The following is a 72,089-nucleotide window of genomic DNA, read 5'->3' on the forward strand; positions in this document are numbered from 1 at the left end:
GGTGTGTTGTTTGCGTGTATTGTTTGTGTGGTGGTGGTGTTTGGTTCGGCGCGTTTTGTACGAATATTTTTTTTCTTATATGATATAGCAGTACTTCTACTTTTTATTAAAAAAAATGCAGTCACCCGCATCCGAGCCGAGCGACCGAGCAACACATTGGTCTCTCCCACTCGACGGCACATCATATGGGAAAAACAGTAATGTGGTTGGCAAATGTCACGTCATGGCAAAAAAAAATTACACCCAATCTGCTACCGGTATGTGACGTGCATCAAGTAGATAAAAAAAGTTTATTGTCTCAACTAAAAGTCAGCAGATCGTCTGGAAAAAAAAACAGAAATACGATATCTCACCTAATCATACATGCAAGTTAGATCTAGTCCTCTATTTTCTGATTTAAAATACATAAAATAAATATAAAAATATTACCTCTTAAGAAGTAATATGGTATTATATCAACGGTCCACAGTCATTTTAGTGTACCGTAGCAAAGCCCAACTTGATACATTGGTCGCTCGAGCTGAGCTCTTAGCGCTCACTGGTGCTCGCTATATTGGTGTGTGGAGCTGAAGTGCCTTCTTCGGGTCCTATTTATAGGACGCTGGAGGCAGTTCGCTACAGTGCGGCCAGCAGCTCGAACAACAATAATTGGATGAGATCAAGGAGTTTTAAACTAATTTGACCGGAGCCTACGTGCTCCTTCCTGAACCATCAGGGGCGACCAGAAATCTCTCGAGCCTGGGCGTCTACTATTCTCCTCTCCTTCAGTCAAGTAAATAAACTATACATGCAGTGGGTCCCATATCTAATTTAACTAAGCTACATAGGAGCGTTTAGTTCCAAAAAAAAATTGCGCACTACCTGTCACATTAAATTTTCGGACACATGCATAAAATATTAAATGTAATTAAAAAATAACTAATTATATAATCTAACTGATTCATAAGAGATGAATCTAATAATACTAATTAATCCAAGATTGAGCATTAATTGTCAAATAACAACGAAATATGCTACAGTACCCAAACTCAAATTTTTTTCACCAACTTAACACCCAGCTCGATATACTCGGCTGTCGTACAGATGACATGCACCTCCCTTGCAGCTTGGGGTCCACGAACACTTTAATTAGGACATCCGGTTATACACATGCACACACTCATGCAGTAGTAACCTATCACAACATGACAGGTAGGCCCCATGATTGCTTTAAATAATCAAACAAAGCCACGAATTGCAATTTCATTCATAAACACTCCCGTAATGCAAACTGCAACTATTCACACACGCACACCTATATATCTTTAGGACTTAAGCCTTCTTAACGGTGGCCTGACATGGTATTTATTTACAATAAAATAATTAGAAACTTAATATGCAAAGCTTAGTTATACCCCCAAACTAGCCCGTTCATCATGTGCATATACTTATACCCATACTTATAACAGAAAAGCAATATAATTTAGCTAATTCCTCCACGTCGGGCCATACTATGCTAGTTTAGTTTGCATCAACCTAAGAAGATCCTTATCTTGTTCTAACAAAATACCATTAAACCAACGATGGTTTATATATATGCACTTATGTATGGAGTATGGTACGTCCTTATTAACATTGTCTCATGACAAGTGTGCTCTTCAAATATTTAAATAAAAATCTGCTAGGAACTTCTCCTTGCGTGTGCACACACCCATATACGCATTTTTTTTTCCAGAAAATACGATGATCCAGATGAACTTATAGCTACTTCTATTAAGCTAACATGGTTTAATATAACTTAATTAATAAACCTTATAATACAGGGTATTACAGTGGTGGTGTGAATCACGCAGCCTACGTCTGCCGGCCATACCGCGCAGCTGCTAGTGCTAGCACTGCCAACTGTATTTAAAGATGCCTGCACCGTCACCACCATAATTAATTATATATTGTGCTCACCGCCCGGCCGCAGCAAGCAAAGCATGTATATCACGTGGCAGTATGTAGCATCCAAATCCTACGTTAAGTTGTCGTCGATCGGGCTCCATGGGCTTAGTATGTCCTGCTGGCGCGCCCGCCATCTCAGTAGGCCATCATCGTCCACATCAACCGGCACTACCAAAACTACCCCTATAAAAACTTTAGTTTACAAATTGAGCCAAGGGCAACACCTAAAGCGCTCCTAGGATTTTGTAATGGTTTCTACGTACTCCCTCCCTACGTTCCAAATTAAAATGTGGGTCGTTTTAGCTCTTTTAGATTTATACATAGTGTTTTCTATATATACATCTTGATATAATAGTAAAAGTTATGAATCTAAAATAATTTAGATGGTCTATATTTTGGAACATGGGGAGTACTAATTAACTAACGAATGAGCTTGTAATTGATACAGGCCCCGTTTGGATCCATGGACTAAACTTTAGATCTAAAGTTTAGTCCATTAGGTGATCCAAACATGTGGATTAAAATTTAGTTCCACACCAACTAAAGTTTAGCCTATTAGTCCTCAAAACTCACCTAATTTGGACTGAACCAAGTAGCAAACTTTGAAAAAACCAAAATACACCTCACGATGCACATGCATGCACATCAACAACACAATCCAAGGGTAAAAATTATATTTCTATATGTGTCCGACCTAATGTTTAATCCATGGATCCAAACATACATTGACTATAGTTTAGTTACCTAATAAATAATTAGTCAACTAAATTTTAGTCCGGGCTAAAGTTTGGTCCTAGGCATGGTTGGAAATAGCCTGCTATGGCCTCGCTATAGCCCGCTAATAGTTTTTTAGAAGATTTACCGCTACGCTATACAACATTTGTACGCTATATCCGCTAAAGGAGGTTTTATAAGATTTAGCCATGCTAAATGTCCGCTAAATAGGTTTTTGTGAGACTTAGCAGTGCTAAATGTCAATTGGGTACTGTTGGGTAGTTAAGAGACGTGTTAGACTCAAATTTTAGGTGTTAGACCAACGATACTTATAATTTATATGAGATTATTTATTATTTTATCATTCCGCTAAATGATTTAGCTTTCGTTATAGCCCGCTATAGCTTCGCTATAGCTATTATATAGCTTTTAGAGATGGTTACCGCTAAACTTCATAGCCCGTTATTTCCAACCTTGGTCCTAGGTGATCCAAATGGGGCCTTTGCTTGGCTCTACCTGCGACTACCTGGCTAGCTAGCTAGGACTCATCTCATTTGGTTGATACAATGATACTAGATGGACTAACTAACCATGCATACTCGTGGATCACGATGCCGGCTTGAAATCTCTATTCCATACCCTTGGGAATAGAATTCCGTACCCGAATCCACCTTCCTTCGCAGGCGCACCACCGCGCACCGGACTAGCGCGCGGATTCCATTCTGGCCATCGCGCGCTACTTCTCCTTCCAACAAACGATCCGACAGCCGCTGCCACCCCACAGGCGCGGGCCGGCATCCGGCGTGGGAGCGCGTTCTCTTTCTCTTTCCCGCTGTTCTATTTTTGTCTGGCCCAGTTCGCATGTGGTTTATTTTTTTGGCTCAGTTTGTTGCTGCCGGCGTGGCCCGTTATGTGTGTCATTAGTTTATTTTTTACAGCCCAGATTTTTGGGATATTAGAAATTGGAAATATATGGAGTCCACAAATATCAAGCTCTCCAAACCACAGACAGGGACGGCGGTGGATTTTTGAAATATGTGCCTTCTTTTCTATCTCTCTCATCTGGCCTTTTTGTTTTCCCTTTCATCTCATCTGGCCTTTTCGTCTCCCTCTCTCCTTCACGAGTTAGGGTGTTCTGGAATTTTTTTAGGGTTCGACTCCATGACCATATATTTTTATATAATAGGTTTTTACTATATACTAAGGATGACCTGCCATACTGATTAGGGTCAGTCACATAATACTGACATTCTCGTCCTAACTGGTTAGCGTCAGTCACGTCATACTGTCACACTCGGCCCAACGAGTTAGGGTGCTCTAGATTTTTAAGGGTTCTACTCCATGACCATATACTTTTTGTATAATGGGTTTTAACTATATACTAATAGTGACATGCTATATTGATTAGAGTCAGTCACGTAGTACTACCATTCTAGTCCTAACTGGTTAGGGTCAGCCACGTAATACTGCCATTCTCGTCCTAACTGGTTAGGGTCAGTCACGTCATACTGTCATACTCTACCCCACGAGTTAGGGTGCTCTGGATTTTTAAGGGTTCTACTCCATGGCCATATACTTTTTGTATAATGGGTTTTAACTATATACTAATGATGGCATACTATACTGATTAGGGTCAGTCACGTAGTACTGTCATTCTCGTCCTAACTGGTTAGGGTCAGTCACGTAATACTGTCATTCTCGTCCTAACTGGTTAGGGTTAGTCACGTCATACTGTCATACTCGGCACAGCGAGTTAGGGTGCTCTGGATTTTTAAAGGTTCTACTCCATGACCATATACTTTTTATATAATGGGTTTTAACTATATACTAATGATGACATGCTATACTGATTAGGGTCAGTCACATAGTACTGCCATTCTCGTCCTAACTGGTTAGGGTCAGTCACGTAATACTGTCATTCTCGTCCTAACTAGTTAGGGTCAATCACGTCATACTGTCGTACTCGGCCCAACGAGTTAGGGTGCTCTAGATTTTTAAGGGATCTACTCCATGACCATATATTTTTTGTATAATGGGTTTTAACTATATACTAATAGTGACATGCTATACTGATTAGGGTCAGTCACGTAATACTGGCATTCTCGTCCTAACTAGTTAGGGTCAGTCACGTCATACTGTCATACTCAGCCCAACGAGTTAGGACCTATGTCATACTCAGCCCAACGAGTTAGGACCTGTGTGGGGAGTGGTTGGTGCAGATACACTTAGATCTTTTCTCCCATTAACTGTTTTAGGAATGTGATGGATCTATTTTTTTCCCAAAACGCAAATTATATTCTATTTTGCTACACCAAAAAATGCAAAATTTATTATTTCTTCATACAAATTATAACGACTAAACTTTTTGAAAATAAATATATCTCATTTAAAGATTTACACCTAAGTTCATAAAAATTAGTCACATAACTTATACATATAGCACAAATCCACTAACGTTTTACCATCATATATATAAACAAGTTATTTACCTAAGTTATTTGCCTTAATTTTTTTGCAAAGTTTTCTTATTCAAACTTTTTACTGTAAAAACTTGCGTACCTAATTTTTGCTTTTTACAAAATAGTTATACACATAAGTTTTGTAATTACTTTGTAAAAACTTGCGTACCTATTTTTCTCTACGCACTTATATATGATAATTTTTTTGCAAAAATGATGTAATAACTTATCCAGAAAGAAAAATTTTGTATATAACTTTTATTCGAACATATTTAGATATATAACTTTATGCTAGATACGCAGAACAGTGAACAATTGATATAAAAATTTGTATGCGCAACTTTTTTCTTATAACCCACATTAACTTTTGCTAGTGCATCCAAGAAAAAATAGAAATTTATGTATATAAATTTTTTCGAACATATTTAGATATATAATTTATGCTAGATACGCAGAACAGCGAACGATTAATATAAAAATTTGTATACATAACTTTTTGTTATAACCCATATTTAACTTTTTGCAGTGCATCCATGAAAAAAATAGAAACTGACGTATATAACTTTTTGTTCGAACATATTTAGATATATAACTTATGCTACATACACAGAACAATGAACGATTTATATAAAAATTTGTCTACCCAACTTTTTCCTATAACCTATATATATAACTTTCTACTCCATCTTGGAAAAATAGAAAATAATGTTTTTACTAAAATTATTGTTTTCTTATTTTTCTAAAAATAATTTTTCAGTTTGAATCTAACTTTTATTTCACTTTCCCCATCCAAAATACTACTCCCTCTTTCCCACGTTCCCGAAAAAAAATTTATGCGACCTGAAAGATAATTATGCTCACGGCCCAATAAGGGGAAGGACTCAGCACAGTGAATAAGAGAAGGAAAATGACATGGGCGCTTGCGGCCAGTCCGAAAAGGGAAAGGGAATTGAGTGGATGTCCAAAATAGAATATGTTAGGTTGTCCGATTGTGTGCTAGCTTTCCTGATGGCGTGCGCGCGCGAATTAGCATTGCCCCGCTAGGGCGCCCCCCCCCCCCCCCCCCCCTCCGCACCGGTTTTCCTCTCGTTTTTTTTCTCCCGTGCGTGACCGAGAAGCCGAGCACAATGGGCTGCTGCGGGCCTTTTTTTCTTTTTTTTCGCTCCCATGATAGCAGTTCCCCATTTGTTCTGCATACAGATTGCAAACCGCACCTTCTTAGCTCACGTGGATTTCTTTTTGCATGTGCCACACGGAATTTAATTATATTTTCATGTTTTTGCAATTATATATATATATATATTTGCAATTATATATTGATCTCACTCTTACAAATAAAGCTGGCAATTTGCAATTTGATCACTTCCACAACCTGTTCATCTAAGTCATCATGTAAAATGGTCAAATTGCTATTTGAATAGAATGATTTTGTGACAACAAATTCATCTCAGTCGCGGTCAACAAAGCTAATAATGTGAGGTATAAAAAAAAAACTAATCGTGTACAAGCTGAACACACTGGTTCTATGACAACCTGTTCATCCCTAGATTTGTCGTAAAAACAAGAATTTGCCATTTTAATACTAAAATGTTTTGGGAATAGATTTTACAGTAACCAGTTCGTATTCAAAATGCATTAATTATAGATGAACAAGATGTGAATACACATGTTCTTATATACTCGAAAGAACAACTTGAACAGACATGGTCCGTCTGCGCAAGCAAAAATTTACAAACTGTTGTACACCTAATCACACCCAAGAAAAGGGGGGCACCTCTTTGAACTACAACCTGAACAAATCATCAAGAAACTGAACTATAAAATAATGAAACAGGGAAAAGAATGACGCAGCTACCAATTGCAACAACCAACGACCGAATTTGAACTACAACCTGGACAAATCATCAGAACCTCCGAGGTAAATCAACCAACGGAAATTAAATGGTCTGCAGATAGAAAATTGTATGCAGTAACACAACAATAGGAGAAAGTATATCTGTATGGCAAAACCTTACATTGTAAGGAACACCATCTTCATTACTAGTGTGATTTTAAGTCATCCAAAATAACAGTTTTAATCTTCATTTGTAGCCTGTGAATAGGGATGAAAGCAGGAACGGGAAAATTCCGTACCGTCCTTTTGACTGCCTTCAAGTTGGTTTAGTGGTGCCATTTCATTCAACTTAGCTTTCAGTTCTGCAAGGATGGTTGTATGGTCAAGATTCCCAGTAGAATCTGTATTCATCATCTGCAGCTTGACAATTGCCTGCTCAACTTCATTCACTAAATGATCAACAGCTTCCAGAGCTTTAGCAGAAGATAACTCACGTTTCTCAGCAACTCGGTCAAATCCTTCTCTTAGGCTGTCAACCTCCATTGTAACGCATCCAATTTAGCACAGCTTTTCAAACTAGCCAGCACATGTGACCCACGAATCATATGACCAATTAATTCATTAAGAAAATCACTAGCACGGAAAACATTAGAAAGATGCATCACATGAAGTCATACTGCTATCTGATCACTATGCTGTTGAAATGAACAATTATAGCATAGGTTCAACCACCGAGAATTACAGATAATACTTGGAAAAGATTAAATATCATGGAAGCCAGCCCAAAGGCTGACTGAACTTGAGCCTGTCTATACATGTCAGCAGATAGGACATAGGCATATAGATAAATGTGCCTGCAATTAAACAGTAGTTTTCAAATCACATTAACCCAGGAACTAATATGTCTTTATGAAAAAGAGTAAAGAGTTGCTATACAGATAGTAAAGCAATAAAGTTCAACTGTCTTAAGGTTGGCAAGGCAAGGCATAGTAACCCAACCCCTTCTATGTGACGGCACGCACATCCTAGGAAACAGCAAAGCAGAAACAGGGGAGAGGAAGGAAAAAGGAAAATAAAAAGGGAAAAGAGAAAAGGGCTTGCTAGGGACAAAAATGCTTTGCTGTATTGTTATAAAAAGAGCAAAGGGAAGAGAAACCCAACAGCAGATATGCTGTAGGCTTTCCTTGATGCAGTGCCGTCCCCCAATGCAATGCAGCATCACCACTGACGCCACTCTATCTGCCTTACACCAGCAGCCCATCCGGGCTGCCAGCCCCTCAGATCAACCATAGCCTCCACCACATTCCAAGCCGCCACCCCTACAGCTGAGTGGAGCAAGTGTTGTGCATGAGTGCATCTCACTGGCGCCAGCGAGGATGGCTGCGTTTGGTTGGCCTTCCTTGATTTTCTACCATTCTTCCTTTCTTCAGTGCAATACTTTAATAACAGCTATAAATACCAACTGATTCCTAAGATGGCCAAATGGACAGGTTGTAACTTGTAAACGGAAATAAATTCCAGACAAATCTATGATTAGCAGTATATTCAGATAGCAATACACAGTAACAGGAAACTAGATTGGCTTTACAATACAAGATTACAAGGCCCACTCCATGCAAAACCTTCCAAAATAGAATCATTACCGCTTGAAATTTGAAAGTCCTAGTAATTCTGTCACGACTTAATACTTTTCCCATAAGTGCAATCCAAGTTCAGCTAGGCGCTAGGCGGATTCTAGGCGGTGACCCACTGCCTAGCGCCTAGGCGGGATTAATCGCGCCTAGGCGGTCCTAGGCGTTTTTCTAGGCGTTTTGTATATATACTAATATAACAATATTGCATATATTATCTTCTAAAGATAAAAATAAACAGCTAAATAGTGAGCCTAAATAGATAGAAATGCTGGCCTAGATAGATAGAAAGGCCCAAGCAGCAAGGGCCCAGCCCATCTCCCCACTCCAACCTTATCCATCCATCTCTGGTTCCAGCCGCAAGACTCACGCCCGTCCTCATCCCGTCCTCATCGTGCCTCACCCGCACTCACCCCAGAGCAGCAGCGCAAGGTAGAGAGAGGTGGAGTAGCCGGCGGACGGCACTCACCTCCATCCCGGAGACGGGGGATCTCGCGGCGGCGGCGGCGGCGGCGGCATGGTATCCGAGGCGGGCGGGCGAGCAGCCGCACGAGCAGGGGAGGCTCCCTCTCTGGCGCAAGGGAGCAGCCGCACGAGCAGGGGAGCAGCCGCAGGTTCCGCTCCCTCTCAAGCGCTGCCTTCTCCCTTCTCCTCTGCGCGCCCTCCGTCGCCCGCGCTCGCTGCGGTCCGCACGCGTCTGTAGCTCCTCCGCTGGACGCCGCTCCACCACTACTGCGGCCTTCAACACCACCTAGTCCGCCTAGATGCCCGCCTAGCCCCAAATTGACGCGGTGCCCCTCCGATTAGCGCCTAATCGCGCCTAATCGCCGCCTAGCGGAACTTGGAGTGCAATACTTCAAGCTTAACATAAAGCCATGCAAAACCAAAAGGCTGACATCAAGATAGCAAGCGGAGGAGCGTTACATCTCGCATCCCATGGGAACACCACATGTCATGGGCATGGGATGAGTCGTTCTTGTATGTAAGCATCGGTGTGCTCCAGTAAACCCTAAACATGACCACAATACATATGTCAATGACGCACACGGTCCATGAAACATCAAGCATGTGGTTTCATGAGCTGCCTTACTAAAAACACAATGCACAGCTTCACCCAACAAAATTGCAAGGTTTATCCCCTCGTCGATCCACACCCCCAAGTGTGTGCAAGTTCAGAGGCGGTGCTGCTCCCCAAACATCCTAACATCAAGGACTCGAATAGGTTCCTTTCACGAAGCATGCAAGGAAGCCACGGACAGGCGGGGACTGGTAGCCAGGCCGCAGATTGGCACTCCGCGCGCCGTCCAACCCAAAACCCGCAGAAGCTGCATCGCGCCGGCAAGGGCACCGCCCGACGCTTGCCGGCCGGGCGACAGCGAGCCGCCTCCCTGCCCCTCGCGGACCGAACCCTAGGGGAGCACCCGCACACACGCCGCAGCTGCCAGCACGAGGCGATCTGACGCTGGCAGACGACGGGCTTCCTACCCTACCAACGCACCCCGAGCGTTCGGCCTCCGGATCCAGCAGCCCACGCCTGGATTCGCGTATCGGGTTGGGAAAAAAAGAGCGGGGGGGCCGGACGTACCGATCGGAGGAGCGGCGCGGATCTCCGATCGTGCTGCGGTGGGCGGCGGCGTAAGAGGAGAGGAGGCTGCGCCACGCCTCGGCTCAGCGGCTGACCGGGAGGGGGGGGAGCGGGGCGGCGGCGGCGGCGGCGGAAGCGTGATGAGGAGGCGTGGGCGAGGAGCCGAGGAGGTAGTTGGGTTTGGGTGAGAGGAGTCTCGCAGCGGCGAGACGGGGCCACGGGGAGGCTGGCGGCTGCCCTGGGTGGTTGGGGTGATTGATTGATTGGGAAATTTTTGCTCGGGATTGGCTGGGGTCAGCGAACAGAAGCACTCAGAGGCTCTCAGCGCCGTGACGCGAGCGAGGCCCAGACCTCTCGTCTTCTCGGGCCAAACTTTCTTAATCGAGGCCCGCATGATGATAATTTAAATGGGCTAAGTTGCATTCTGCCGCGAATGCTCAAGCTCAACAACGGCTCAACCCCAGCCACAAATGAGGAGAAAGAGACGTGTAGATAAAACTACTGACATTTAAATGTGATTTTACATCGCAAATTATGATCGCCTATTCTCAAGATACTTTAGATTTTTTAATTTTTCTAGCTACATAAAGTTTGTTATGCATCCAGATCTAGATATACTAAAGGAACCTATAATAATTAATAATTTAGAGCGAGGGTGGATTTCTTCGAACAGATGAAGCATAACTTCTGGCTAGATCAGAGTAGGGCTGGACGAAAAACTCGTAACTCGCTAGCTCGCTCGACTCGCTCGTTAATGGCTCGGCTCGAGCTCGACTCGTTTTATAATGAGCCAGCTCGTTTTATAACAAGCCAGCTCGTTTTATAACGAGCCAGCTCGAGCTGGCTCGCGAGCCGCTCGCGAGCCATAACGAGCCAGTTAATTATGAAGCCAGCAAATTTAAATGGGTGCATTGTTAAAGACAAAAAATTCTAATGACTCATATTTGAAGAAAATGAGTGCTGCAATGTTAAACAAATTTGATAAATATTTGGAAGAGAAGAACAATGTCATGGTTATTGCTACAATCCTTGACCTAAGTTCAAAATGATATATATTCAGTTCTATTTTAGTCAGCTTTATGACTCCTCAAGGTATGAACAAGAGGTTGCTTATATAAAAAATGAGTTAGAATAGTTGTATAAGAAGCAAGAATTGGAACAATGCTGGAAAATGGGTAAGAAGAGCAGCATAAGAAGCAAGAATTGGAACGAGCCAAACGAGCTATAACGAGCCAAACGAGCCATACTCTGTGATGATGTGTGTTCATATTGTCTCTCTACATTGGCTCGCGAGCCAAACGAGCTAGCTCGAGCTCGCTAACGAGCCGAGCCGAGCTAGCCTGCTGGCTCGTTAGTATAACGAGCCGAGCCGAGCCAATATGTTAACGAGCCGAGCTATAACGAGCCGAGCCATAACGAGCCGAGCTGGCTTGATATCCAGCCCTAGATCAGAGCATTTTTGCACAGGTCGCTGGGTCGTTGAGCTTCATTCACTGCAGCTCCCCCGGTGGGGTCCGACGTGCGCTCCGCGGCGCGGCTAACAGGCTGACACGTGCTCGCTTCCTGGCAGGGGGCCTGACTTTTGCAGAGGTTACCGGGCAGGGTGTATCCATGGAGATCCACTGCGTTGAACTCTGCCCTCCTGGCTGCCCTCGAGCCTAGCGTCGCCTTAACGTTCCTTTCGCAGGGCTCAGCTCAGTTACTGCCCCAGCTGTCGGCAGGTGGGCTGAAAACGCACAGTTTGCTGGACCTTCTTCTCCAACCAGATCGGCCGCTCGGGTGGTTTAGTACACACAACTCAGTTACACGTAACGGCTAGTTTTTGAGGCAGGCAGTTTAGTATCACCGGTTGAACCGACGATGGCTATTGGAGGTGCGTCGGATTAACCGGAGTTAAGTATTTTTCTAGCAGCTTTTCTCCAACGGCTATATTTGCTTGTGCTGCCTATATATACCCCCAAGGCCGGGTCATTTGTGAGTGCTGGAATTGCTGAAGCCTACTACACTTGAAGAACACCTCCAACCACCATAGAACTTCATTGTACATCATATAGGCTTAAGCACACTTGTGAGAGTGCTTAGTGCTTGTAATAGGGATTAGTTCTTGCGAGAGCTCCCTTGAGAGAAGCCTTGCTGCGGCAAGCAATCATTGTACTCATCATGTGACCCTCCGACTTGGTGTGGAGTGGCAACGACACTTTGTGCGGGGAAGAAGACCCCTCTTGGTGAGAAGCTCCGATAGTGAAGACGGTGCCGTGGGTGACGCTTCGAGAGAGACGATGGCGGTGGCCTTGTCTTGGTGACTTGGGGTCACTTAGCCTTTGCTTGCCGGGAGCCTTGGTGGCGAACGCAAGACGGTGATCAAGCGGAGAGACTCGGCATCACACTTGTTCATGTTGGACAAGTGGCCGTGGACGTATGGAGGGACTTGGTGTCCTAACCGAACCACGTTAAATCGTGTGTCTTGGTGTCTTCACGGGAGTTTGCATATTCTCTCCCTTACCTCTTTACTTACCGTATTACGTTTCCGCATTTACTCTATCTTGCGTGCCTTTACTTTCCTAGTTAGTTTGATTAGGATTGGCTATAGGTTGTAAGTCTTTTAGGGGTAAGTAGAGAGTAGCATAGATAAACCTTAGTCATAACTAGTATGTGTAGGACGTGTTAGGTTTATCTCCTGCAAAAAGATTGAGCCCTAGGATAGAAAGCGATTAGCGACCCTATTCACCCTCTCCCCCTCTAGGGTCGGACACTCCGGTGATCCTTACATCCCCCTAGATCCATGCATGCATCACTCCAAGCTCTTCTCCCCCTTTGGCATCAATTGCCAAGAAGCTCAATCCATCGGTGGCGGAGGCGGTGGCGGTGGGTAGAAGGGCTGGTGCGGATAAAACTCTTGAAGAGGCACTGGCGCTGGAAAGACCGAGTAGAAGTGGTCTGAGAAGCCCGTGAAAGCAGTACTGAAAGTATCGAATCTTTGCTCCGACTGCTGCTGCCTCTGCTCAAGCTGCTCAAACTGCTCAGACGAAGGCATGTCATCGAATCGAGTGTGCAAGGCTGCAATGTCAGAGTGTAGACTCTCCTGAACACCTCTCATCTGGGTCATCATGGACTGGAATATGGCCTCATTGAAATGTTGAGTCATCTGCAACTGAATGTTCTGAAAACCCAAGTTCATCTGGTTCTGCATCTGACTAGCCAAGTCCTCAATCTGACTAAACATCCCCTGTTGCATGGAGGCAAAGTACGGATCGAAGTTGCCAGCTGGAGGTGTCCACTGTGGCTGCACTGGAGGCGGTGGAGGTGGCATGGCATGCTGAGCTGCATCTCCTCCCATATATCCACCCTCATCATCATCATCATCATTCTCCTCCTCATCCATATCATCACCAGGGAATGGAGTCAATGGCCTCTGAAGAAATGCTATGTCATTCTTGAATGGTCTGAATGGAGTGTGCTTGCACTCACAAATCCCGTCCGCTTAACTGAACGCGGACCGTCCGCGGTTCACTGAACCCAGAGTGGACCGTCCGCGGTTCACTGAACCCAGAGCGGACCGTCCGCGGTCAGCAGGCGGACCGTCCGTGACCCATCTGTTCATGCACACTGACAGAAAATCGCCCCCAAATTTGATTCGTCCACAATTTGAGTTCTAGTGTAAATCTACCAACCAAATTTTTGCCACAATATCTCCTCAACACTATCAACAAGATCCCCCAATTGTTTTCACAAATCCATGGTCCAAAAACAGATCAGAGCACCCAAACCCTAGCCTCTTTCATGATGAAATCCAAGAACATGTGACTGAGATTCAATGAAATACCGGGAAGACATGATTGAGGATGTTGCGGAGTGTCCGGGGATGCGCTCGGACCGTCCGGGAATCACGCCAAATGACCTTGACCTTGATGTCTCCCCACATGCTTGAGAGAGAAAGAAAGAGAGCTTTTGAGGGTATGACGTCTGGGTTGGTGGAAGAGGAAAGTGACTTGGGCATATAAGTCCATGGGTGGTCTGGTCCCACAATTCTGCGCAATCGCGGACCGTCCACGGTCCCTTGGCGGACCTTCCACCCTAATAATTTCTGACACATCACCCCACTGAAACTGCCTCTGGAACAATCTTTCTTAACACCGGCAGACCGTCCGCGACACTCATGCGGACCGTCCGCAGTACACTTTTGCGGTTGAACTAGTCTCTATTGCAAGAATTCTTTTGAACGGTGGACTGTCCGCCCAATACCCGCGGACTGTCCGCAACCATTTTTTCAGACTGACCAGATTTCAATGTATTTTCTCCAATATGAACTTCAAATAGAGATTATTGCTCATATAAAATTCCAAAAATCTCAAAACTTGCATGAATATCATCCAAAGACTCATGTGAGTGTATAAGAACGAAAATTTAAAAATAAAATGAGTAAAATCAAGAAAAACTCATGAATGGCCCTAAAATGCGTCAAAAATTCAGAAAATTGATACAAAGAATGCACATAAGAACCAAATACCATATGTACTAGTTTTCAAACCACATTTGAGAAGTCAATGATATTAAGCTCATTTCTCAACTTTCAAAACCAAGATTCATCTAAAGGCTTGGTGAATATATCCACTAATTGATCATCCGTGTCAATTTCATCAATCTTGATATCACCCTTGTTTACATGATTTCTAAGAAAATGATGATAGACATCAATATACTTGGTTCTTGAATGTTGCACTGGATTAGTTGTAATTTTCACGGTACTTTCATTATCACATAATAAGATAATTTCATCAAATTTCACACCAAAGTCAAGAAGAGCTTCATCCATAATAGTTGTGCACAACAACTTCCGGCCGAAATATATTCCGCTTCGGCGCTTGAAAGAGCTACCGAATTTTGCTTTTTTGAAGACCAAGATACAAGAGATCTTCCAAGAAATTGACAACCACAGGAAGTGCTTTTCCTATAAACTTTGCACCCGGCATAATCCAAATCCGAAAATCCAACTAAGTCAAAATAAGCACCCTTGGGATACCATAAGCCAATATTAGGAGTAAATTTCAAGTATCTCAAGATACGTTTGACGGCGGTCAAATGACACTCTCTAGGTGCGGCTTGAAATCGTGCACACATGCAAACACTAAACATGATGTCGGGCCTAGATGCGGTCAAATAAAGCAAACTACCAATCATAGAACAATAGAGCTTTTGATCAACCGGGTTACCTCCTTCATCTAGGTCGAGATGCCCTTTGGTAGGCATAGGAGTCTTGATTGGTTTTGCATCTTCCATACCAAATTTCTTCAAAATATCCTTCACATATTTAGATTTACACACAAAGGTGCCTTTCTTGAGTTGCTTGATTTGAAGTCTAAGACATCATTTCACCAAATTCCTCACAAAAACTTGGGATAGTTGAACCAAAGATAATATCATCAACATAAATTTGGACATCTCAAATTCACCAATCATAGACATCTCAAATTCCTAGACATCATTTCACCAAATTCCTCACAAAAACTTAGGATAGTTGAACCAAAGATAATATCATCAACATAAATTTAGCAAATAAACAAGTTTTTACCAATTGCTTTAGTGAACAAGGTAGTGTCAACCTTACCAATTTTGAAGCCCTTAGAGATAAGAAAATCCCTCAATCTTTCGTACCAAGCCCGAGGAGCTTGTTTAAGACCATAAAGAGCTTTAGAGAGCTTGTATACATGATTTGGCTTCTTAGGATCTTCAAAACCGGGGGGTTGCTCAACATACACAAGTTCACTAATCTTGTCATTCAAAAAAAGAACTATTCACATCCATTTGATAAAGCTTTATGTTGTGAGAGCATGCATAAGCTAATAAAATTCTAATAGCTTCTAATCTAACTACGGGAGCAAAAGTTTCACCGAAATCCAAACTTCGACTTGAGTGAAGCCTTGAGCCACCAATTTTGCCTTGTTTCTCACAACAATTCCATTTTTATTTTGCTTGTTTCTAAAGACCCATTTAGTACCAATGATATTATAGTTCTTGGGCCTTTCCACCAAATCCCAAACTTGATTCTGGGTGAAGTTATTCAATTCTTCATGCATAGCATTCATCCAATCCGGATCTCTCAAAACTTCATCTACACGGTTAGGTTTAAGAAAAGATACAAAAGAATAATGTTCACAAAATGAAGCAATGCGAGATCGAGTTTGAATATTCTTACTAATATCACCCATGATTTGATCCACAGGGTGATCCTTTGCAAGAGCATGGTGAATTTTTTGAGGAGCAATGGGCTCTTGAGTTGACGTAGAAGGTGAAGTAGTTGAATCAACTTGATCTTGTGCTTGAGAATCATCATTTCTTGAATCTTGTACAATTGGTTGTGCTTGATTATTTGAGATAGAGGTTGAAGGATTTACTCTAATAGAAATAGAAGGATCATCTTAATCCTCATCTTCTTCTCTTGGTCTAACATCACCAATTGACATATTCTTGATTGCATTTCTCAAGCCATCACTTCTCACATCATCAAGATTTTCTTGTTCATCATGAGACCCATTTGTTTCATCAAACTCCACGTCATATGCTTCTTCAATAATACCATGAGTATTGTTGTAGACCCGATAAGCCTTGCTACAAGATGAATACCCAAGAAGAAAACATTCATCACATTTACTTTGGAATTTTGATAACCGAGTTCCCTTCTTGAGAATATAGCATTTGCAACCAAACACTCTAAAATGTGAGATATTTGGCTTCCTTCCAATAAGCAATTCATATGGGGTCTTATTATGAAATCTATGACAATATAATCTATTTGAAGCATGACAAGCTGTGTTAATCGCTTCAGCCCAAAAACTATCTGAAACATTGTACTCGGAGAGTATTGATCTTGCCATATCAATCAAGGTCCTATTTTTCCATTCAACAAGATTATTTTGCTCCGGAGTGTACTTGGTTGAGAACTCATGCTTGATTCCTTTTTCATCATACAATTCCTCGACTTTTGTGTTTCTAAACTCACTTTCATTATCACTTATTACTTTTTTCACCTTGAGTTCAAATTCATTCACGGCCCTTGTTATGAATTTTTTTGAATATATCATATGTATCGGCCTTGTCATGAAAAAAACACATGTACATCTTGAATAATCATCCACTACCACAAGACAATAGCAATTTCCTCCAATTCTTCTATATGTTGTAGGACCAAATAAATCAATATGTAATAATTCCAATGGTCTCTCGGTTGACAAAACACTCTCGGAGGGATGAGAATTTGTAACTTGCTTTCCGGCTTGATATGCACTACATAACTTATCTTTTTCAAATTTCACATCCTTTAAGCCAACAACTAAATCGTGCTTCAAGAGTCGGTTGAGTTGTTTCATGCCAACATGACCAAGTCTTCTATGCCATAACCAACCCAAAGATGATTTAGAGAACAAGCAAGTAGACAAATTTGTCTCTTTAGTAGCAAAATCCACAAGATATACATCCTCATGTCTAAATCCCGTAAAGATGTGATCATTTCCATCCAAACTAGTCACTACAACATCATCCTTAGTGAAACTACACTTATAACCAAAAATCACAGAGTTGAGTGACCGATAAAAGATTGAACTTGATAGAATCAACTAGCAATACTTTTGAAAGAGAATGATCACTTGAGATAGCAATTGTACCAACTCCTTTGACCTTGCCTTGGCTATTGTCACCAAAAATGATATCACTATAGCCAACAATATTATCATCAAGAGAGGAAAACATCTTTAAATCTCCGGTCATATGTTGAGTGCATCCACTATCAAGCACCCAATGTCTTCCTCCGGCCTTGTAATTCACCTACAAAAGAGAAATAACTCTTTTAGGTACCCAAATTTTCTTGGGTCCTTGGATGTTAGTGACCAAGTTTTTAGGCACCCAAATGGCAATTTTTTTAGCACTATTTATAGATAACCCAACATATTTAGCACTAACACAACCCTTAGAATCCTTCATAAGAACATAGATAGAATCAAAAGATATGGCTTTGTTGTTTGTGCAAATCTTCTCATTATGGCCCATTTTCTTGCACTTTTCACAAAAGGGCCTTCCATCTTTCTTCACAAATGTGGACTTGGTAGAACAGAAAGCCTTCTTGCCTTTCTTTGGAATATATCCAAGACCTTGCCTATTCAAGGTGAACTTTTGGCTTGACCAACAATGATTGAATTTGGCTCTACTATCATAGCACTTGCTCAAATCATTGGTCAAGCAAATCACCTCCTTCAATTTTTCATTCTCCAAGACAAGTGACTCATCACAAGAAGACATATCACTTGTGCTACATGAGGAGTTAGTAGAGCTAGATACACAACATGATTTGCAAGTTTCACTACTAGCCCCCATGCTCAACTTAGTCTTATTCTTGTGATCAAGCAAGGTGTTGTGAGCTTCCTCAAGCTTCTCATAAGTTTCCTTAAGATTCTTATGAGAGGTCTTTAGCTCCTCATAGGAAGTTTGGAGTGAACCATATTTCAACTCCAAGTACTTCAACTTTGCCTTTTTCTTGATCACAAGTTCACAGGCATCGTTGAGCATGTCTACAAGACCATCATATGAAAATTCTTCAAGTTCATCATCTTGTAATACCTTTGCACCACCTTTTGCCATAAGACAATGTGGTGTAGAGAAGAGTGGTGGAGCCTCCTTGATGGCAATCCCGGCAACTTCCTTGGATGGCTTGTCATCATCATCATCATCATCTTTATCGGAGCTTGCATCGGAATCCCACTCAACAAAGTAGGCTTGACCATTTCTCTTTTTCTTGATGAACTTTTTCTTCTCATCATTTTTCTTGTCTTTCTTGTTCTTGTCATTCTTCTTGTTTGGACAATTTATGATGATATGGCCCAATTCACCACATTGAAAGCATGTCTTGTCAACAAAAGGATTTTTACTTGATAATTGTCCTCTCTTGCCAAAGTTTTTCTTGCTCATCATTCTATTGAATCTCTTGACAAAGAAAGTCATTTCTTCATCCGATTCTTCTCTTTGGCAACCACTTTCTTCTTTAATCTTGCTATCTTGAGCCTTGAAAGCCACACTCTTCTTCTCATCAATTGTTCCACCATGAGCTTCATCTTGAAATTTCTTGAACATGTCATGAGTAAGCATTTCACCTAATATTTGTGTGGGAGTAGCGGTCTTCACATTTGACCTTACAAGCAAGGTTACAATAGTGTCATATCTCCCCAGAAGACTTCTAAGGAACTTGTGAGAGAAATCCGCATCCGGCACCTCAAATCCAAGACCCTTGAGCTCATTCACAATATTATTTAGTCGGTTGAACATATCGGCTACACTCTCATCCTTCTTCATGGCAAATTCACTAAATTTGCCCTTAAGCATATACAACTTGGCCTCCTTCACACTTGATGTGCCCTTATGAATTTTCATGAGCTTCTTTCATATCTCATTTGCATTTGTGAGACTTTTAACTCTATTAAACACACTTACATCAAGAGCACTAAAGAGCACATTCACTCCTTGATCATTTAGCACTTCATTTTTCTCATCTTGAGCGGTCAAATTCTTTGTATCTAGGATGACATAACCATCATTCACAATCCTTCACAATTTTCTACTCATGGCCTTGAGATGAGCCGACATCCTAGTTTTCTAATAATCATAATTGTTTCCATCAAAGAAGGGTGGCTTCCCAACATGAATACCATTTTCACTAGTCATTGTTCTACTCCAAAATGGTTAAATCCCCAATTAAGGAGTACTTAGCTCTAATGCCACTTGTAGGATCAAAAACACCGACTAGAAGGGGGTGAATAGGCGGTTTAAAACTAAAATCATAAACACTAGAGAAATTTAATTAGTAACACAAGAGAGTCCTATGTCATACTACAACTATCTCTAGTTTGGGTTTGCAACCTAGGGTGACAAGATACAAAACAAGCTCTGGTAAAGTAAATAGCTCAAAGTAAAAGCAATAATCAAAGTGACCAAGAGAAGAAACCGAGCTTGACACAAGAGATTTTTCCTGTGGTGTCGATGACTTGCCGGTCACCACTAATCCACGTTGAGGTGGATTTCAAGAATCAACCGCTCCTTCATCAAGAAACCTCTTGATCTTGAGCCGGCTTGAATCAAAGAACCGCTCCACACCTCGATTCCACTAGAGTTGCTCTTCACCACTCCGGTGAGGTGAGCACAAACCTCTCACAACTAATTTCGGGGCTCCTCAACAATCTCCTTGGAGGTGCTCCACGAAATCCACTCCTCCAAGCCATCAAGGGAGCGGCAACTCCCAAGAGTAACAAGTCGATGACGCTTGCTTGAAGTTTCCCTAGTGCCACAGAGCTCAAACTATTGATGCAATGCACTAGGATGCTCTCACACTCTTAAAAATATAACCTCTAAGCAAGGAAGTGTGAGAGAGGGAAGGCTCAGCTCTAAAGAGTCAAGTATGCAGTCCAAATGGCCAAGAGAGTCTCCCCAAGACCGGGCATTAAGTATATATAGAGATCCCCTCAAAAACTAGTCGTTACACTCTTTTCTGCGTAATCGCGGACTGTCTGCGGTTCAAAAACCGGATTGTCCGCCCTTATAAACCAGTGAGTCAGAGTGCAATGATTGTGTGTCAGAACTAGCCATTACAACCCTAGCGGACCGTCCGCGCCATAGGGGCGGACCATCTACGGTTCAAAGTTCCGGCCCACTAGAGACAGAAATCGTCTCTGGACGTTTTCACAAATGACCGGCGGACCGTCCGCGCCTTAGGGGCGGACCGTTCGCCATTCAACCACAAATCCCACCATAGACGAAAAACGTCTATGGACACTTTTCACAAGTGATCGGCTGGCCATCCGTGCTCTAGGGGCAGACCGTCCGCCGTTCAGACCTTGAAGCCCACCAGGAACGACACCCTCTCTGGTCAAAATTGTTTTTCATGCTAGCGGACTGTCCGCCCAATAGGGCCGGACCGTCCGCACTTCATTTCACTTTCTACTAGAGCCAACAACGTCTCTGGATGTTTTTCTCACGTGAATGGCGGACTGTCCACCCAACTGGGCTGGACTGTCCGCGCCTACCAGCCAGCACAAGTTTTTTCAGCTTTTTGAATTCAACAACTTTACCGAAGTTAGCCCTCATGCATGCATCTAGACATTTTGAGCAAAATGGCACTAAAGACCCGTCAAGCACGAGTGCAAAGACCCCTCTTGATAGAATGGCTATCTATCCAACAAACCTGGTCATGTTTCATCCACTAAACGCCTTATGACCGGTAAAATGTAAAAGCCCTATATAATACCTTTGCCTTGAGCCCGATCTCCAAAACATCACATGATCACAATAAAATCTCATTCATCCGTGGACCAACCTATGCTCATCATCTCAAATAAAATTGTTAGTCCACAAACCGTTATCATTAATTATCAATACTCGAATTAGGGGCCTAATGCTTTCACACAATATTTAAACTAAAACATATTATCTAAATGTACAAATAATATGGTTCTTCTAGTGTGAACCCTCATCCTAAAAGAGTTTTGCAACCTATAGTCAATCCTAACTTGAATTACTCTAAGAAAGTAAAGTCACACAAGTTGCAAGAATGAAATGTGGAAATGTAAAGAGAGGATGAGAGTAAGCAAACTCTGAACATGAAGTTTTATCCCGTGGTATCGGTAGGCACTAAGTCACCTCTAGTCCACGTTATTGAAGAACTCTATCGAGAGTATTGCTTCTTGGTCACCAAGTCTCTTTCGGGACTCTTCTTGACTCGCCACTAAGTCTTGCCAAGTCACCACGGTCACCTTGATCCCGCTTTTCAATAGAAATTTCTCCACGAAGGATGAGGGTCTCCACGTTCAACGCACAACATGATCCAAGCCGCTTCACACCAAATCGGAGGGTTGTAGACTTGTCAGTGAGACACCAAGGCTCTAAGGGGCCAGCGCACCAAGATACAATGTTGGTTCACTCTAGACCCACGGCACAAGGCAGAGCACCTTGCTCACTCACTCAAGAGCTAATCTAGCACTTACACTCTCAAAGCTTGTGGTAAACCTAAGAATTTGATCAAGTAACTCTTTAGTTGGCTCGAAGAACTTCTCTAGTATGGGTGTGACTTCTATGGACTTCAACAAGCTTCAAATGGCCAGGGTGAGGTATATATAGCCCTCCAACTTGAGCAAACCATTTGTAGTCGTTGTTCATTTTCTGCATAGAGCATCAGTTAAGCTGATGCTTAGGGTATCGGTTTAATCGGTCACTCTAAACTTAGAAGTAGTTGTTGAGTCTTGTAACACGCTCTGCTGCTGACATAGCAAACCACCGATTAAACCGGTGCATTGCACCGATGCCCATCGGTTCATCCGATCTGAAGACTTTGGCTCCTGCTTAGCGACATACTCTCTGGACAATACTTTGGTGATTACTCCGACGCTACCATCAGTTAAACCGGTGGTACTGAATTTTCTTCTCTCAGCTTCCAAACGCACAGTGGATTGCTCCGGTACTAAGGAGTCGGGTAAACTGATGCAGGGTCATCAGTTTAACCAGTGGTTGTCGGTTTAATCGGTCTCTTTGAGTTTTTTCTCCGTGTTTTGCTTTGCTTGGGCTTTTAACTTCGTCCTTGGAACCTAGAAGGATTCACTTAACAAACTCGTAGTCCCATTGGTGCTTTAACATTCGATCACCAAAATCACTCGAAATAGCCTAAATGAGGCCGTGTTTGTTACAGTAGTAGTATGAATCTGAAAAAATTGAAACAGCCTACGCTTTTAAACTGAATGAATGTAAGTTATTTGGATCCAGGGGCTAAACTTTAGACCATATCACATCAAAGAAAATCTTAGTATCTATTAGTATTAAATGAAGTCTAATTACAAAACTAACTGCAGAACCCCAGGGATAAATTGCGAGATGAATTTAATGAGGTATACTAATTCATGATTAGCGGATGGTTACATTAGTATTACTGTAGCAAATTATAGATTAATTTGGCTCATTAGATTCGTCTTGCGAATTAACACCCATATGTGCAAAATATTTTATAAGCAGATTTGATTTGATTTCTAAATGGTAAGATTTCTTTTAGGCCCTGTTTAGTTCCCACCCCATAAACCCCGTAAACGCAAAAGAAACATTTCATCGAATGTTTCGACACATGCATGGAGTACTAAATGGAGTCTATTTACAAAATTTTTTGCATAGATGGGCTGTAAATCGCGAGACGAATCTAATGAGCCTACTTAATCCATGATTTGCAGCAGTGGTGCTACAGTAACAGTCCGCTAATTATTAATTAATTATGGATTAATTAGGATCATTAGATTCGTCTCGCGATTTACAACCCATCTGTGTAAAAAGTTTTGTAAATAGACTTCATTTAGTACTTCAAATTTGTAAGATTTCATCGTAATTTTTTTTTACAAAATATCTAAACACGGTCTTAATGTGACAAGGGCTAAAAAGAAGTCTCTAGAATAAGGTCATAAAAAATTCGCATATCTTAAATAAAGTGTTATCACGCGTCCGCCCGCAGCAAGACGTCATAACGCGCAACAATCAGAGTATAACGATGCCAACGTTACTGAATTTACTTTATCTGATTAGCATCGTCAGCGTTGTCACGTCCTAACCACAGGAAATTACCATGATTATTGTAGGGTCATCAGCCTCATCCTCCCATGGTGAACACTGACAGATACGTACGTGTGAAGCGTGATGAACTTGCCCGTTTGACCTCAACACATGACGTATGCATCGTTTGACGATTCCTATCCGGAAATTCCCAGCTGCGTTCGTGCACGCGGTTCGTTGACTTCTTGGTTTCCTTTCCCCACTATTTTGCTACATGTTCACCTGCGCAGCCCCCAAACCGCTAAGAAATTAAACAAAGCTGAGCTTCCTTTTTCTTTACGAACTGCCGGGATACTTTTTTTTATATATTTTCTACTGGATCAAAAACTGACAATAAATGGCATGTTCTAAGATCATCGCAAAACAAAATATTCCAGGACTTCAAAAGAACTGCAAGAATAGCATCGGTAATTGATGAAATGAATACAAAAGACACGAACACCCGTACGTGCCGGTTGGGTGGATTTCACCACATCAAATCTAACCAGCGGGACGCTCATTCATTTTCATACTTGTTGGAACAATTTGTTTCTCGCTTTCCTTTCCCCCGAATTGGAGTAAAAATACTTGTACAAACATGAGATGAAGGAGACTATGAGAGTGGAGCATGAAGCAGCAGTCGTACCCTTGTAGCTTTGCTAGGGAAGCGACCCGGGTCCGGACCGGCGATGCTTCTGACTGGTGGTGACCGATTGATCATTTTTTGAACAAAGTTAGGAGCTCTACCGTTAAATTAAAATAAAAAAATTATATACAAGAAACACTAGCCTGATCAGAAGCTAAAAGAAGGATTTTGATAGACTAGCCAATCCACGCAACGCGATTAAATATAAACACGACACACTATTAAAAATTATGGTTGCCGTGAAAGTAAAGCTGTCAGCAGCTCCGATTTTCCATAGCAGTCCACTTACGAACTGCTGATGGAGACTGGCTTCGCGGCGAAGCAACAGCCAACTGGTCGAGCTGGGTTTTCGTTTGCTGCGTCTTCTCTACAAAAGTCAAGCTGATACCGCGCGGGTTTTGCACAATCATGCTGTCCCTTTGACTTTGACCTGAGCTCGGCTGACTACCGTAGGGTGCATGTGGCGACACACCGTGCGTAATCCTGGAGAAATCCCCCTCACGTGTTGAGGGAGCATCGTCAAGCATCGGAGCATGCACGGGAAGCTCCTGAGATTCTTCCCCTGGGACGATAGGCGCGAATACTAGCTAGGAATCACTAGTGCTATTACGAGACGGGACGTCACAGATGTAGGGGTTGGTAATGGGTCATGGCCCAGTAGTCTCTTCACAGCCCAACAAAATTCTTAAATTTTTTAGTTCAAAATTGTATAAGATTAGAGCCCAATTCTTTTAAGGTCCGGTCCTTAAATTTTCTAGTTCAAAATGTTGCCCTTCACCACCCCTACACAGATGCCGCGGCGACGTTGTTGCTATGTGGGCTCAATCTCTATTCTTCTTCCTCACGCACCGTACCGATGAATGGAGTTCGGGAAGCGGGGCTGCTGGTGGCTTCCGGGCTTCCGGGCTCATAAAATGGAGGGAGAGGTGGTAGGGAGGCCTAGCAGCGGTGGTGGGTTGACGGAGCGGCGCGACGAGACAGCGGAATCCGCCGGCTGTTAGTGGTCGGGAAGACAACCGGTGGGTCAGGTACTGGGCGGGGGAGCAGCATCTCGACGTCAGTGGCAGGTTGCAGGGTGGCGTCTCCAGCAGCAGCCACCATCGGAGACGAGGAAGGCTGATGGTGGTGGGGGAGTGGGCTGTCATGGGCTTCAGTGAGGCGGCGGGGCGTGGGCTGTCATGGGCTTCTACGAGGCGATAGCACGCGGTCGCGCGTGTTGCTACGAACAGCAATGGGGGATCGAGCGATTTTTTTTATATTTAAAAAAAATCAAAATTTCAAAAATATATGTCTGTTTCGAAAAATTTCGAAAATATACCCCGGTCACCCGCCCAAGGGGCGACAGGACATGTTTGTAATTTTTTTTCTTCTAATTTGTAAATAGGTCCCTGGCCGGGGGCGTGTGGGTGCAAGGGGGCTCGTCGCCCCCCCCCCCCCCCCCCGGGCGACAGGGGGGCCCGTCGCCCCCCCTGGGCGACCGGCTCCTGCCCCCTTATATAAGCCCTTGACCCCCATTCCCTCCTCATTTGAGCCCAAAAATCCCATCAAAAATCCAGAAAAAAAGAGAGGGGTGAGAAGAAGGGAAGCGGCGAAGCCCTGCCGGATTACGCACTTGTGATCTGCAGGTTAGTACATTTAGCTTATATATTTTTTCATTGGTATTGTACAGTAATTTAATTTAATTAGTGCTATAGTAGAACCATTTAAGTAGGAGTTTAATGATACTTTAGTTACGTAGTAGTAAATTAGTTTAGAAAATTAGTAGTATGCGTTTATTATTACAATTGCAGTACTATTAGAGACGTGTTTATAAATTAATTACGATTTAGAATAGAATTTCGCATATGCAGTATAGAATTTGAGTGCCATCACATAGTTATGAATACTTATATGTTGTAGTTGAAATCCATACTTAGTTTTTACGAATTATTGGATAAGGTAGTGAAGTAAAGAGTATAACTCGATAAGTATTCTGTGATATACAGATATATCGAGCAAGATACAGTTTCAAGTATTTTTTGGTGACTACAATATTTTGTATGGGCCAAATGAAGTAAACATTTCTGCCTTTAAGTGCACATCTAGCACCATAGATAAACCTCTGGAGAGGAGTTTTAGTTCCATATATAAGTGGCTGCAACGTGGGTTCCGTGTTGATTCGGAGACACATGTGATGACCGTCCAGTCTCTTGTTAATTGGGAGGTAGAAAGTGATTTATGGGAATTGATGATGATACACAGCACTGATGACTGGCAGAAGTACATGTAAGCAGCCCTAGAGCGTGGGTGGCCTCTGCCATTCTTGTTCAAACCCGGGAGAAGACACAAAATGAAATCCAACATAGTGCTGATCAAGCAACTCCGAGTATTCGAAGAGAGACCAACTATGTTGAGCAAGATGAGTCAGAAGAGATAGAGAACCAAAACATCGGACCACAGGGTCTTGCTGATAAGGGAGTGAGGATACATAGCATTGTTGACGAGATGGAGGCAGAAGACCAAACCGCAATAGAGATGGAAGAATATGAGGGCTCATCTGATGACGAGCAATACTCATTGCCAAAAGAGTGGAAGGAGCATGGTTTTGGTAATCATGTCGCAGAAGACGTACGAAATCAGAAGTGAGAGTACAGAGGGAATGGGGTAGTGCAAGGTGCAACATATCCAAACATTGAAGCCGTAAAAGTTGCTGTGAGACTATGGGCAATATCATTGAAACGAGAATTTAGAGTCGTAAAGTCTGGCAGTAAAGAATATGAGGTGAAGTGTGTGAATGATGGATGTCCATGGCGAGTACATGCATTCAAGGGAAAATGGAAGTCGAACTGGAAATGTTCCATTGTGACAGAGCACACTTGTTTGCTGTCAGAAGTTCTTCCCTCGCATCGCAATATATCATGCGACTTTGTTGCAAAGCAAATATATGGATTGATTATGGACAACCTAAATTATGAGCCAAAAATGATTATTCGACACATTAAGCAGACTTACCAGTACACCATTAGTTATTTAAAGGCATGGCAGTCTAAACAAAAGGTGTTCGAGATGCGGTTCGGCACATACGAGGCATCATATGATAACCTACCTCGTATGTTATCCCAAATTGCTGCTAGAAATCCTGGAAGCTTTTATGACACATACCTCGTACCAGCCGTGACTAGGGCGCAAAGCATTCTGCAACGAACATTCTTTTGCCTAGGTGCCTGTGTTAGGGCATTTCAGTGTTGTCTTCCGGTGATCTGCATTGATAGCACATTTCTGACTGGAAGGTATAAAGGTCAGATACTCACCGCAATCGGGGTAGATTGCAACAACCAAATAGTTCCGCTCGCATTTGCATTTGTTGAGAATGAGAACTTAGACAGTTGGTATTGGTTCCTTGAACGAGTGAAGGTTCATGTTGTTGTTGCACGTCCAGATGTGTGACTTATTAGTGATAGGCATGCATGTCTGCTACAATCAATACTGAAATTGCAACGTGGAACTGCGACAACGCCTCCATTGTGGCCTGATGTCCAAAATAGGTGGTGCATTAGGCATATGGGTGCAAACTTCTATGACCACTTCAAGAACAAGGATCTTAAGAACATGTTTAAGAGGTTGTGCACCCAAAATCAATATAGAAAATTCAATGCATTATGGCAGATACTTGATCAGTTGACTGCAGAGCAAGTGAAGGTAAGGGCATCAGGAACAAGCACGAGTCAGGCTGCAGAGGCTAGGGATTCAATTGAGAAACCATTTTCACACTGCATTCGAGGTGCACCTAAGGAGAAATGATCATTCTTTTATGACACCAACAGAATACGGTATGATATTCAGACAACGAACCATGCAGAGTGTTTCAATATGGTTATGCGTTCTTGTCGTGCCTTTCCTCTTGTGTGAATTATTGAGTTCATCATGTATGGGTGCATGAAGTATTTCAGAGAGCGTTACATGGCTGCAAGCATAGACATCAGCAACCCCCAAATTCAGTTTTGCACAAGAGTGACACAATATATGCAACAGAAGATTGAAAAGGCCAAACTGCACCGCGTCGTATCGACAGGTGCAATGGAGTATAGATTTGAGGTTCTATGCAAGGATAGAACTGGTTGTGGTATCTGTAGAGATAGGGTGGTATATGAGAGTTTGATTACAGTAGATGGCAAAGCCTTCTGCTTCTGCATGAAGCCTAAGTTGTTGCATTTGCCATGCTCGCATCTCATTGCGGCATGTGCAGAGTCTGGGTTGCAGCCAGGAGTATTTGTTTCACCTTACTTCAGCAAGGAAGTAGCTGTATCCACCTGGGGACATGAGGTATACGGGATTGGAATAGTGGGACCTTTCATTCAGGATAATGAGGATAAGATGTTTATTCTTGATCCAGCCACTAAGAAAGGCAAATGCCGTCGTCAGACACGTCGTATTCGGAATGGTATGGACGAGTCCGAAGCAAGCAAGGCACAAAAGTGTTGCAGCCAATGTGGAGCATTGGGTCACAACTACAAGAAGTGTCCTCAGAATGCACTTCACGATGCTGCTGACGTCGGTCCTTCCGGAAATCCCAGAGATGGAGCACCTCCTATGTTCAGACGACCATCGGCGAGAATTGCTCGTGGAAGGCACTCGGTGTCATGATCCACCAGTGTGCAGTTTGTACCTATATACTAATCGTGCGTCCACTTTGTATCGAACCTATCTGTAATATGTAGTAATCGTGCGTCCAGTTTGTATGGAATATATCTGTAATGTATAAATATCGTGCGTCCAGTTTGTATCGAACCTATCTGTAATATGTAGTAATCGAGCGTCCAGTTTGTATCGAACCTATCTGTAATGTATAAATATCGTGCGTCCAGTTTGTATGGAACATATATGTACATATGTGTTCTCATATATTTTTGAATGTAGGTATGGAGATGGACTCCTTACTAGACCCAGTTATCGACTCGAGCCACAGGTATTTCTTTGCAGTAGTTGAGCACCGAGCCCTAGAGGTGCTACATCCTCGTCCACCTAGGGAGGCGATCTCTATACACCACGATTGGGTTGACAGGTATGTAATGAAATATTATTGTTTATCACTTATGTATTCGTCGGTATTCCTTTGTTTCGACAATTTTGTTTATTTCAGGTTACGTGAGTCCGGTCTACTGACTCTGGGCCGTCTTGTCGAGGGTGGGCCTATTCAGCTCGACCGATCCCTCCTGACGGCGCTCGTTGACAGATGGAGGCCGGAGACACACACGTTCCACCTCCCGTGTGGGGAGATGACTCCTACGCTGCAGGATGTGGTCTACCTCCTCAGCCTCCCTATCGTCGGGGAGGCTGTAGGTCCGCGTGTGGTGACGGCCTCGTGGAAGGATGACATGGAGGCCCGTTTTGCCCTGGTTGACCACGTGGAAGAAGCAGGTCCGATCAACCCGCACCCGCGAGCAGCAGGTCCTTGAAGACCTGGTTCCTACAGTTTACAGTATGTATTTATTGCATATTTAAGTTTAATTGTTACAATTCACATGTTGTATTTTCAGTTGAAACCAATAATCTTAATTGTTTATGCAGCCTATCCTGTTGGCTACGGATGCCAACGAGTACAGTGTGAGCAGATCGCTAGAGGCGTACCTACTTTGGTTGTTTGGTTACATCATGTTCAACAACACTCATGGCAACTCGGTCGATAGGATTCTCCTTCCGTATGCACGGGAGATTGCGGATGGGGACGAGGACGTACCGCCCTACAGCTGGGGTGAGGCGGTACTTGCAGCCACTTACCGTGAACTCTGCGATGGCTACATGAAGACACATATGAACGCTATCCTGGTGGGGTGCCCACTACTACTCCAACTTTGGTCGTACGAGAGGCTAGCCGTTGGTCGGCCCATCGTCAGCCACGAGCCTTACCACGAGGCCATGTACGGCGACGAGGAGGACGACAGGCCCGCTATGGGAACTCTCAGGATCTGGCGTCAGGTACGTTCGCAACAAATCTAATTTTGTTATTCATTGTTATACGATGCATTAGCGCACTTTTAATTTTACTTATTCGGACTGCAGAGGTCCTGGGCACATGCGCAGGTTAGACGCGCATATCCTGAGTTTGTTTCGGAGCTTGACATGCTGACGCCCGAGGACGTTGTCTGGGAGCCTTACAGCCCAGAGGCTGTGGCTACCCGTGCACCAGCAGGCCTGTCTTCGCACTGCTCCGCGAATACGCGCCTGTGGCTTACTACAGCCGTCCTGGTTTACGACATCGCGATTGAGGCATATTGCCCCTGGAGAGTCAGGAGACAGTTTGGGCAGCGCCAGGAGTTTCCGATGCCCACCGCGTTGGAGCGTGTCAGTCGCCAAGACCACAGGTAATTATGAATGAACATGGCTCATACATTCGTGTTGAATCTAACGATTCTTTGCGGTCCACTTTTGTAGGTTGTCAAGGAGTGGCTTGCCGTGCTCTGATGATTGGCTCACCAAGATGCAGCCGTGGGTGAACCAATGGGAACAGGCAGACAAGCACTTGGTCCATCCAACAGGACCACACACAGACAGCTCCTTTAGGGCTTACCTCACCTGGTACTTACCCCGGACTCGGGCTCGTCTGGTTTATGTTGACACTCACCTGCAACCACACCAGGCGATGCCTCAAGATGGCTATGCCCGGCACCACGTGGAGGCACTAGCTGGCGTGGTGAGTCTCTTGATCATATTTGCATATATATATATATATATATATATATATATATATATATATATATATATATATATATATATATTAATATTCATAAGATAATTCATGTGTTTCTAACTGTTCCTTTACTGAATGGATGCAGTTTTGCCTTTGCAACATGATGCAGACGGATGCAGTTTTGCCTTTGCAACGTGATGCAGACGGACTGCTCGACTTACCTGACGAGGGTACGTGCCGGATCCCCAATGACCCAGTTTGAGCAGACAGAGGCATGGTCGAGGCAGCATGACCAGTTGCGTTAAGTACTGCACAACTTGGGAAGCCGTGTGCAGTACAAAGACAGCCACGGGTCGTCCCAGGCCTCGTCGTCGTTCCTGTGTCCGGTGACCGTGCACGGGCCGATGTCTCAGTACTACACAACTGCAGGTAACGTAGATATCTCTTTAAAATTAGATCAAGTGTTGCTACATATTTATTAATATCACAAACAGAATACGATCCAGCTACTGCGTTCGGCCATACTGGAATGTTTAGAGGGGCATCACCAGTTGGCGGACCGTATCCAGGGATGGTACCGGGTTCACAGATACCGGCCTACACAGGTTAGTTTATGTTTTGTATTTCGATTTCTACATGTCATGACAAAAGATACGAGCATACGCTAACATCCGTATTTTATACGTAGGATTCTACCCCGATGCGGGCGCCGGACCTTCTTTCTCCTTTCGACCTGGTACAAAACACTCTAAATACACTCACAAATTTACCACGCAACATATGTTGGTTTACGTTTATATTTTACGGAGGGTTTGTTTCGAGTACGTTCGTTCCAGATAACGAGGGCGTCACCTTAGACGAACTCGACAGCTTGACTCCAGACTCACCTGGCGCGCACGGTGACCCCGATGTCTTGGGGTATTCACAGCTAGGAGGAGCACCACTTGGGATCTCTCTGCAGCAGACACAACAGCCCCTTTTGCGTCCTGAGCGACAGGTGAGGTCTCCGGATCGTCACACCTACTCCGAGGGCCATGTCCGTGCCCAGCAGAGGGCTAAGAGGGTCCGACGCCCTAGGGGTGGTTAGATATATCCGATGTTTGTATCTCTGATGTTTATTTGTAATGAGATAGCTGTGAACCGCTTATTTGTACACTTCAATGTTCGTCTCTGATCACTCTCGTATTTTCCATTACATACGATAGATTGTATGTTTATGCTTCGATGCTCCATTAGCACTAACTATGATTCAAACTCGACATTATGTACATGTCCAGTGAATGCAAGTTAGGTACGAGATATACATACATGCATAATACAACATTAACAATACTTAATGCGAATACATCTTGAACCGATGAACATCATATGTTATAGATCATGGCATGAAATCATCTAGGTCGTCATCCCAGTTGACAGATGGTGGTGCTGCAGGTGGTGTAGTATGGCTCGACGAACCTCTTGCATTTCCCTTTCTCTCTTTTTTGGATCTACGTTCATGTACAGGGGGAGGAACATCATGTGTTGGAGGCCATGATTTGGGGGGGCATAAAGTCATCCATGTCGTCATCCCAGTTAACACAAGTTGGTGCTTGAGGTGCTGCAGCATGACTTGACGAACCTCTTCCCTTACCCTTTCTCTCTTTTCTGGATCTAGGTTCATGTACAGGGGAAGGAACATCATGTGTTGGAGGCCATGGTTTGGGGGGCATGAAGTCATCCATGTCGTCATCCAAGTTAACACAACTTGGTGCTTGAGGTGCTGTAGCATGACTTGACGAACCTCCGGTCATCTGATCTTGTGGAGGCTAAGTACTATCACCCGAAGATCTTCTCCACCTCTTTCGCCTAGTTTGCGGCATAAGTTCACCGAAGATACATACCAATTTACGGAAATTTGGTATCGATTTGTTAATCAACTCCGTGTCCTCGGGGTAATCCTAGCATATAATTAAACAACAATGTTACTGTTTCATACATATGGATTCCAAATGACGGACGAGATTAGAACTGAATGAGAGTTACCTTAATGTGCATCTCATACACATCTGGCCGCATCCATATCTTACAAGAACTTTGTAAGAATCCAATGATATTAGGATGATTCGCTAGTTCACATACTCTCATGTATATCTTCCGACGTTCTAGCAGGTGTCCCTTTACATCTTGCGTTGTAATACCTCGAAATAATGTGAAATCTTTAAACTCTACTACTTTGGACAACACCATCTCTATCGTACCATCCGCTAACGGATCCAACTTCTTACTGATAACAAGATAGGTCATGATATCAAGTATTATACTAGATTTTTCTTCGGTCCATGAAAATGCTCCACAATTGGAGGCAGTCATTGTCTTATGCTGCAATATCAATAAGATACTGTCATAATTCTATTCTAATTCATAATTAATTTAAAAACAAGTCTGTAATAGTACTGAAATTGTAATACTAAACGAGTGTTCTAAACCACCAAATCAAATTCAGCTAATCCGCTAATTAAATTAAATTGTTATACAATATCAATGGATTCATACAGAAGTTACCGGTAGATCACAAGTGCGCAATTCGGCAGAGCTTCGCCGCTTTTCTTCTCCTCACCCCCTCTCTTTTTTTTAAATTTTTGGTGAAATTTTTGGGCTCAAATGAGATGAGAATGGAGGCCAGACCTTATATAGGGTGGGAGACCCCCTGTCGCCCGTGGAGAGGCCCTGTCGCCCGGGGGGGCGACAGGCCCCCTCTCTCTCCACACACCCCCGGCCAGGGACCTCTTTGCAAATTCAAAAAAAATTAGATTAAGGTTCTGTCGCCCGTTGCTTGGGCGACAGGACCCCTGTCGCCCCTGGGGCGGGCGACCGGAGGTCATTTTCGAAATTTTTCAAAACGGACATATATTTTTGATTTTTTTTTAAATATAAAAAAGAAAAAGACACACGGATCGACTGAAGAATACATCGGAGAACAGGCGGAGGGCAACCGAAGAAACCTGTTTTTTTCTTTTTAACGCAAATAGCACAAGCACATTGCTCAGGTATAGGTGCAATCGCGAATCAAAGACCTGCTAAGCTAAACCCAAGTTGATTATAACGAACAAATGCAGAAATGTGTACGATCACGATCAACAACAAAGCAGGCCCGTAGCAGTCGTGTGTGCATACGGTCTTTTACGGCAAGGCCCGTAGATAAAAAGGCCGAGCATACGTGGGCTAACGGCCCATCGCAAACATCCCTAACTACCATTCGTTGGTCCAAGCGGGCCCACGGCCCCTTAAACGCCTCGCCAACCTTCCCTGCGGCCCACCCCGCAACGCCATTAACGCGCGCGCACCACCGCACAATTCGAATTTCCAAACTCCGCCGCCGACCGACACGACACGAGTTCACCAAACCGGTGGTAACCGGTCCGGTTTGACCGGTAACCGGTCATCGGTCCGGCCCGGTTCCGGTTTGGTCCGGTACCCAACCGGCCAAAATTCAAAATTTAAATTTAAATTCAAAAAATGAAAAATTATCAAAAAATTCCTAAAAATACTTCAAGGTGCAATGAATCTAATAGTGTCAAATTTTCTCAAAAATTCGTTCATTTAGTATAGTTTGCGGGGATTTAAAGTTAAATCAAAAAAGAAAAAAGAAAAAATAGGCTGGCCCATTAAAGCCCACCGGTCAAACCGGCCGGTAAACCGATCAAACCGGTCGGTAAACCGGTAAAACCGGCCGGTAAACCGGTTGCACGGGAGCTATTGAATTTGAATTTGAATTCAAACCGGTCAAACCGACCGGTAAACCGGTAAAACCGGCCGGTAAACCGGTCGCAACCGGTTGCACGAGATTTTTTGAATTTATTTGAATTTGAATTTGAATTCAACCGGTTTCCACCGGTTACCGGTCAAACCGGTCCGGTAAACCGCTACCGGAGGGCGGCGGTTTGACCGGACCAGTCGGTTCGGTTAACCCTACTTCTCCTCGCCAACGGCTGGCCGCCCTCCCCTCTTTTCCCGCCCCGCGCCTCGCGATTCAAACGGCGCCGCGGGTGGGCGGGCCCCGCGCAGCACACCCCCCGCTCCCCGTCGCCCTCGAACGGCCAGCCCGCGGAGCTCGTGCGGCCCTCGCTCACTGACAGGCGCGCCCGCAAACCGACGGGGCCCGCACGCCGGCGTCATAGCTACCCCTCTGGGCCCCGCGGGTACGCTGCGGCCTGCGGGGAGCCGTTTATTTATACGCTCTCTCTTCCGCCCACGACGAAATACGGAAACAGAAATCCTCAGACCTCGGTCTCGAAGGTTCCATCTCGCGTCGCCGGTTTCCTCGCCTCCCGCGGTGGTCGAGCGCGAGCGCGAGCGCGAGCGCGAGCGCGCGGCAGGGTTTTCGAGAATGGCCACTTCCGGCGATCAATCGGCTGGCGGCGGTACGTGGGGTTCGTGTTTTTTTTAAAAAAAAAAATTGTGCTTGGTTCCTGTGGATTTTGAGGCGAAATGCGTGTGCGTCGATGCGTGGTGATTTTGTTTCGTATTCTGTGTAGGGTCCGCGGCGAGGGCGTCGAGGCTGCGCTACCCGCTGCGGTCGGCGAGCAGGGGGAAGGCGGCGGCGGATGCGCCTCCCACCATCTCCGCGCCGAGAAGGTGCCGGGCTTGTTTCACCTCATTGCTTTTTTATTTTTTTCTTCCATTTCACATTTCGCGGTGGGGGATTGGGGCAGTCGGGATATTTCATCTGTCAACCATGATTCTTATGTGCGGTTTGAATCTGTTATGTAGTTCCGAAACTAGTAGTAACTCTGTTGTGCAGGACTAGGACACACATGCACACACCTATTTTGAGTTGCGTGCAACGGTTACTGAGATGTGATTATCCAGATGGCACTATTTAACTTAAGGTTTGCTCATTGTTGGGAAGTCTAAAAGTGCCAGGATGTATTTTTACAATTATGCTCATAACCTTCGGTTCCGTAGTGCTCGAATAGTGGGTGAAATCTCTGCAGATGCCTTTGCCACACCTACTTAATTCAGAAAGAAACTGAGGATCATTAGTAGCCAGCATGAGACGATATATATATATATATATATATATATATATATATATATATATATATATATATATATATATATATATATATATATATATATATATATATATATAGTGGTAATGATGCATTTGTTGACATGTGAAAGGTTGTAGGTGCGATTCCTGTTCAGGAATGTTATGGAGAAAAAAAAAATCAACTGTGGCAATATAATATCGGCAGTAAAGCAAGCCTGATCACTATGACTGATTACTTAAAAGAACTAAAAGTAGTTTAAAAGAGACAGGTCCATTCCTGTAGTTTCAGCTGCCTAATTGAGATCGGCTGAATGTGATCTTTCACTCCCACAGTCCCACTTGCCATATTGTGTATATCCTATTTGTAAGCTCAACTGCCCATACCGTGCTGATTTTGAAATGGTAGTACTGTGCTGTTTCTTCGTGGGTCTTATTTTGATATATAGTACATTTTAGGTATTGTAGGTCCTAGTTAGTCCCACATTGTTTGGTTCAGGAGCATTTACTACGCTGAGCTATCAATATTTGAAACAGTGTTTCTGGGAAGATAATTGGTCAATCTTCAAGAGTAGATGTTCAGGACATCTCTTCGAAACTAAGCATCCAATTGTTTGGTGTTATGTCATTCTACCTATAATTGTCTAGAATTTTCGCTGGGTACCTCTCAACTTCCAACTTAACATGTATATGTACTAGCATTGCTCTAACAAAGCATTTTTCATCTGATTCCTTATATAGGGCAAAACCACCTTCAGATGTCAGCAAGAGCATGTGTCTTGACCTTTCTGTGAAGGATAAATCAGCCAAACCTCCACGGAGGCACTCAATACAAACTAAGCCAGGAGCTAGCCCAAGGCCAACTCCTTCTGCAACTGTTACTCCAGTATCCGGGATTCGGTCAAGGAGATCAAACAGCCAGGGGAGGTTTGATACTCCTACATCAGAAGTGTCCATGTCCACCGCAAGGCGCAAGTTCAGCACGCTGTCCTCGATCTCGTACTGGATGACACAAATCAGGCTGGCAGAGGCTGCTTCCAAGCACTCAGTTGCCCTGGGCTTCTTTAAGCTTGCTCTAGAATCAGAATGTGAGGTGAGCATCTCTTCTTTACTTTGTTGTTTTTATCAGTTAACTCTGTTGCATAGATGATATTAGAATGGTTCATACTTTTCTTTACAGCCACTGGACCGGATGAGGGAAGAGCTCAAGTCATATGTTGCCCGGCATGGCCTAGTGGCAGAATTGGAAGAACCAGTAAAGGACATTCTTCAGGTTTATGATATCGTGGAGGATTTTGAGAAGCTCAAGATCTCTCCAGAGCCCTCACAGCAACAAATAAAGTCTGACAAGGCTGCTCGTACTGCCACCAATGTGTCACCCAATGGTAACCTGAAGCCAAGGTCACTGAACTCTGAGGCAACTGAAACTAAGGTAGCAGGGAAGAAAGAGAACATTCAGAAGGCGAAACCTGATGCAAGGGTCAGAGGCTCCTATAACAAGAATCCTGCCAAAAACACCGCTGCAAAGGAGGTGGTTCGCAAGAATGCCAGTAAGAAAACCAAGAAACAGGCCAAGGGTCAACAAGAAGTTAGCAATGGAGATAGTGAGGCTTCGGCCGCCCGTCCAGATCAAGAACCTGGTAAATCTCTTTTTTTTGTGGTGTAAGTGTGGCGTACGTGCAATATCCTGTTTACTGACAGTCTTTTTACTCTGCAGCTGATGTGGTGATGGAGATTGCACATGAGGATAAAGAGAACATGGTAAATATATGGCTACCGATTGAGATCAATTTTTATGAGAACAGCAGGCTGTTTTTTTACCATTGCTAATTGATTTCGTTTGACTGTAGGGGGATACTGAGATGCCTATGGATGATGGAATTCCCCAAGAAGCCTAGAAGAGCCCGACCGACTTCAGATTCAATCCTTTTTTATCACTGAAGATGAAGTACTAGTGTGTGGTTGCTTGCTTTAGTTCCCAGTGTTAATATGCTACCGGAGGTTGTCTCTGTGATTGCCGAACCTTGTCTTGGAGGGGTGGGAGTCTGTGCTTTGATGGGTGGTTGATTGCTTGCTTGCTTGTATTCCTAAATTAAGTTTGCCGCTTTGCATGTACTGGCTGTGCATCTGAATATGGGCCGTGTTTGGTTAGATGAAAAAATTTCCGCGCACGTTTTTCGAAAAGAGAATCTCGTACGCATGGAGTACTAAATGAAGTCTATTTGCAAAACCTTTTTAGGGACGGGTGTAACTTTTCGAGACGAATCTAATTATTGTAATTAATTGATGATTTGATACAGTGATGCTACAGTAACCATCCTCTAATCGCGCGGTTAAAGGCCTCATTAGATTCATCTCGAGATTTACACGGGGGTTGTGGAGGTGGTTTTGTAATTAGACTTCGTTTGATACTCTAAATTAGTGGTCAAAGCGTGCTACAGTAAAAACACGAAAAAAACCAAACACGGCCATAGTCGAGTCTATTTATTCGTGAGATGGAACTTCTGACAGAAAATCCTCTTCCTCCCTGGTGTCTCATGTCTGTGTCGTCAATTGCATTCTACGCAACGTGTGTCCACGTCGCATGCTGTACCGGGGCGGAGGCTTTTACTGTGCGATCATGTGGGTTTCCTTGGATCTTCCACGGAATCCTGAGCAGGGCACGCGGGATGTTTGGTTTACGATAACGAGACGCATTCCATTTCGCCAAGTCCATGTGCACTTGAGTGCTGATCTGCCTCGTTCGGAAAATGTTGATATTTCACAGGAAGCTGTAGTCCTAGATTGATCCTAATTATCCGTACGCCTTCTTCGCAAGAAGAAAGAGGGAGTTGATCTCTGATATTTGAATCCGACTACACGGCTGGAAGATGCTGACGCGGTGGACACCACGGCCTGTGGCCATCGCCTCACCTCACCTCACGCGAGGCCAAACGCGCACGCCGCGATCAGTTGCGACGTCACGGTCCGGCCAGGGGGGTGTGCACCTACCAGAGAATGGACTCGATAATTCATTGCGATGTATCTTTTCAAAAAAAAAATCATTGCGATGTGCATGATAGGCACTCGCACAGGAACTACAAGAATCCAACGAAAGCTGGTGCCCTGCCGCCGCGCAAGATGATGGAAGCAGACGCGGCACCCGGGCGGTGACGCGGAAGCGAACAAGGCAACTAGTTATGTGGAGAGCAGACCATGAGATTAAGCTAGTTCCCTTTTCTTTTCTTTTCCGAGGGGCTTGCAGGTGGGTCCCCGCATCCTGTTTTCCGCCGATGGGTTTTTGGTGCGCTAACTAAACCATCCAGAGAGTTTATTTCAAAGAAAAAAAAACCATCAGCAGGGATGCATGACAGCAGACGGCGTGACCGCATGATTGGTTGCAGAAAGGCATCGGTCTCATTAGCTAGATGCAGCTCCACATCAACATTAATACATCATCAATTCAGCGTTGCCGATCGATGTGATGAATTGTTTGGAACCGCGCCCGTTTCCTGGAGAGCAAATGAGCAATGGTGGGTGGCGCGGGGACCCGAATTATGAGCGCGGACGCAGACGAGAGGAACAGGCCATGCAGATGAAGCCCAAATCCTCCGCCTCACCATCCACCAACTCATGGCATCGTGCAGCGAGCCAGCGAGCTCTCTCCCCGTTTGCATGCGACTATGCGAGATCTGGAGCGCGCGTGCCCCCTCGTCTGCGGCGGCCGCGGGCTCCACGGCACGACAGCCCGGCCGGGGCCGGGCATCCGATGGAGGCGCAGGACGGCCGGGCCGTCCCACGTCCACGACGTCGCCGCCTACACGAGAGCAAAAAGGTTTTCGCCCATTCCCCCCAATGGACCGGAGCGGACCCAAGCCCAGCGTCCTGAAAGTTAGTTCGGTTACTAGAACCAGAACCGAATCGAACAAAAACTATTTTTTCTCGGTTCTTATCTATAAAAAAAATCATCGGTTTCTATTTTTTAAGAACCGAATATATATGAAAATCGAGGAACCGAACTTCTACGAAAATCGAGGAACCATCGATTGATGTCGTCCCTCCCTGCACGCGCTGTGGCCAGGCGTTCGCGACCGGAGGAGGTGCGCCCGGACTCGGCTGCTGCCGCCGCAGAAGCCCCAACCACCGCCGAAGCCCCACCCGCCGTCGCCGACGCCGAAGCCCCACCTGCAGCCGCCGCTAGCAGGACTGCGGGAGCCGGAAGCAGAAGCTGGTGCCGTGGTCGCGTGGAGGAGGTGGGGATCCGGCAGCGCAGACTCGAGCTCCTCGCCCTGGCCTCCTGCTCCTGCGAAGAGATGGAGAGGATTGGTGAGAGAGAGACGGAGAAATGGTGGCGAGCCCGCAGTGGCCGCTGGAGTCGCACTGCTGGGGCGGTGCCGCGGTGGCCGTGATGTAGACGCGGCCCGATCTTCCGAGAGGTAAGATAAATTCGATTGATGGAGTACGTGACATTGGCGATCCAAAGCCTGCAACCGTTACACCACCACTCCGCTGGTTATCAACCAAGCACAATTTGATTGACCTCGCCAAGAAGGCTTTTCCTGCAAGCGAATCGAAGAACACAAGCAAGAAGAGGTAAACACGCAATCTGATAATTGCAGATATGGATTAAGCGAATCACAAGAGGGGTTCCAGAACTCGATTCCAAAGGACTAATCGACGCAGTGGAGGAGATCAAGAACGGGGCCCTGGATCACTGTAAAAGGACTTGTCGCCACAGTTACAACGAATCAATCTCAGTTTCACAAGAAAAACTAGAACTAAACAAAACCCAAGTCTAAGCGGCGGCGGCTACTGAGTTTATGGAAGAACTAGAGCGACCTAGGGTTGCGGGCGACCAGGGGGACCCCCACAACATGGGCTGAAAGCCCGACATGGTACACGGGCCATTGGCCCAAAAGAGGTGGCTCAGCACCCTGACAGATTCTGGATGTTGACTTGTTTTGCAAATTTCCATCGACTCCAAATAGCTATGGACCTGAATCTGGTGGCGTTGGAAAGGTTATGAAATTATCTTTCAAACCATATAAAGTTCTCCTCAAACGGACTCCATATGTGGCAGTGGCGTCGTTTTTGGTGTAGACTGTTTCTGAAATCCGAGAAGAAAACGAAGTCCAAGTTGTAGACGAGTCGGACTTCAACGTGTACGTATCCGATGCAGCGATGTCCTCATCAGGCCGGCCGGCGGCGGCATCCGTGAGCGGCGTGGGGCGGTGATTGGCGTGGGGCGTGGGGGGTGTTGGCTCCGTGGCGGCTAGGGGATGAGGCATGGGGGGCATTGGGGGCATGGGGGGTCGGCAGCTAGGGTTAGGAACTGGGAAGGTTTGATGGGTTGGGCTGGGAAGGTTTGGTGGGCTGGGCTGAGATGTGTGAAAATGTTTGGGTTGGACTGTTGTTTGGGTTTTTCGGATAGTTTGGGTACCGTAATTTGAAACCCGAATTACCCATAATAATTTCGGGTACCGTGAGTTGAAACCCGAATTAGTGCTCGGGTTTTTTCAAGTTCGGGCTCAGATTTTTTGAGTTCGGGGTTCGGGTTTCGAATATTTTACCCAGCCAGCCATAGCTCTAAGAAAGCACTATCGATGTTAGGACAAGATGAGAGTCCCGCTCGTGTGAGTTTCAGGATGGTCGTCATCCCCGATGCATAACGAACACATGTGTTCCTTACCGAACCCACTCAACCTCTCCGTCGTCTTCCTCGCGGCCCCAAACAGCCGGTAAAGTCGTCGCCGAGCCGGCCGGTTGCTGCCGAATCCTGCGACCTCCCGGATCGGACCTGGTCCGCTGGGGCAACGAAGCAACGTTGCCAGCCCGAGTTTTTGACCCCAGCACAGCGCAGCACGGCACTCACCGGTAGGGATGAAAGCAGGAACGGGAAGATCCGTACCGACCGACACCCGACACTGTATAGATCCATACCGACCGACACTGTATCCCGTATATACCAATCATATATCGTATTTCCGAGAAAAAACGAAAACAAGAAAAAGTTACGGAAAAACAAACAAGAGTGGGATCGAATTCAAGTGATGCACTTTCCTGACCGCTTCCACAGATCCCGTATTAATACGGGAAATACCCGTCAGGAATCATGTTTATGTTTTCTTCTCAGACCCAACAAGCAAAGCTCCTAAATATTTTAGTCCGGCCCATCAACTGAGGAGCGTGGAACACATTCGTTGCTTGCCCCCCGCCTTTCGGTCCCATTTTATAGTGCACCAGCAGACACCTTTCTATGTCAGTTTCGCGAGGTGGTACTAAAGCTCCTGCGTTGCTAGCTTGCTGCCCCCTGGCTTGCTGGATTGCTGCCACCCTCCACGCAAGGGGCTAACTAAGGACGCGGCCCACGATGGCCCAAGCATTCTCGAAGTGACGAAGGAGCACAGAGGACAGAGCAGCAAGTTTCATCAACTTTATTTCTTTTCTTTTCTTTTCCTTTTTTATCTTCTTATACAATTCATTCCTTTTATTTTTTTTCATGTATAAGTTATACACGGTTGTAACTACTTTGTTGAGCTAAATGTTTGAAATAGTAACATGTGGTGGTGTTTTCGTTTTGAGTTTTCGATTCCCGATCGTAACTGGCTTATTTCTGATCGAATTATTTCGTTCCCGATATCCCGTAATATTGGTTTCGTATTTCCGTCCGGCGTTCCCGTTCCCGTTTCCATTCCCGACAAAAAAATATGACTGCAGGAATGATTAAAGGATTTTCTCGACCTTTTTCATCCCTAGCAATGCGGCAGTGCCTGCGCACACGCTCCAGGGCAGCAGCCTTGACCTTTGCGCAAAGGTGCCCCTGTCCGAGGAAAAAGAGAAGCAATGGCAAGCAGCAGCAGTGCCCAGTACTCGATCGATTTTGACCCGTCGCGTGGAAGCGAGACGCCAGTGCCGGGCCACCGTGCACGGCACCTGTCCAAGTCGAGGAAGAGTGGACGAGTGATCGATCAACGATGAGTCGTGGTCGTGCTTAAGGGGCCGTTTAGTTTCAAAAAAATTTTGGCAAAAATTTTTGGGTCGTTTGACTACTAATTAGAAGCATTAAATATAAATTAATTATAAAACTAATTACACGGATGGACGGGAAATCGCAAGACGAATCTATTAAGGCTAATTAATCTATCATTAGAGGTTGGTTACTGTAGCACCATATTGTCTAATCATTGCATAATTAGGTTCATTAGATTCGTCTCGCGATTTCATCCGGGGTTATGGAATGGGTTTTGTCAATTATTCATATTTAATACTCCAAATTAGTAGTCAAACATTACAAGTTACTGTAGTGCATGAAAATTTTTGGGAACTAAACAGGCTCTAAGAATGGATATGGATGGATGAACATTCAAATTATTCGAATTTGTATTCACTTAAAATGTTAATATGGCTATCCGTATTTGTATCCGATTTTAATATAGATGTCATATGGATGCATCCGAATCTGATGTTCAGAATTTTCTCTATCCGATTTCATATCCGTATTCGAAAAAATGTGGAATATCCGACCATATCCGTATCCAAAAAGTAAAAATAACTAGTGAAATTATTTTAAATTTATTTCTATATCAAATTATTTAATGATATACATCATTTAAATTATTTAAAAAGCTAGACGACTAATATTATTAATTTAAATATTATTAATAATAAAACAATTAAGTTAACTATTTTATTATATTTATTTAATGACAAAATTATTTAATAGGAGTCAAATTATTTATTTATTTAAGGGTCAAAATTTTTACATATCTTAATTATTATGTATTTAAATATTTATTCATTTTGCATTTAAAATAGTTTTATATATTTCATATAAAAGTTATATATAGATAAGTTATACATAGAGTATCTTCTAATCTTTTACTCTCTACTTGTATAATGGTTTCGATCTACTAAAAATCGTTGATAAGTAAATTGATACTTGTATTGGTGCTATGTCTTAAATCGACAAGGTATTCGGATTCGAATCCGAATTGAAACTATCCGTTTTGTATTTGTATATAAGAAGGTCCATATTCGCATTCGTATCCGGATTGAAATACGGTAAAAGATGACATCCAAATCTGTATTTATTGGTATCCTATTTGAATCCATCCTTAGGCACGGCATCCGAGGTCGGCCATGCCAGCAGGTGATTCGATTTTCACTCGCAGTCGCAGGAACACGAACACTTGCATGTAGCGCCGCAGGCCACACGGTGCAGGGGGTCGACCCCGTGAAACCTCCTGTCCTGAAGGTATATGTGGCATGGGCAAGCCACCCGGCCGGCCGCCCCGACACACGGGCGGCGTCCTCCCCCGGCCTTCCGGCCGTCCGGCCTTGTGCCCCGCACCGCCCTTGGCGCCTATCACTTGACCACGCATCGCTGTCAGCGTCTCAAGGGACAAGGGTCACCACTCCAGCTGCACCGTGCTTCACTGTTTTTTTTTGGTTGCTAAACGTACTACTACTGGTTCCCATCCCATCCGGTAAAAGATAGAGAAAGGGTTGCTCCATCTTGGTCCCTCTCGACTACATTCCCGATAGGTGCGACTGCTACCCTGGACTTAATGCTGCACCTTAGAACTGTAACATCGTTTTTTTTTTCATTTCTGGCTTTACGAGGTCATTGAGAATGAGAATTTTATCTTCATTAAAATATATTATTATATCTGTGTTTTCTTTTGATGCGGTAAATGGTTAAAAAAAAGAAAGAGGTAACGTGAGTTTCACGAGGTAAGAAATCCTTTTCAAAATAGTTTGATGTCTTGCATCTTGGCTAAGAAAACAGCAACGAACAAAACAACAATATACGGTTAAACGTTCTCTGGATTACGTGCTTTTCTTTCTTGAAAACACAAATAAATAAATATGATATTCCATTTGAGAGCTGCGTAAGGATAAGTATTTTTCCCACCAACTATGCATTCAGTGCTGGGTCATAATTAATAAGGAAATCGGAGGAGCCAGTCAGTAGTTTTAACTCCCAGTCCAATAAACACAGCAGCCATCTGGCCCCGACCTGTGGGCCCAGAATACCACCCGGGCCCCGCTGCCCAGTGACACGTCCCTTCCCCCACACCACCACTTCAGTCGCTTCCGCTGTCAGGCCAGCTAGACCAGACGGGATCCGCGCCGCCGTACCACGCCGTCCACCCCGCCGCCACGTGCTCCGCGGGCCCGGTCCCCCGCCTCGCTGCCACCCGTACCCCACCCTAGCAGCCTGCCCCACGAGTCAGCGAGAGGTGGCCCCGCGCGAGGGGGGCAGAGACAAACCACAGTGGCGAGCAAGGCTGCCGCCCGCGTTAGTGCGAGTGTCCCCACCGCGAGCTCGGCTGGAAAGCACTCCCGCCGGTCGCCCATGGCCAGCGAGCACCTCTACCACCACCTGCCTCCCACGCCTCCCTCCCTCCTCCTCTCCCAACTGACGAAGTGACGACACCCCTTCCCCTCTCTCTACAGCTTCGCCATTGCCGTTTGTCCCCGTCCGCGCCGTGACAGCTGTCGGCCTGTCACCGCGCGATGGCGCGCTCCCCTTCCTCTCCGAAGGCCGCCGCCCTGCTCCTCCTCCTGCCGCTGCTGCTCCTCTGCGCGGGCGCCGCCACCCTCGCGGCGGCGCAGGCGCAGCCGCTGGCGTCGTCGCAGGCCAAGGCGCTCCTCCGCGTGCGCCGCCTGCTGGGCTACCCGCCGGCGCTCGAGCCGCTGCGGCGCGCGCCGGACCCCTGCGCGCTGCCGCCGGCGCCGTCCCTCGCCGTGGCCTGCGAGGGCGGCCAGGTCACGGCGCTCTCGGTCCGCGGCGACCGCGACCCGGGCGCCGCGCTCCCGCCCACCTTCTCCGCCGACGCGCTCTTCACCACGCTCGCCAGGCTCCCCGCGCTCGCGCGGCTCTCGCTCGTCGGGCTCGGCGCCTGGGGCCCGCTCCCGGGCGCCAAGCTCCGCCGCCTCCAGGCGCTGCAGCACCTCAACCTCAGCTCCAACTACTTCTACGGCGCCGTCCCGGCCGACCTCGCCCGGCTCTACTCGCTGCAGAGCCTCGTCCTGTCGCGGAACCGGCTCAACGGCTCCGTGCCGTCCCTCGCCGGGCTCCAGTTCCTCGAGGAGCTCGACCTCTCGCACAACCGGCTCGGGTCGGCGTTCCCGGAGGTGGGGGAGGCGGTGGCGCGGCTGGTCCTGGCCGACAACAACTTCACCGGGAAGATTCCGGCGAGGGTGAGCGCTCTGGGCCAGCTGCAGTACCTCGACGTGTCCGGGAACCGGCTGCAGGGGTGGATCCCCTCCTCCATCTTCGCGCTCCCGGCGCTGCGCTACATCAACCTCTCCCGCAACCGCCTCGCCGGGGAGCTGCCCGCGACCACGGCGTGCGCGGAGGCGCTGGCGTTCGTGGACGTCTCGGCCAACCTGCTAACCGGGGCGCGACCGGCGTGCATGCGGGGCAACTCCTCGGCGCGCACGGTGCTCGTCGCGGGCAACTGCTTCGCCGACGCCAAGCAGCAGCGGCCCAGCACGTACTGCAGCCCCGGCGCGCTGGCCGCCGTGCTGCCGCCGCCGCAGGGGGACGGTGGCGGAGGGAGGGGGAAGGGCGGCGAGATCGGGATGATCCTTGCGATTGCCGGCAGCGTCGTCGGTGGCGCATTGCTGATTGCGCTGGTGATGGTCGTGGTGCTGAGGAGGGCCAGGAGGCAGCACCCGGAGGTGAGCGTCCTGCCTAAGTCGCCGGCGGCGACGCCAGCCAGGAAATCGGACGGATGGAAGGCTCCGGCTAAGGCGACCCAGAAGATTATTACTCCTGCTGATAAGAGTAAGCGGAGAAATTCATTTGCATAATCGAATTCATCATTTCACTTTTTGTCGTGCTCTTCAATTATTAGCTAGTACATTTAAAATTAAAATGGAGCACAAGATTATGGGCACGTTACTACAAATGCATGAGTGATCCATGATTAGTGGTACAAAGGTACAGTATAGAATTGAACCACTAGTAACTTTGAACATCTAGTTGCTTTCTCTCATGCTTCCCTGCAATTGTTTTTTTTTAAGAAATTGGGAATGAAGCCTACTCACTTTAGTCAATGAATTGGGAAACTTTGCTTGATGTACTATGTGGATCTTACTTAGACTCTGAGCTTTTGAAACATGGTAGGATCTTTATTCTTTACTCCACAGTCCACAGTAGACTTTGAGAAAGTAAAAGGCTTCAAAGTCAATCAACCAAAAAAGGAGAAGAAAAACAATGAACAATGCCTTACTGACAAGTAAATTAAACTCAATAATACTAATATTTTGAGAGTTTTTATTTCACACTCTAATTTGGCCTCCATTTTGACAGGGCATGCATCGCAAGCTGCTAGGGTGAATACACTGGAAGTGCCAGCATACCGTGTGTATACACTGGAGGAGCTCAAAGAAGCAACCGACAACTTCAGTTCCTCCAACCTGATCAAGACTAGTCCTCTTGTACAGGTATGCAGTAATAGATTCCTTTAGCTTGGACTGCAGCATGGAAGGCAATGAATATACAAATAAATGTTCCACTGTTCATCGTAAAGGATGTACTGCTTACTCCACAGAATGTTTGTTTTTCAGAAGTGTGGTCGACAGGCCGCGTGAATTATATTTATCTAACTCATTTTTCACCTGATGCAGTTTTACAAAAACAATGTCTAATTTTGCTAGGATGCTATGCTACATTTTTTTTTTCAAATGGTCCACTGTAGTATCTCCACCCTGGGCTGAGTACAACTGTGTACTGCCAATTATTGTCCTGTTATGTTTGTTGCATTTTGGCCACTCTGGGCATTTGCTAAACAAAGGCTTTGGGGTGGTTATTAAACAATACCTTTCTTCCATACATTTTAACAGCCTGCATCTTTAGATTTTTAACTGTTAACTAACAGTACAAAACAAATATTTAAATGGGAGAAAATTGGATATTTTTCTGATATTTACTGTTATTTTCAGTGTCTAACTGAACCTGAGACTCAAATTCAGTTGCATAGCATGGTTCAGGATATCCAGGCTGGCAGTCATAGTGATTGATTGCAGTTTTGTCCATTTTATTCTGTGTATTATGCAAATTTTTATATTTTCAATAAGCAATTAGTGTTGGCCTTCACAGCCCTACCATCAGTAGTAAACCTTTATGCTAGAAATATTGTAAAGACTAATTTTTGTTCTTTTATGTGCCTTGCTTTTCCTAGCATTATAATGGTCAGCTTCAAGATGGTTCAAGAGTCTTGGTTAGATGCCTAAGGCTGAAGCCAAAGTACTCTCCCCAGAACCTTGTCCAATACATGGAGATTATTTCTAAACTCTGGCACCGTCATTTGGTCTGCATCATTGGTCATTGCATTTTCAGTGATCAGGAGAATCCTAATATTGCCAGCTCAGTATACCTCATTTCTGAAAGTGTAACAAATGGATCTCTAAGAAGTCATCTTACCGGTAATCACAGTGAACAATGCCATGCATGCAGTTGTACACTGAACATCTGCATGACTCCCAACTTACAGTTTGACTGCTTTTACAGAGTGGAGAAAACGTGAAATGCTGAAATGGCCACAACGAGTTTCTGCTGCCATTGGTGTTGCGAGAGGGATCCAGTTTTTGCACAATGTGACTGCTCCAGGCATAGTAAAGAATGATCTCAACATAGAAAATATCTTGTTGGACAAGACCCTCACATCGAAAATCAATGACTTTAATCTTCCAATGATTTCAACTAGCAAGAATGGCAAGGTGAGTTCAAATGATTGGTGAAGTTCCTCATTTGCCTGCCTGATAGCTAAGTTATAACTGTTTTTATCTTGCAGATCTTCTCAGAGATCCCATTTGATGTCCAGGAAGATAATGATATTGGCAGGTACGTTGTCCCTGTTACCTTGTGGAAAGAAAGTGACGTGTCCAAACTATATGCAGCAGTTATCAGTTATCTGAATAAATAGGAGTCTAGTGATTGTAGTTGTTAGGTTGCCAATCAGTTCCGTGAACAAATGAAGATATGATTAGCAGTACAATTTTCTTGAATTGAATCAACCAACGTGATTCCCTCTGCTACCTAGTGCTCATAATATCGAACAAGGTGACAAGCAAGACATCTACCAGTTCGGCCTAATTCTCCTGGAAGTGATCACAGGCAAACCGACAGATTCTCAAAGTGAACTGGAATCCCTGAAAGCACAGGTTTAACTGCAAGCTCCATTTTCAAATCACAACCAGTCTATACCTATCAACAAGATGTCTAAAAGGTTGCTTTCTTATGATGATTTGCAGCTAAGCGAGGCCCTGACTGAAGATCTGGATAGACTGAAAGACATGGCAGACCCGGCCATCCAAGGTACTTTCGCAGTGGAGTCCCTGTCCACGGTCACCGAGATTGCTCTCAACTGCACGGGCAGTGAACCGAGCGACCGGCCTTCCATCGACGACGTCCTTTGGAATCTGCAGTACTCCATGCAAGTGCAGGATGGGTGGGCGAGCAGCGAGAGCTTAGCCTTGAGCGTCAAATCGCAGGCCTGAAGAGAAGAGAAATAGAGAACGGTGCAATGCTTTTGCTTGGATCCACCGATAGCAATGAAGTTATGTGCACCATCAATCTGCCTCTTGTTTTTGTCGTGGAAGAGGGATCCTTGGTGTTCTCTATGTATATAAGGGGATTTTTTTTGCAGGTACCTTTCAGTTACCTGTAAAACTCAGGCTCTATTTAATCATCGATGCCATGAGTATGTGTTCATCAAGTGACCTGACTTGATCTAGCATGATGCATCACAAGCAGTTAACTTGAGAATTGCTATATAACTCTAATTTATGGAGTATTAAATATAATTTATAAAAAAGAAATATTTGGAGAAAATTGCATCAGAAGTTAAGCTAATTTTGACAGAGAATTAAGCAGCCAAACCAGAGTATATCCTGAAACAAATAAACACCAAGACACTGAAAACGGAGGTTCTGTTAAACATTAAACAGATAAGCAAAGGGTACATAACAGCGCACAGTTCCGCGCTGCATGGGCAAGTACTGAAAAATTCCCTAAAATCCTAGGCAAATGCTTCTTTATTGTTACGCGAGTTCATCAATCGCTCAGGCGTCCGGACTTGGCGCGACAACTGCAGGCGCAGGATCGGCAGAGGCTTGGGATCGCTGCAGAACCACAATGGCTTCACTGACTTTGGCCCGGAGAGCCTCCGGCGACTCCAGCAGGTGTAGGATCTCCAACTTGTCCATCTCGAGCAGCATCCCTGTCACCTTGCCGGCTTGTTCAGGATCGAGCTGCTCCACCAGCGGGTACAGCTTGTTGCCCAGCATCTGCACAAGAAAAAGGTCAATCTAGGATCTCAAGTTGCTGCTCATGGTCGACAATTCGACATGCCAACGATGGAAGGGAATCATATGTTTACCTGCTGTTGGTCTGCCGGGCTAGCGGAAGCTAGAGCACCAGTAAGGCTGCTGCCATCCTGTTGCGGAGAGGGCATCGCACTTGGGAAGCCCTGCCCCTGAGGCAGCATTGCAGGGTAAGCCCCGTTCCTGGCATTCGGCATGTACCTGACGCCCTGGTTGGCGTTTGGGCGGATCATCATCTGTGCACGGGACGCCAGCAGTATTAGCACAAGAAACAGTGTGAAATCCCAGACATGGTTTGATGCAGGGTGCCATGGCAAGTTGTGAGGATTAAAAGTTTAAACCGTATTGGTAAAAACTGATGAATGGGTAACATGAACAGACAAAAACGCTACCTGCTGCTGCCGATACATTTGGGGCGACATTGCTCCATGACGAGCACCCATCCTCTGGCCAGGATGCATCGGCCTCTGCATGTTGTGTGGCATCATAACTGGAGCGCCAGGACCCATTCCTGAGACCAAGTGTTGCGGAAATCCAAAGACAGCAGCCTGCGGAGGGAATTGCCCAGGTGCAGGGTGACCAAAGTAAACCTGCTGGGGCGCAGCATACGGAGCAGCTGCCATGGCTAGGCTACGTTGAGCAAAATGCGCCTAGAGAAAAAGAGTTCAACATCATTGCGCGCTCATGGTAACATTAATAGCATTTTGAACTAAACAATGAACAACGGCATATGCAAATATATATATATTCTTTAGATTCAGTAGCAGATAATAAATAAATACAAAAAGTAAGGATAGTGTCATCTTAATCAACATTAGCATGCAAAATACACAACTGGCTTCTCCAGTGTTAGGGCTTTCCAGCATTTATATAATTGAAAGATGCCAGCAATCCTAAACATGTTCAGAAAGGGGAAAGTCAAAGATTTAGAAATAAAGACACGTATAGTCATGCTAGAGAAGTGAGTATAGTAGGAAAAATAAACACCAATCCTAAATGTGAAAATGTCACTTGCATAAAAGAAAAGAAAAGAAAGAAAAGGGTCGGCACACAGTCACGCACCGTTAGCATTGCTCTTCTTTGGTCCTTAGGTTGATGCAAACCAACATATAGTGGTTTGTTTGCAACCATCTTACCATTCATTGTATTAATCTGGCATGTAACATTAATTAGGAGTATGTCAGTAGAAACATCAAAGATTAGAGACCATTCTAACAAATGATTAAAGAGTCAGAATCAGATGTCAACTTACAGCACTATGGCCAGCTTCAGCAGTCGTAAATGACACAAAGCCGGAACCCTTGCTCCTTCCTTTAGAATCAACCATAACCTAAAGAGTTGTCAAAAACAAACATGATGAATACTAACGCTAGCTATAGAATGTGTGTTCTTTTGTCCCTTATAAATGAAAAAAGAAGACCAAAACAACCATAGAATAATTACCGTGCATGATGTTATCTCACCAAATTCTTCAAACAACTTCTTCAGCTCTTCATTACTGATACTATCATCAATATTCTTCAAGTACAAATTAATCCCTTGAGGTTTCTCAACTTTACCATAGCTTCCTTGCTGAAACTTCGCTCGTAACTCAGCCTGTCTTTCTGCTTTTTTCTGAGCCCTTCCAACATATAAGACCTTGTCGTCCATAGATTTTCCCTTGAGCTTCTGAACTGCTTCGGCAGCATATTCTGGTTTCTCAAAATTTACAAAACCAAAACATTTTGAGGCACCATCAGAGTGTCTCATGACTACAGCACTAGTAATTTCACCAAAAGGTGCAAACTGCTGGCGTAAATCATCGTCAGTGAACTCAGTTGGCAAGTTCTTTATATACACATTAGTGAACTTGACTTCTCTATTCTGGCGGCGCATGTGTAGGCCCACAAAGATCTTCCTCCCATCTGCAAGCATCCCATTAAGCTGATTGATTGATTGCATCTTGAGCGGATTCCTCACTCTCATACTGTACAAAACCATATCCTTTTGACTGACCAGTGGATGGATCCGTAGCAACTTTGCATGATAGGATGGTGCCAAAGGATGAAAACATGTCATACAAATTCTTGCTGTCAATGCTAGCTTCAAGATTTTTAACAAATACATTAGCACGTCCACTCTTCCGCATGCTTGGATCCTTGTTTGAGAACATAAGTCTGATGTTCTTTCCATTCAAGGGAGCAAAATTCAAAGCATCGAGTGCACGGACAGCTGAAAGCATGGAATACCAAGTTATGACAATAAACTAAATAATTTAAGCTCAAAATCATATGAAAGCAGCTACGTAGAAATATATATTGGTCACTGGTCAGTCTCACTCTACGCTCAATGTTGGAATTGAATAAATAGTCGATCATACTAATCAATATTGATATTCCCTGAAACAGAATTATTACATGGTAATGTACAACTAGCCTATCCTTTTAACCATGTTGCATGCCTGAACATGTACGTATATGGATATGCAAATGTCAGACCTGTGAATTTGTCTGATCACAACCTAGACAAAAGACAACCTACTACCATGAGTAATCAATTTAACTGATGAGGATCAATTATCCAAACACTTTAACCTAGATTAATCATCACATGAACACAAACCTTCCCATCTATCTTAATGAGAAAAGCATTGAGACCAATATCTAAGGTGTGATTAAAACCATAGAAATCCCCTTTTAATACAACATCACATGGAACCCTAGCTAAGAACCAAACAACCAGATGCTACCGCCAGAGATTCTAATAAGGTTCGCAGCAAAGACGCTTACCCTCCTGGCGCGAGTGGAAATTGACGTAGCCGTATCCGAGCGAGGCGCCGCTGACGGTGTCCCGGCAGACGCGCACGGTCGCAACGGGCGCGACCTGGCTGAATGAAAGGATCGGTAGCGCGCTTTAGTCAAAGAGAGGGAGAGAGTGAATTAGGCAAACTAAAAACTTAGACCTATGGCTCCAACTATTTACACAAAATTAAATTAAAATATACTATCTAGATGTGCAACTATAGTTGTTCTAGTGTGAAATCCCTATCTCAAAAGAGTTTAGCAACCTATAGCCTTTCCTATCAAAAAACTACTCTATAAAAGTAAAGGCATACAAATTGCTAGTATGAAATGCAGAAGCTTAAAGAGAAGAATAGGAGAAAGCAAACTCTTGACGCGGGTGTTTATCCCGTAGTTCGGTTAGCCACAAAGGCACACCTACATCCACATTGTTGTAGCACTCACTAAGAGTATTGCTACTCGGCCACCAAGTCTCTTCCGTGAACACAATCACGGTCACATTGGCCCCGGGTTCCACTAAGGAGCTTCTCCACAAAGGATGGGGGTCTCCACGTCCCCCGCACAAAGTTGTCATCGCCGCTCCACACCAAGTCAGAGGGTCGATGACGTGCCGGCGAGCCTTCAAAGCACCAAGGTGCCGGCGCACCGAATTCTTCTTTTGGTTCACTAAAGAACCTCAGCACAAAGGCACTTGGCCTTGCAATCTCACTCACTAAGAGCTAATCCTCTACACAACACTCTCAAAGTGTGCTAAGAGCTAAGGATATGAGTGCTAAGCTCTTGGATGGTTTGGAGATGTTCTTGGGTGTGTTTGTGACTTCCTTGAACTCCAACAAACTCCAAATGGTCGGGGGATGGCATATATATAGGCTTTCAAGTCGAACTAGCCGTTACCCAACTTTCTGCGCATGCACCAGTGTATTCGAAAGTATAGCACCGGTGCATCCGGTCACTCTGCGCCATGGGGTAGCCGTTGGGTCTCTGACAGCTGACGTGGTGTCACCGGATAGACCGGTGCCTAGTCACAGGTGCAACTGGTGCAACTCTTCTCTCTTGCAACTGCCACGGCATTACACCGGTGCTTCCTCCGGTGCACCACCGGTTCAACCGGTGCTGAATATCTTCGTCTTGGCCACTTGACATGCTCTCTGATGCATGACATGGTGCTTGCACCGGTGCATCAATCTTGGCACCACCGGTGCATCCGGTGCCACTGACTTGCTGGCACCAGCACTGCATATTGCTCCGGTGCTATGGCACTGGTGCATCCGAGCCCCACCGGATAGACCGGTGTTGACTCACTGGTTCAACCGGTGCAACTGATTCTTGTAGAACTCGTCCAATTTTTTTATTTCTTTGAGTTCTTTCTTCGTGTTTTGCTTTGCTTGGCCTTTTTGCTTCATCCCTGAGATCTATTAATGTTTACTTGACAAACGCATTAGTCCCATTGATTGCATTGTTACTCAATCACCAAAATCACAAAACAATGGCTTAATGAGACCATTTTCCCTACAATCTCCTCTTTTTTGGTGATTGATGACAACACAATCAAAGCAAGCATAAATTTACAAAAATTGATAAATTGATACCAATTGAAAACCACTTACACTTGCTTGGATGTTTACCATCATCCAATGATGACTTGGTCTCCCCCTAAATCCATTATCCCTCTTTGTTTCTCCCTATTTTCTTCTTTTTTCTCCCCCTTTGGAATCAAAGTTGCTCCCCCTTGGGAAGATAATCATTTTCACCTTATTTTGATCCAAATTCAAATTTCTCCCCATTTAGAATCAAATCACCTAAAAAGGTTTGGCAAACAAAATAGCTCAAAGGGAAAAAGTTAATAGCTTAGGGAGTTAGTTCCATGAATCATGATCCAAGTGTATGATATTAATGAAGATACCAATTGAGTGATTACTAAGATGGATCACATAATCATGAAACTAGCATGACATGAGCTAAACTTTTCACAAAGTGTGTACACTAAATTGATAATGTGAAACTCAAGTGCACAACTAGTCATTTGAATGAGAAAGCTTAGATCATTTCATGCACGGAGGTAGCTCTAAAAAGCATAGAATTGATAAGAATACCAATTGAAGGGGTTATAGACCATGCATACCTCCGGGGGACCTTGTTACCTTGCATGTACCAATTTGAAGGTGAGTTGTCATGATGTCAATTGAAATTGAATACCAATTGAAAGTCTTTGAATTGAAGAACACTTGGTACATCAAGATGAGTATGAGCACATAATTTATGAACTAGGATATGGAAGTTTTGTTCAACAGATCATGGCACACTATGAGACTACAAAAGATGAGCTTGAAAACATGTTAGTCTCAAAATCACAAACCATATGATGAACTCTCCCTAAATGTGTGCATTTAGTGTTTGAATCACTAATCAAATGTATGCACATGGTTTATGACAATAATGGGAAGTTTACCCTATAACTTGTGTTCATGGTACAAAAATGAAACACATACCTCATGAAGTCCATGTACCATGAAAAGTAATCTTGTGTAGCTTTCTACACACTTATCAAACCATGTAGGTTGCTCATGGGTTAGAGTCATGACACAAACAACCCACCATATATAATACTAGGTGATGCAATGCAAACAATCTAGTAAGGGTAATGGAGCTACATTCATGAATTGAAATCGAGCTACCATTACTTTATAGGGGACTTGGGCAACAAATATCCAAGATGTGAGTTTGGCTTCTTAACTTGAATCCTTCATCTTCTAGGTAGCCAAGCCTACAAATCCCCCTAAGTCATTTTTGGGCTTCATGTCTCTTTTGGAACCCACACCATTTGAGGCCCCTTCATGTTGGTGATGACATCCTTAGGCACCCAAATAGAGTAAATACAACTCCTTTCTTGCTTTCCAACCTTGTGAGTAACCATCTTGCCATTTGTCTTCTTTTTGATCACATAGGAGGTGCTATGGCTTTTGTTCTTCCGGTTGGGTTTGGTGTAGATGAGAGAGCTCTTGATTGTGAGCTTCTTCTTATTCTTCTTATCCGAAAGCTTCTTCCTTGGTTGAGAACACTTGTTGGACTTGTGGCTTTTATGATGGCACTTTAAGCAAGTCATGGTGTACCCCTTCTCAAACTTCTTCATCATGTCTTCACGGTTATCTTGAGAAGGTTGTACATTGCTTTCTATGCCTTTGCCCTTCAACCTAGCCAAGTCTTTCATGAGCTTTTTGTACTTCTTTCTTGAGCTCATCATTTTTCCTTGGCAATGAGATCATCACAAGATTCTACAACAACATCCTTAAAGTATTTCTCATTGCAAGGGTTAGATTTATCAAAGTAAGAAGTTGAAGCATGATTAGTGTTATTAATGCTCTCAATTTTTAACTTGAGCACTTCATGCTCTTCGCTAAGCAATTTAAATTTGCATAACAAATTTTCATAATTTGTAGCGAAGATAGCATTAAAATCATTAAGAGCATTAAGATTTTCAATTTCATTTATTTGCTTCTTGATTACTTTTTGGTGCTCATGAATAAGTTCAAGAAGTTCTTCATATGAAGGAGAATCGGAGACATCATCACTTACATTGCTATCTATACCTTTGGTCATGAGGCAAGTGTTGGATGATGATCCCATGTTAGTGCGGGTGGTGAATTTCTTATTTGATTCATCACTTGAGTTAGCACTTGATTCTTCACTATCACTAACCCATTCACCAAAGATGGCAAATGACTCATGCTTGGGCTTCTTCTCCTTCTTTTGTTGCTTTTTCTTCTTGAACCTTCTCTCAACCTTCATTTGTTGGTGATGAAACCCATCTTTGAGGAAGACCAAATATCCCATTGAGTTGATTTCTTATAAGCATTTGTTCATCTTCTTGACTTGCATGTAGTGGTTGGGGTCCATTGGCTCTTTTTCATCACTTGAGGAGTTTGAGCATGCCTTCTCTTCTTCCTCTTCACTTGAGCTATCCTTGGTGGCCATCTTCTTCAACTTTTTGACTTGCTTGCATGCAAGTGCATTATGTGTTGGTGAAGAAGGTGGCGCACTTGGCTTGATGTCATGCCGTAGCTCATGGGCGATCACCTTGTTTAAGACTTGATTTGGTGTCAAGGTGTTGATCTCTTTCTCATAAAGAATTGTGATCAACAAATCATATTCCGGTCTTCGAAGTGAATGAAGGATCTTGCGAACGAGCTCCAAATCATCAATTTTCTTCACATCTAAAGAGTTAATCTCATTCACAAAAATATTCAACCGTGAGTACATAGTTTCGGCATTTTCATGATCAAGTTGCTTGAAACTATTAAGTTTATCAATGAGAACATAATATTTTTCATTTACAACATCTTTAGTTCCTTCATGATTCTCACTAATAGTTTTCCATCATTTCTTAGTATTTTTATAAGCAAACACACGGTTGAACATATTATCACCAAGAGAGTTTAGGATAACACATTTGGCTATAGCATTATATTGCTTCTCTTGTTGACTATTGCCCTTCATTCCTTCACTAGTTACCCTCCAAATATTTAGGCCTTTTACTTGGAGGTGAGATTGTATTAGGATCATCCATCATTGGAAGTCCGTGCCATCAAAACGTGGAGGAGGTCCTAGAGAATCCATCCATTCCCCTAAAAGAGCTAACTCACTAGGCGGTGAAGCCTAACCGATCAAGTGAGCTGGTAAACACAAATCGCCAATAGAATTGGTTTTTTTGTGAGAGAAGTGAGTTCTGGCTCTGATACCAATTGAAAGGACCGGTAGCACGCTCTAGCCTAAGAAGAGGAGGGGGTGAATTAGGCAACCTAAAAACTTAGACCTATGGGTCCAACTATTTGCACAAAATTAAACTAAAATATGCTATCTAGATGTGCAACTATGGTTGTTCTAGTGTGAAATTCCTATTCCAATAGAGTTTAGCAACCTATAGCCTTTTCTATCAAGAAACTACTCTATGAAAGTAAAGGCACACAAATTGCTAGTATAAAATGCGGAAGCTTAAAGAGAGGGATATGAGAAAGCAAACTCTTGACGCGGGTGTTTATCCCGTGGTTCGGTTAGCCACAAAGGCACACCTACATCCATGTTGTTGTAGCACTCACTAAGAGTATTGCTACTCGGCCACCAAGTCACTTCCGTGAATACAATCACGGTCACTTTGGCCCCGGGTTCCACTAAGGAGCTTCTCCACAAAGAATGGGGTCTCCACGTCCCCCGCACAACGTTGTCGTCGCCGCTCCACACCAAGTCGGAGGGTCGATGATGTGCCGGCGAGCCTTCAAAACTCCAAGATGCCGGCGCACCGAATTTTTCTTTTGGTTCACTAAAGAACCTCAGCACAAAGGCACTTGGCCTTGCAATCTCACTCACTAAGAGCTAATTCTCTACACAACACTCTCAAAGTTTTCTAAGGGCTAAGGATATGAGTGCTAAGCTCTTGGATAGCTTGGAGATGTTCTTGGGTGTGTTTGTGACTTCCTTAAACTCCAGCAAACTCCAAATGGCCGAAGGATAGCATATATATAGGCCTCCAAGTCGAACTAGCCGTTTAAAGTCGTTACCCAACTTTCTGCGCATGCACCAGTGTATCCGAAGGTATAGCACCGGTGCATCCGGTCACTCTGCGCCATGAGGTAGCCGTTGGGTCTCTGACAGCTGATGTGGTGTCACCGGATAGACCGATGTCTTGTCACAAATGCAATCGGTGCAACTCTTCTCTCTTGCAACTGCCACGACATTACACCGGTGCTTTCTCCGGTGCACCATCGGTTCAACTGGTGCTGAAGATCTTCGTCTTGGCCACTTGACATGCTCTCTGATGCATGACATGGTGCTTGCACCGGTGCATCAATTTTGGCACCATCGGTGCATCCGGTACCACTGACTTGCTAGCACCAGCACTGCGTATTGCTCCGGTGTTATGGCACCAGTGCATCCGAGCCCCACCGGAGGTGCTGGCTCACCGGTTCAACCGTTGCGACTGATTTTTGTAGAACTCGTCCAATTCTTTATTTCTTTGAGTTCTTTCTTCGTGTTTTGCTTTGTTTGGCCTTTTTGCTTCATTCCTGGGATTTATTAATGTTTACTTGACAAACGCATTAGTCCCATTGATTACGTTGTTACTCAATCACTAAAATCACAAAACAATGGGTTAATGAGGTTTTTTTCCCTACACTGAAGAATTCGATCAGCAGCGGCTCGTCCATGCTTGCAGCTAGATCGCCGACGTACAGCGACGCCACAGCAGCTGCCGCCGGCGCTGCCATTGTCGTCGTCCGGCGAGGTTCCTCTGCCGCGCTCGCCACCCGAATCTTGTTCGCCGTCTGCGAATTATTGGCTTTGTTTGTTTCGCTTGGTGTTTCTCTCTCTTTTATTTACACAATGAATTGGGCGGCGCGGCGGGTGGAATTAGAATCAGATCATGGCAGGAGTCCGGGGCGCGTTGGACTCGGATTCAGATCAGGCGGCGCGGGCGCTTTTTTCATTTTTATATTTAAAAAAACAAAATTTCAAAAATATATGCCGAATAGGAAAATTTTCAAAAATGGGTGCATGTCGCCCCCCTAATGGGCGATAGGGTGCCTGTCGCCCATCCAGTTGGCGACATGACCTAAATGTAAAAACAAAGGTCCTGGCGCCTAAGGCGCATTAAACAGTGAACTTGTAAAATTGATATAAAATCGTAGAAAAATAAAAAAATATAAACTCAACTGTTCTGGATTCTATGAAATAAGATCTACAACTTTTGTTACATAAAGTTTTCAGTTGATAAATGTATCTTATCTATTTTAAATACCAGTTTAATGCACTTTTATTTAAATCTCAAGATCCACCCTTTGGATGCATGTCATCTTTGGCCAGAGTGTTGCATATGGTGAGCATAGGCTTGTACAAAATTGGTAGGCCCAGAAAACATTTCTAGAATAAATTTTATAATTAGATCTTGTAATATGTGTAGTTTGAATGGGTTATTTATCCATGCTGGTATACTGAGTATTAGAAGCCATAACTTTTACAGTACCATTATTTTATTTCTTAAGAGCTATAAAAAAAGTTTGGTAAATTTTAGATAAGCACAACTAGACCAAATGAATTATTTCATATTTTTCTAGGTACAAGAACTATTTTTCTTGATTTACATACATTGATCAAATGAAAAACTTTATGTAACAAAAGTTGTAGATATTATTTCATAGAATCCAGAACAGTTGAGTTTGTATTTTTCCGATTTTTTTCCGATTTTATATCAATTTTACAAGTTTACTATTTAATGCGCCCTGGATGCCAGGACCTAAATATAATTTTTTTTTACATTTAGGTCCTGTCGCCAACTGGATGGGCGACAGGCACCCTGTCGCCCATTAGGGGCGACAGGCACCCATTTTTGAAAATTTCCCTATTCGACATATATTTTTGAAATTTTGTTTTTTAAATATAAAAATGAAAAAAGGCGCGGCGCGGCGGCTGCTGATGGGCTGAGCTGCTGCAATGGAGTCCACAATGCTATGTATCCTCTCTCTCCCTCATCAGCAAGGCCCTGTGGTCCCATATTTTGGTTCTTTATCTCTTCTGACTCATCTTACTCAACATAGTTGGTCTCTCTTCGAATACTCGGAGTTGCTTGATCTGCACCATGTTGGATTTCATTTTGTGTCTTCTCCCGGATTTGAACAAGAATGGCCAGAGGCCACCCACGCTCTAGAGCTGATTGCATGTACTTCTGCCAGTCATCAGTGCTGTGTATCATAATCAATTCTCATAAATCACTTTCTACCTCCCAATTAACAAGAGACTGGACGGTCATCACATGTGTCAACGGATCAACACGGAACCCACGCTGCAGCCACTTACATATGGAACCAAAACTCCTTTCCAGAGGTTTATCTATGGCGCTAGATGTGCACTTAAAGACTGAAATGTCTACTCCATTTGGCACATACAAAACATTGTAGTCACCATAAAATATTTGAAAGTGCATCTTGCTCGACATATCTGTATATCACAGAGTACTTATCGAGTTATACTCTTTACTTCACTACCTTATTCAATAATCCGTAAAAACTAAGTATGGAATTCAACTACAATATATAAGTATTCATAACTACATGATGACACTCAAATTCTATACTGCAAATGCGAAATTCTATTCTAAATCGTAATTAATTTATAAACACGTCTCTAATAGTACTGCAATTGTAATGATAAATGTATAGTACTAATTTTCTAAACTAATTAACTACTACCTAACTAAAGTATCATTAAACTCCTACTTAAATGGTTCTACTATAGCACTAATTAAATTAAATTACTCTACAATACCAATGGAAAAAATACATAAACTAAATGTACTAACCTGCAGATCACAAGTGCGGAATCCGACAGGGCTTCGCCGCTTTCCTTCTCCTCACCCCTCTCTTTTTTTTCTAGATTTTTGGTGGAGTTTTTGGGCTAAAATGAGGAGAGAATAGGGGTAGAATGATTATATAGGGGGGCATGGCCCGGTCGCCCGAGGGGGGGGGGGACAGGCTCCCTGTCGCGCCTGTGGGCGGGAGCCACCGGTCGCCCGAGGGGGGGGGGCGACAGACCCTCCCTGTCGCCCATTGGGGGCGACAGGCCCCTCCTGCACGCGAGCGCCCCCGGCCATGGACCTCGTTGCAAATTTGAAGAAAAAAATTTACATTTAGGGCCTATCGCACCCCATAGGGCGACCGGGGTATATTTTAGAAATTTTTCAAAATAGACATATATTTTTGAATTTTTGATTTTTTTAAATATAAAAAAGAAAAAACCGCGTGGATGTAGCAGCCCACCAGAAGCTCACGGGACGGCCCAATTAACAAATCTGTGGTAATACATTTGGTGGGCTGCGTGCGCACCACTGCGCGGCGGTATTGTTGTCCATACGACCATAACAACGTTGGCCCAACCCATAATCAGAAGGATCAGGCCGCCGTTTTTTCTTTTTTATATTTTTAAAAAATAAAAATTTCAAAAATATATGTCTGTTTTGAAATATTTCAAAAATACCCCCGGTCGCCCCTCCAATGGGCGACATGCACTAAGTGTAATTTTTTTTCTTTAAATTTGCAAGGAGGTCCCTGGAAAAAAAGAGGGGTATGTCGCCCCCCAACGGGCGACAGAGGGGGCCCGTCGCCCCCCCCTCGGGCGACCAATGGGCCCAGCCCACGGGCGCGGCAGGGGGGCCTGTCGCCCCCCCCCCCTCGGGCGACCGGGGTAAGCCCCCCTATATAAGACCCAACCCTCCCCTTCCCTCCTCATTTGAGCCCGAAAATACCACCAAAAATTCAGAAAAAAAGAGAGGAGTGAGGAGAAGGAAAGCGGCGAAGTCCTGCCGGATTCAGCACTTGTGATCTGCAGGTTAGTACATTTAGTTTATATATTGTTATATTTAAGTACTACGTATTTAAGTAGTAGTAATTTAAGTAGGGGTGAGTAATTTAATTTAATTAGTGGTATAGTAGAACCATTTAAGTAGGAGTTTAATGATACTTTAGTTTGTAGTTACGTACTAGTAAATTAGTTTAGAAAATTAGTACTACGCATTTATTATTACAATTGCAGTACTATTAGATACGTGTTTATAAATTAATTTTGATTTAGAATAGAATTTGGCATATGCAGTATAGAATTTGAGTGTCATCACGTAGTTATGAATACTTATACGTTGTAGTTGAATTTCATACTACGTAGTTATGAATACTTATACGTTGTAGTTGAATTTCATACTTAGTTTTTACGGATTATTGAATAAGGTAGTGAAGTAAAGAGTATAACTCGATAAGTATTATGTGATATACAGAAATGTCGAGCAAGATGCAGTTTCAAGTATTTTATGGTGAATACAATGTTATGTATGGGCCAAATGGAGTAGATCTTTCTGCCTTTAAGTGCACATCTAGTGGCATAGATAAACCTCTGGAAAGGAGTTTTGGTTCCATATGTAAGTGGCTGCAGCGTGGGTTCCGTGTTGATCCGTTGACACATGTGATCACTGTCCAGTCTCTTGTTAATTGGGAGGTAGAAAGTGAATTATGAGAATTGATGATGATACACAGCACTGATGACTGGCAGAAGTACATGCAAGCAGCTCTAGAGCGTGGGTGGCTTCTGGCCATCCTTGTTCAAATCCGGGAGAAGACACAAAATGAAATCCAACATTGTGCAGATCAATGAACTCCGAGTATTCGAAGAGAGACCAATTATGTTGAGCAAGATGAGTCAGAAGAGACAGAGAACCAAAACATGGAACCAAAACTGGGATGCTGCAGATGGTGTAGTATGGCTCGACGAACCTCTTGGCTTTCTCTTTCTCTCTTTTCTGGATCTACGTTCATGTACAGGGGGAGGAACATCATGTGTTGGAGGCCATGGTTTGGGGGGCATGAAGTCATCCATGTCGTCATCCCAGTTAACACAAGTTTGTGCTGCTGGTGGTGCAACATGACTTGACGAACCTCTTGTCTTTCCCTTTGTCTCCTTTCTGATTCTAGGTTCATGTACAGGGGGAGGAACATCATGTGTTGGAGGCCATGGTTTGGGGGCCTTGAAGTCATCCATGTCGTCATCCCAGTTAACACAAGTTTGTGCTGCAGGTGGTGCAACATGACTTGACGAACCTCTGGGCATCTGTTCTTGCGCAGGCCAAGTACTATCACCCGAAGATCTTATCCGCCTACTTCGTCTAGTTTGCGGCATAAGTCCACCACCGAAGATATATACCAATTTACGGAAATTTGGTATCGTTTTGTTAATCAACTCCGTGTCCTCGGGGTAATCCTAGCATATAATTAAAAAATAATGTTACTGTTTCATAAATATGGATTCGAAATGATGGACGGGATTACAACTGAATGAGAGTTACCTTAATGTGCATCTCATACACCTCTGGCCGCATCCATATCTTACAAGAACTTTGTAAGAATCCAATGATATTAGGATGATTCGCTAGTTCACATACTCTCATGTATATCTTCCGACGTTCTATCAGGTGTCCCTTTACATCTTGCATCGTAATACCTCGAAATAATGTGAAATCTTTAAACTCTACTACTTTGGACAACACCATCTCTATCGTACCATCCGCTAACGGATCCAACTTCTTACTGATAACAAGATGGGTCATGATATCAAGTATTATACTAGATTTTTCTTCGGTCCATGAAAATCCTCCACAATTGGAGGCAGCCATTGCCTTATGCTGCAATATCAATAAGGTACTTTCATAATTCTATTCTAAATCATAATTAATTTAAAAACAAGTCTGTAATAGTACTGAAATTGTAATACTAAACGAGTATTCTAAAGCACCAAATCTAATTCAGCTAATCCGCTAATTAAATTAAATTTTTATACAATATCAATGGATTCATACGGAAGTTACCGGTAGATCACAAGTACGCAATTCGGCAGAGCTTCGCCGCTTTTCTTCTCCTTACCCCTATCTTTTTTCCTGAATTTTTAGGCTGAAATGACAAAGGGGATGGCGGCCAGGGCTTATATAGGGGGGAGGGACCCTGTCGCCCCCCCAACGGGCGACAGGCCCCTGTCACCCCTAGGGTGGGTGACAGGCCCCCTTTTTTTTGCCAGGGACCTCGTTGCGAATTTGAAGAAAAAAATTACAATTAGGGCCTGTCGCCCTATAGGGGGGCGACCGGGGGATATTTTTGAAATATTTCAAAACGGACATATATTTTTGAAATTTTTATTTTTTAAAAATATAAAAAAAAACTGCGATCAGGCCCGCGATGGTCCACAGGCCCGCGGCCTAGTCGCGCTGATCCAAGATCCAGCTGTTGATCATATCTCATTATTATGTTATCTTAATCAATCTAATAGCCAGCTTATCCAATAGCTGGCTATATATATATATGGATGACACTATTAATATATAGTTCATCTTCTCTTTTATTCTCTCACCAAATTTATTATAGCCTGTGTTACAGCCGGTTGTAAATTTGCAGCTCGCTTCTCTTCTTTCTCTTCCAACTTAGCATGAACTAGTTTGGTAGGCGCGCTATGCGCGCCCGTATAGGAAATTGCTAACTCGAAGTAATATTTTTTTTACTGTTCTCGAAAGAGTATCATACGATGTTTTAAATTATATTAAAAAATATATTACTGTGAAATACGATATTTTTTTATAAAAATGTATATTTTTTATTTTACAATAGACTTGTAGTGTGTAATGATAGGTATTATTGTCTTTTATGGACATCATGGACTTATGAGATCGTATAGTACAGATAAGATGCTATGATATATTTTTTTAAGTTTGGTTTGGTACAATCAGTTAGTTAGATGGTAAATATTTTTAACGATCTAAAATTGTTAGTTGATGTAAAATTAACACATAGGCTACCCCTTTATATGCTGGATCGTTCGTATAAATAAATGTTGTTAGAACTTTAGTCTCAAGTGTATATTAGATAACTGGTGCTATAAATATTAGGAAGTCTCAAGTGTATATTAGATAACTGGTGTTTTAAATATTAGAAAGCAAATATTGGGAAGTTTTTTCTTTTAAAAAAATAGAAGGCAGACTTATACTGGAAAGGGTAAAAAAAAACCCTCACGAACTGTACTGAACAGTGTCGTGGGGGTCCACTTGTGAACAGTGCGGGCCCACTAATGAACAGTTCTAAACAGTGCATGTGGCCCCACTGTGAACAGTCATGTGGGCCCACTGTGAATAGTGCTGTGTGGGCCCCACGTGGTCAAGAACTCACGCTGTTGCGCCGATTCTTGGCCCCTTAGTATATGTACTCAATATAATAATGTGGTACTCATTTAATCCGTATACATCACGTTATTATACCTGCTCCTAATTATCGTCTACTTTAGAACGGATAAGAGTATTTAACAGTTGCCCCTTCGATCAACTTGATACATCCTCCATTCCTCCCAAATAGAACTGACGAAGATAGGAAGCGAAGCCAGAGATAGGAAGCGAAAGGCAGAGCAAATGAACGTCCCGCTCCTTGCACGAAAATAGGAAGCGAGCAAGCGATTGTAGATCTATCCGTACAAGCACAGTGATAAAAAAGGGAAACCTTTGGGCCGATCAAGGTGTGTTTAGATCCCCAAATTTTTCAAATTTATCATCACATCGAAATATTAAATATAGCAAATGATCCATATACGGAGTACTAAATGTAGTTAAATAAAAAAACTAATTGCATAGTTTTGATGTACGTTGCGAGACGAATCTTTTGAGCCTAGTTAGGTCATAGTAGGATAATATTTACCACAAATAAATAAAAAATACTACAGTGTCCGATGTAACTTTTTCTACCACCTTTTCCAGAGATCTAAACACAGCCCAAGACACAAAATCATCTTCTGATTTGTAACGAACCAATAAAATGTCTCGTCGTAATTAGAAGAGAAACCAGAAACTATCAAAATGTGACCAGGCGTTGCAGGATTCATGTGCTATCCGGACCTTCAGTATATAGTACTGCATGTGTCATCTACTCATCTGTGAGGGACCAGCACAATAGCAGCCAAGGAACAATGCAGGCGTACCTACCACCGCCCGGGTCGTGGCTGCGCCTCTCAAAGCAAAAGAGTATAATGGGTGGCTGAGAGCTGGCTGAAAGTTTACGTGGACCAAAAGAGAAAAAAGTGGGCGTTTGCCTATCCGCCCGCTCAAGCCGGCTGGGAGGCATCTCTTCTCGTGTTGTTGACATTTGCATCCTATGGCTTGTAGTATTTTTTTGCAGGTTTGTAAGCATCTAGGCCCTCAAAGTATGTTTCGGTGATTAATGACAACCATTATTGTGACTAATGAGTTTGTGCAGCTTAATAGATCATTATCGCTCATTTGGTCATATGTCAAAAGAGGCCCCTCAATTTCGGTCATTCTAAAAGGCGATCTCGGTTTTCAACTTATATATGTCAAAGCTAAGGATCTTTCTAGTCCTAAGTGTCACAAGGTTGAGAAAGACACTTAGGTTAGTATAGGTTTTATAGTTTTGTAGTGATCACACTATTAAGAGGGGTTAAGACTTAGTAACTTGAGCATGTACATGGTCATTTGAAAATGGATGCACACTATGGTCACTCAGGTTTCTAGAAGTTCAAATAAGTGGTTCTCAAACTATATCTCAAGAATATTTGGATTTCATTCAAGACTCAAATCAGAAAAGACAAAATCAGAAAAAGTCTATACACCGATTTAACCGACGCTCTCAATTGTCTATACGTCGGTTAAACGAAGTCAGCAGAATCTGGACAAATTCAATACACCGGTTAAACCGACGTGTTTGAATTTAACGTCGGTGCATTAGTCCAGAGTTGGTTTTTCCAGGGCAATTCAAGTTCTATTCACCGGATTAACCGACGCTGTTTGAATCAAGACGTCGGTGCAATTGACCAGTGAGATGGTTTTTCAGTGGATTTCAAAAGTTGTACTCACCGGTTAAACCGACGATAGGTTTGAGTTAACGTCGGTGCAGTTGTCCAGAGACTTGGTTTTTTCAGTTGATCAGTGGACAACTACACTCACCGGTTAAACTGATGATACGTCGGTCAATCTGCCCAAGTTGTAACGGCTAGTTTTCAGAAGAGGCAGTTTACATTCACCGGTTAAACCGACGATGACAAATGGAGGGACGTCGGATTAACCGGCGCTACGCAGTTTTCTGGCAGCTTTTCTCCAACGGCTCTATTTGTGTGAGCTGCCTATATATACCCCTCCAATGGGTCATTTCGCCCACTCTTGACACCAGGCAACATCCATACACTCATACTATAGTCAAGAGCCACATTGAGCTTCATCATTCACATACTTGTGTTTTCAATCAATCAAGAAGCAAGATTAAGGACTTGAGTAGAGAGAAGCTAGTGTGCATCCGTTCTTGGTGATCGGTTCTTGCTCAAGTGAAGGCCTTAGCTTGTTACTCTTGGTGATTGTCATCACCTAAGCGATCTTGGTGATCGGGGTGTTTCTCGCGGAGCTTGCCAAGGATTGTGGGAGCCCGGAGAAGAAGATTGTACGTGGCTTGAGCTCCACCACGCCGGGATGGTGAACGGAGACTCTTAGTGAGCGCCCAAGTCTCGGTGACATGGGAGGTGACAAGACTCTTAGTGAGTGTCACAACATGGACTAGGGGTGTGTGCCAACACATCGACACCACGGGAAAAAATCCGGTCGTCTCTTGTCCACTCTCTTTATTCAAGCATTTTCTTTCATGCAATTTACTCATGTGCTTGACTTAGAGATCATAACTTAGCTCTACCTTGCTAGGCTTTATTTTGTTTTTATCTCTCTTAGCTTGTGTAGGTAGCTTAATTATCCGGTTGGTGAATTGGTGCCCTACTAGTATTGCATAGGTTAAGGTTGCTTTACCTTGTTTTAGAAATTGAAAAAGGCCCAATTCACCCCCCTCTTGGTCCATCGATCCTTACAATTGGTATCAGAGCCTCGTTGCTCATTTGGATCATTAGGCTTCACCGCCTAGAGCTATGGCCAGGATGGGTGGTTCGCCGCCTCACTTCGAGGGCAAGAACTTTGCTTATTGGAAAGTTCGCATGGCCGCATATCTTGATGCGATTGCCCCCGAAGTGTGGTTGGCCACTAAGACCGGGTTCACCGGAACTCCCACCACCGAACAATTAAAATGGAATGCCAAAGCTAGAAATGCAATTTTCGAAGCCATTAGTGAGGAAGTCTTTGCTAGAGTTAATGGCATGGACTTAGCAAGTGATATATGGAAAGAGCTAATTGAAATTCATGAGGGCTCCACAAAAGTCCGTGAACAAAAATATCACTTGTTTAGAGCAAAATATGATTCTTTTAAAATGCTTGCTCATGAAAATTGCAATGATATGTATTCCCGCTTGAATGTCATTGTCAAGGACATTAATGCTCTTGAAGTTTCCAAAATTGACAGTGGCTCCATCAACCGCAAGATTCTCATGCTCCTTCCGAAACCCAAGTACAATATTATCAATGCTATGCTTCAAAAGGAGAATCTTGATACAATGGAAGTGGGAGAGCTTGTGGGCGAAATTCGCGCTCATGAAATGAGTATCCTTGGTATGACCGAAGAGCCAACAACAAGCAAGTCAATTGCTCTCAAAACCAAGGCCAACAAGCACCGCAAGCTCAAGATGATCAAGCAAGAGTCTAGCTCAAGCAATGAAGAAGAAGATCATCATGAAAACTCATCCGATAATGAAGAAGATGGGGAACTTGCTTTCATGATGAGAAAGTTCACACGTTTGAGCGACAAGATAAAACAAGAACAAGAAGCTTGAGAAGAAGAAGAGCCATGACAAAAAGACCAAGCTCTTCCCAAAGAAAAGGGGCAACACCAAGAGAAGCTTCTTGGTGGAAAAGCAAGAGTGGGTGACCGATGTCTCATCAAGCGAAGAATCAAGTGATGAAGAAGACATAGTCACCATCGCCCTCACAAATGAAGAACCATCACTACCTCCACCTCCAATGTGCCTCATGGCTAAAGGTAACTCTAAGGTATGTGAGAGTGAAGATGATAGTGACGATGAGCTTGACCCTAATGAGTTTGCTAACCTCATTAATGAGTATACATCCGTCATTAATGAGTATACTAATGATTAGCGAATGGTTACTGTAGTATCACTGTAGCAAATTATGCATTAATTAGGCTCATTAGATTCGTCTCGCGAAAAAGCACTCAGCTGTCAAAAAATATTTATAAACAGATTTTATTTAATACTATAAAATAGTAAGATTCCTTTTGATGTGATAGAGACTTCTGAAAAAAGTTTGGTTCCAAAACACTCCATTAGTTCCCAAAAAAAAACCCCCCAGTTCCAAACTTTCCATCACATCGACATCACATCGAAACATTAAATATAACAAATGACGTATGCATGTAGCATTAAATGTAGGTAAATAAAAAAATTAATTACATAGTTTTGATGTACACGACGAGACAAATCTTTTGAGCCTAGTTAGGTCATGGTAGGACAACAATTACCACAAACAAACGAAAAATGCTACAGTATACTACAGTGTCTGATGTGACTTTTCGCATCCCTTTTCCCTCCATCTAAACTCAACCTCAGCCCATTCACTGTGGTGAAATCTGTGATGCAACGAGCCCCTGAACAGCTATTACTTCCGGTGGCAGCATTCTGCACATGGCATAGCCAAAAAAAAATACAGAAAAAAAAACGAACACACAGGTGGTGTATTGAAAAAGCAACTGACAACCCAGAAAATTTCCCATTCCATGTAATCGCAAACCGGGCTGCGAGACCATTTGGAACTGTACATGAATCGCCTAACCAAAGCTAAGCTAGCCCTGAATTTTATCAAAAACCTACTCCATTCCCCCCTGTGTCTCGTCTCCACTTCTTCTACCTGCAAATCTGCATGTGTATCACTGAACCTCGCTACAACGAATGCTAGCTCTTCTTCATCTCCAACGATGTGCAACCATCCAAAAGAGAACCCAGCCGGTCACCCTTGCTGGCTGCCGGGCTTGATCAGGGGCTGCTGCGACGTCTTGGCCCACTCCTCGGGCGGGCTCTTCACCTCCTTGAGCAGCGCCACCACCTCCTTCATCGTCGGCCGCTCTGCGGGGGCCGCGTTCACGCAGAAGATGGCCACGCCCAGCGTCTGCAGCATCTCCTGCAGCAGCTGGTCGGGCATGCCCCGCAGCTTCGGGTCCAGGATGTTCACCGGCGGCTCGTAGCTGCCCATCTTCTTCTTGGCCCACTCCACGATGTGCAGGCTGGTCTCGCCCACCACTGGCTCGATCGCGCTCCGCCCGCTCAGGATCTCCAGCAGCACCACGCCGTAGCTGTACACGTCGCTCTTCTCCGTGATGTTGCTCGTGTACCCGTACTCTGGAACACACATCAGGCAAATGTTAGTAATCAAGCAACTTATTAACATTATCCTGTGATGAAACAATATCGAGTCAGCAGACGAGTTCCAATTGACAAGAATGCTTGTGATGTGAGGAACTGGTGGTATGGCATGTACAACCACGACAAGGACAACTTCATTTCGAGACTACTACTAGTCAAGAGTGATCACTGTTACCAGCTTAAGCTACAAGCAATTGAGTCATGGTCACCGATGCAGAACAAGGCTAACATTGCTAGAAGAAACTAAAGGTCAAAGATTCTTGCTTAGCAGCAGCATTCCCCAAAGAATCACTGAGCTGCGGCATTAATTGGTGTTGCTGATAGCCTGATATTCTACATTATGGTCTCAACGCTGAGGAAGTAAAAACATAGAAATGTAGATTATTAGTAGTACTAAGTAGCTGTAAAAGAAATACTTGCCTGGAGCAATGTATCCGTAGGAACCCGCAATGCGTGACATGGCGTGATGATAATTGGGGGAGTTCATCAGCTTGGCCAGTCCAAAATCAGCCAAGTAGGCCTCATACTTTGAATCGAGCAGTATGTTGTTGCACTTGACGTCCCGGTGGAGGATCGCCGGGACGCAGTCATGGTGCAGGTAGGCCAGTCCCTGCGCCGTCCCCACAGCGATCTTGTACCGGGTGTCCCAGTCCAGGCTCCTGTTCTCCTTCAGGAGCTGCAGCAGGTTGCCATTGGGGATGTAGTTGTAGAGCAGGAGCTTGACGGACCTGTTGGAGCAGTACCCCACCAGCTTCACGATGTTCCGGTGCCTAATGTGGCCCAGAATCTGAATCTCAGCTGCAAAGGCATCGATTGGCTCGTCCTTGCCGGCCTTCCAGAGCTTCTTCACCGCAATGATCTCCCCATTGGGCATTTCAGCTCTGTACACCACACCCGAGCAGCCTTTGCCGATCACGTTCTCATCTCTTAGGCATGCCAAGATGTTGTCAATGCTGAAGTTGAGCTTCTGGAATGGCGTAAACGTCCAGGGGTTAGAGAAATCATCACCCCCAGCACCCGACAAGCTCA

General features: G+C 44.1%; 3 protein-coding genes, 1 long non-coding RNA gene and 1 pseudogene across 4 annotated transcripts in view; 2 read left to right on the top strand and 3 right to left on the bottom strand.

Annotated features, from left to right (window-relative positions):
- Positions 1-6,751: 6,751 nt before the first annotated feature.
- Positions 6,752-10,404, bottom strand: LOC120671317. Its single transcript, XR_005673580.1, has 2 exons — positions 10,150-10,404; positions 6,752-7,787 (listed from the first exon to the last, which is right to left on the bottom strand). It is a non-coding gene; the product is annotated as an uncharacterized LOC120671317 (long non-coding RNA).
- Positions 10,405-35,306: 24,902 nt separating this feature from the next.
- Positions 35,307-38,600, top strand: LOC120670967. The gene is made up of 7 exons (XM_039951157.1): positions 35,307-35,461; positions 35,576-35,675; positions 36,832-37,183; positions 37,271-37,730; positions 37,808-37,851; positions 37,941-38,227; positions 38,565-38,600. The coding sequence occupies exons 1-6, from the start codon at positions 35,428-35,430 to the stop codon at positions 37,986-37,988; spliced, it is 1,038 nt and encodes a 345-aa protein (XP_039807091.1). The 5' UTR covers positions 35,307-35,427; the 3' UTR covers positions 37,989-38,227; positions 38,565-38,600.
- A 6,783-nt stretch (positions 38,601-45,383) lies between these two features.
- On the top strand, positions 45,384-49,855 carry LOC120670969 (probable LRR receptor-like serine/threonine-protein kinase At1g14390). The gene is made up of 7 exons (XM_039951158.1): positions 45,384-46,864; positions 47,393-47,526; positions 48,264-48,507; positions 48,593-48,801; positions 48,876-48,925; positions 49,125-49,245; positions 49,336-49,855. Exons 1-7 carry the CDS (start codon positions 45,589-45,591, stop codon positions 49,579-49,581), a joined length of 2,280 nt encoding a protein of 759 aa, XP_039807092.1. The 5' UTR covers positions 45,384-45,588; the 3' UTR covers positions 49,582-49,855.
- A 72-nt stretch (positions 49,856-49,927) lies between these two features.
- LOC120670970 lies at positions 49,928-52,794 on the bottom strand (annotated as a pseudogene).
- Positions 52,795-70,276: 17,482 nt separating this feature from the next.
- The window catches only part of LOC120670971 (LRR receptor-like serine/threonine-protein kinase RGI5), a 4,422-nt gene continuing 2,609 nt past the window's right edge, over positions 70,277-72,089 (bottom strand). Inside the window, exons 1-2 of the mRNA XM_039951159.1 lie at positions 71,481-72,089; positions 70,277-71,036 (exon numbers count right to left, since the gene is read on the bottom strand). The exon at positions 71,481-72,089 is cut by the window's right edge and continues 2,609 nt beyond it. Of these exons, the coding sequence (XP_039807093.1) occupies positions 70,648-71,036; positions 71,481-72,089 (998 nt within the window). The 3' untranslated portion in view covers positions 70,277-70,647. The remainder of the gene's footprint in view (positions 71,037-71,480) is intronic.

The sequence above is a fragment of the Panicum virgatum genome, chromosome 4N (assembly GCF_016808335.1).
Source record: "Panicum virgatum strain AP13 chromosome 4N, P.virgatum_v5, whole genome shotgun sequence".
NCBI lineage: Eukaryota > Viridiplantae > Streptophyta > Magnoliopsida > Poales > Poaceae > Panicum > Panicum virgatum.

Excerpts from the sequence above, each read along its gene's own strand:
- LOC120670967 (XM_039951157.1), top strand. The coding sequence starts at position 35,428 with ATGGCCACTTCCGGCGATCAATCGGCTGGCGGCG. Across the intron at positions 35,676-36,831 it reads ACCATCTCCGCGCCGAGAAG|GGCAAAACCACCTTCAGATG; the intron begins GTGCCGGGCTTG and ends TTCCTTATATAG. Across the intron at positions 37,852-37,940 it reads ATGAGGATAAAGAGAACATG|GGGGATACTGAGATGCCTAT; the intron begins GTAAATATATGG and ends GTTTGACTGTAG.
- LOC120670969 (XM_039951158.1), top strand. The coding sequence starts at position 45,589 with ATGGCGCGCTCCCCTTCCTCTCCGAAGGCCGCCGCCCTGCTCCTCCTC. Across the intron at positions 47,527-48,263 it reads AGACTAGTCCTCTTGTACAG|CATTATAATGGTCAGCTTCA; the intron begins GTATGCAGTAAT and ends TGCTTTTCCTAG. Across the intron at positions 49,246-49,335 it reads TGGAATCCCTGAAAGCACAG|CTAAGCGAGGCCCTGACTGA; the intron begins GTTTAACTGCAA and ends GATGATTTGCAG.